At 42.0% G+C, this 72,089-nt stretch overlaps 2 protein-coding genes across 2 annotated transcripts; one reads left to right on the top strand and one right to left on the bottom strand.

The window, feature by feature from the left end:
- The first annotated feature begins 20,035 nt into the window (after positions 1-20,035).
- LOC146577076 (uncharacterized) lies at positions 20,036-29,236 on the top strand. The gene is made up of 3 exons (XM_085251851.1): positions 20,036-20,379; positions 27,094-27,774; positions 28,100-29,236. The coding sequence occupies exons 1-3, from the start codon at positions 20,299-20,301 to the stop codon at positions 28,766-28,768; spliced, it is 1,431 nt and encodes a 476-aa protein (XP_085107977.1). The 5' UTR covers positions 20,036-20,298; the 3' UTR covers positions 28,769-29,236.
- A 12,457-nt stretch (positions 29,237-41,693) lies between these two features.
- LOC146577075 (NACHT, LRR and PYD domains-containing protein 3-like) lies at positions 41,694-66,573 on the bottom strand. The gene is made up of 12 exons (XM_085268124.1): positions 65,906-66,573; positions 64,993-65,118; positions 64,789-64,908; positions 62,867-62,945; positions 60,682-60,886; positions 58,733-60,530; positions 57,364-57,537; positions 56,977-57,150; positions 56,627-56,800; positions 51,137-51,310; positions 43,477-43,523; positions 41,694-43,328 (listed from the first exon to the last, which is right to left on the bottom strand). Exons 2-12 carry the CDS (start codon positions 65,079-65,081, stop codon positions 42,793-42,795), a joined length of 3,570 nt encoding a protein of 1,189 aa, XP_085124250.1. The 5' UTR covers positions 65,082-65,118; positions 65,906-66,573; the 3' UTR covers positions 41,694-42,792.
- Positions 66,574-72,089: the final 5,516 nt, after the last annotated feature.

The following is a 72,089-nucleotide window of genomic DNA, read 5'->3' as shown; positions in this document are numbered from 1 at the left end:
TGAAAAATGTCCCGTTACATGAGTGTTTTACACAAAATAATATTCATGTGGTCATTCCCTCACAGGGGTGCCACAACTACACTGCTGTTTTGACAGAGACACAGTGTGTTTATCTAACTTGGCTGAAGCCAAAGTTCTCCAGACAAATTCAGTCTGTTTCTGCCAAGTGTGAACTCACTGGATGAGCGCCAGATACACAGAATCAAAAAGGGATAAATTACTTTTCTTATGTCATGTTCCCGTCACAAACTGGCTCAAGGAGAGGGGAAGCAGGAGTCCACAGATGAAATGTTCCTATAAATAAAGTGGAATTTATTCAAACTTTACCAAAACTTCAACACATCAAATACAAGCAGTTCAGCAGGGAGTGGATGTGTGTTGCATGTGCCAGGTGGATGCAGAGAGAGGCCAGGGCCACGTTCAAACCTGAACACGCTGCACAGTGTTTTGTTCCATTTGTTAGGGATGAATGAAATGCTTCCTTGAAAGGATGTGTGCAGTCACCAGTGGGCGTGGAAGCATGTGCGCCCTCATTTGGTGGGTGTGCAAGAAAAGTCATCCTGTCACACAGCAATGCCTACATAAATCACACCACTCTGCTTAAAATAATAATGTTTAGTGAAGCAGGTGAAGCAAAGGGCTGCTTTTAATAGGCTGGGAGACCCAGGTGTGCTGCTTTAGCTGCTGAGCCTCTTATGACAGAACAGCGGAGAGTGGTAAGAAGGGAGGAGGGGGTCTGGCTGTGTTTGTGAACGATAGATGGTGTAACTCTGGGCATTTCTCTATCAAAGAGACGCTATGCTGTAAGGACATTGAGCTGCTAGCGGTTAGCATGAGACCGTACTATCTACCACGAGAGTTTACACACGTGATTATGATAGCTGTGTATGTCCCGCCCTCTGCTAACGCTGCAGCAGCCTGTGAGGTCCTGCACACTGTAACCAGCAGACTCCAAACACAGCACCCTCAGGCCCTTTTCCTGATCTCTGGGGACTTTAAAGATGATGTAACCATTTAATTATGGTTACATAATTAATTATGTAATTAATTATGCAAAATGCAAAACGCTCAGCTGTGTCTCCAATCAAAGCTCTGTAACTTCAGAGGTGATGTTCATATGTTGACTAATGGTTTTCTTTCATTTTTGATGTACTGCAGAATATTTGTATAAAATCCAGGCCAGGAAAATCTCCTTCATGTGTTTCTGTGTTTTGTCTTCAGCTACGTTGACACAAAGGCCTCTGCTGTGACGCTCACACCTTTGATAAAGTCTGGAGAGTGTCAGCTTCCTGTTTATAGATACAAAAATATGTAATGTTGTGAACTCTGGCCGCAGCGGCGCAAGAAAAAGGAGAATTACGGGAAGCACTCACAACAGGTAAAATCAAAATAACAAAGTAAAGTAGGATAAAATAAAAACCAACAAAAGAACAACACAATATACTTCCCCGTACTGTTACTGCTAACCTCTGTTAACCTAGTAACTCTTACCTTCTAACTGACAGCTGGTCAATAAACGAGCTCCATAAACGCTCCATATTCACCTTTACATGGAATATAAAGGGAAAAGAAGAAACACAGTGCTGTGTCAGCGTTAGACATATAGATATATCCTTGCTTTTAATACATTTGAAGGTGGGTGGGAGAGGTGCTTCTCCGCGTAGTCTACGGTCTCTTTGGGATCGGTAAAGCTTTTCCTCACATCACCATGGGTCACTAACAGCTTTGCAGGGTATAGCAGTCTGTACCTGACGCCGGTCATCCCACGTAGTCTTCCTCTCATATTTGCAAATGCGGCTCTGCGTTTCCAACAGAGGGAGGGAAATCTGGGAGGATGTTTATTTTAAAAACCCTTATACATCAGGTTCTTGTTCTCTGCAGCTTTCAGCAGAATTTCCTCACCAATGTGGTAGTAGTGCAATCTCAAGATGATGGGCCGAGGAAGATGACTTTGTTTGGGACGCTGGCGATTCACTCTATGTGCTCGATCGATGAGTGGCTTCTCCTCGAGAGATAGCGCCTCCGCCAACAGGTGTGAACCAACTCAGTCATCTTGGGTCCCTCTGTGCCTTCTGGTATTCCTGCAGTTCTTAAATTATTCCTCCTGGAGTGCCTCAAGAGCTCCACGTCTCTCATCTAACTTCTTTACCTCCGCAGACAAACGCTCCACAGTGGCCTGGAGAGTGGCGATGGTGTCAGAGTGGTTCGAGGCACAGTCCTGCAGTTCAGTCAAAGTGTTATCATGCCTGGCCACGTCGCTTTTTATGTCCGAAATTGAGGGCTGGATGCTCTGGTTCAAGGATGATATCTCGCCTCCTATGGTGGTAGAAATCTCTAATATGCAAGTGTCCAGTGCTAGTTAGTTAGTTCTAGTGGTTAGTGGGGCTTTATTTGGTGATTCTAGTGTGTGTTACATTGTTGTCATATTGTTGAGTCGCAGAGCTGTACAGTGTTACAGTTTCTGTAGAGTCTGGTATAAGGAACTCAGATCCCTCTGTGAATAATGTTCACTGAAACTGATCTGTAGTTAATGAACTAGTCAGGATTTACACTAGAGAATGTTTCTGCCATTACATGGCCTGTATTTGTAGAGCGCTTTACTCGTCCCTAAGGACCCCAAAGTGCTTTTTTGCCCAAGGACACAACGACCGAGACTGTCCAAGCCGGGGCTCGAACCGGCAACCTTCCGATTACAAGACGAGCTGCCAACTCTTGAGCCACGATCGGCCCACATATTGTTGTCTTTTGTTGCAGACACCAAGTGTTGAGATCCTGTCTCAACCTCCTACATTCTTCCAGCAGGTTACACATTATTTTTTGTATTTGGAATCAAATATATGTGTCAGTTGGGCCTAGTGCAGGGGTCAGCAACCTTTAACACCCAAAGAGCCTTTTGGACCCGGTTTCCACGCAAAGGGTCAGGGTTCGGGAAAACACTGGGAGCCGCAAATACTTTGTGACATCTAAAATGAAGATAACACTGTGTATATTGTTTTTACCTTTATGCTTTGTGTGAACAACTACAGTGTGTTGCTTATGAAACCCATGAAGTGCTACAGAGAAAATTACATTTGATTTATGTAATGAACACATTTTGAGCTCTTAAAGAAATATAACAAAGGAAAGCTGAACTACAAGGATCCATGTAGCAAACACAAACTGTTATATCGCCTTTGGGCTTTTGGAGCCTTGACCTGACTTTTAAAAAAAGCGCGTTCATGCAAACATCGTCGGGTCTGCCGTGATATGTTTACAACGGGACTTCTGCTCCTGAACCTCTGCGCACAGCGTCTGCAGGTCGGGGCTGTACGAAGTCACTTTATCTCTACAGACTGTAAGCTGTCGTCTGTGAGGCGTGAGCGTGTTTGTTTGAACACAGTTCACGGTGGAGAACAGCTGCTGACATAATGTGGATCCGAAGATCCATAACTGGCCTACCTGGGGCTGAAAGTCTCCATAAATGCAGGCGTTTCGGCGGCTACACCGGCTTCCACGAGTGTGACGCTTATTTTGAGAAAATAATAGAATATAAATGTATTTTTATATTTCAATATCACAATAATCTTCCAATGTAGAACTACAAGTTAAAAAAGAAGTAACATAAATCAAATCCACTTCAGCTAAATACTTCTCATTTATTTCCATCTTACATGCTGTGACTGCAGCCATTCCCACATCTCTGTGAATGGGACTCATGGACATGGATCAGTGGTTGTTGATCAATGGTCCTGAGAATCTGCATAATTAAGATGAAGGAACGGAGCTCCCAGCCCATCGTTCCTGCAGCTGCTTTCAGTCTTTATGCAAATGTCCTGTTTGTAAGACTGAAACCTGCAGCTGAGACTGAAGACGTCACCTGATGATGACGACACGTTTCTCCCACAAAACGCTGCGTCCAGATGAACAGAAGCAACAGACTCACTTTCCTGGATGATTGAGATGCATCAAGACTTCATTGTGTGTTACTTCTCATTCAGCACAGACACATTATTCCTGTTAGGTCATGTCAGCTGTCACTCAGTACAAGCACAACTGTGAACAACACAAACTTCTCTTCAATGTGTCACAGAAACACTAAGTGTGAGAGCCTGTATGACACACAGGACAGACTGTAAGCTCTGCTGGCTGCACAGCACTTTGTAGCAGTTTTCCAACATGTCCTCCACCCGTGATGTCAGTGGTGGGACCCCAGTCACAGCACTCAGCACCACCTCCTTTAAATGGATTTTATAGCAGTTCCTCCCGTTACTCGGTGCAACGCTTCTTAAATGTGTTTTTGCAGGATAAAACACAGCAGGTGGTGTAGAGAGGACGTCAGCTGACGGAGCAGAGGGAGGCAGACTGTGGATAAATGACAGAGTGAGAGGAGAGCAACCATGACAGAAGCACAGGTGTGGCAGATAGAAGTGGCTTTATAGACACTTATTGTCAGTCCTCGTGCATGCTGTGGAAATAAGTGTCTGTGTCATGAGGTGACATGTGAGCTTATCTTTGGTCAATAAAGCTGAACGACCAGTTTTCACTTTGCTTGTTACGCTTGTTTAGTGACGTCTGGGTTTCTGTGGAGCCCGAATTTTGATGAGTTCTGGTGAAATCATCTGAGATCATCTGAGCATCGGTGAAGAGTCAGCAGAGAAAGTGTGGGACAGAAGTTTGCTTTGGACACATGGACTGAAATCAAAAAGTAACAAACAGGATTTCCAATGGACAGTATGGAGAAGTGAAAGTACACAAAGGCTGTGCTGGAACACGTGTGTTACACTTTTTGACAGCTGAGAACAAAACACAATATTTTGCATCATCTCTGCAGTGTCTCTTCTTTCCTCTGCTGTTGTGCTTTTAGCTCCAAACTGTTTCAAATGGTTTGTCAGCAAGCTGACCTCTGACCTCTGCAGTACTAACTCCTGACCCGTACAAAGAGCGGGCGTTTCTGACCTTTGACCTGCAGCTGTATGTCTCTCAGTCTCAGTTCTTCTCTCCGTCACTGATGGAGCAGGTGTAGTTGCTGCTGACAGTCAGTCGTTTGTTTTCTCAGAGTGAGGCTGAAGTCTGAACTGTTCAGAGCATCAGGTCTCATCAACGTGCGCTGCTGTAACGCCGCTTTGTCCTCTGAGATCACCAGGTATGAAACCTGAGTGCTGACAGAGCAGCATGTTCCCCCTCATTCACCTCCACCACCACAGCCAAGGCATGCTGGGAAACTGAGGACACACAGACGGAGAACTGAAGTGTCTGCTGTGTGTTCATCTCAGAGTCCTCACAGGTGACACATTAGCTCCAGAACACCAAGCCAGGTGTTTGAAGCCTGACAGGGATTCTTCCCATCCAGAGGGAGGATTTAGCTGCACAACAATGAACATTAGTGTGTAGTTTAGAAACACAGACTGTGCCTGCACTGCATCTAGTGAAGAAAAGTGTTACTGCGAGAGAACGAGGCTCCTTTAAAGCAGCTGATATTAAGGTTGAAAAATCAACAATAAGCTGATGTAATCAACGTTTCACAAAATGGTCAGCAGCTAAAATCTGGAGCCGTTCTTTGCTGGTAATTAACAGTTTGTTCTTGTTAGCTAATTATGTCATTAAAGGTAGCAGCAGAAGCCTTGTGTTGAAAGCCCATTCACTCACACATTCACACAGTATGTGTGTGTCTGTGTTACACTGTGGACATCCCTTCTGTTGGAGCGCCATCTTGTGGCAGGTTTAAGAAATGTTCTTCTTGTAAATCCAAACTGATGCACCTCCATAGCAGACTGTGGAGGCTTTCAGTGACATGAAGACTTGATTTATACTGTCATATTCTCCTGTTACACAAAGCACAGCACGCTGAACATGGATGAACTGAAACTCCCAGCATCTGACTGAGGAAAAGCACAAATCATTCTCACACTGACTCCTGCTTGATTTTAGATTTGCTTTCAAATCCTCACACTTTCATATGAAGCACTAAATGGGCTCCAGACTGTTTATCTCAGCTTCCTGTCAAACACACTGCTGCTCACACCGAGGCTCAGTTTACTCCTCCAGCCTGGCTTAACCTGCTGTCTGTTAAAAACAGTCCCACACTCCTCTGTTTAATCCTTCTGATCAGACTCTTTGATTTTGTATTGTTTTTACCTGAAGTTGTGTTTTTGACATGGTTCTGTCTGTGAAATAAAGCTCACACACACACTGCTACAGTCCTTCATACACTTAGAAACGAAGCTGCTCCTTTCCTCAGTGCTGACACATAAAGAAGAGTTGCTTTTATATCCAACACGTCTCTGTTCCAGAAAACAGCTTCAGCAGCCTCTGAGTCTGAACTTGGAGTTGGTTATAAGCCACAGGCCTGTGTGCACAGCAATGAGGAAATATAATGCAGTAAGTGAAACATGGATGTGTGGAACAGATTATCCCAAAGGTTGATTCTGTTCATCTGGACGTTCTCAGTGAAACATTTGGTCTCTCGGTCAGGTGACTCCTTTAGTCTCAGCTGACTGCAGCTTTCCAAACCTTTGTCACTGGATCACTCACTTCATCTCCAACGTGTCCCTGACACAGACAGCTGGAGCCGTTACAGCAAAATCATTGATCATCGTTTTTAGAACATTAGCTGGTGTTGGTGGGCAGGCTAGCAGTGCTAATTGTTAGCACTAGTTCTGCTGCTCTCCCTTTGTCTCTGTTATTGTTGGTCTTTAGTGAACAATAGAAAGTGTCTTCATGAGACTGTTGCCTAATGTTCAAATGTAGATAACACCACCTGCACCAACCTGTTACACAGCACAACCCTCTGGTGTAGCTTTGGCTGGAGCACATATTGGCAGCTCCAGTGACATCACCACTCCATGGTGACATCATCTCTACAGACTGTGGCTGTTACATATCCTCACCTGGTAATAATAAGACTGTCCTCAGCTGCACACAGCTCCAAGATGAACAAACTGAAGTAAATACAAATTAGAGTTACGATAGATTGAAATCTTGTAATCAGAGCTAATTCTTAGTGAAACTCTCACAACATCATATCATGATCCTGGGTTAGTGTCTCGGTCTCAGATCACAACATCAGCACAGGCTTGGCTTGGGTGAGGTATTGAGTGGTTCTTGTCCATGACAGCTGCAGGTACAGTGCCATCAGCCATGCTGCACCACATGTCTGCCCAGGAACATTAGTGTGGCTGAGTCTCATGTAAACATTGTGCTAAAGTGGTGGGAAAGTGGCTGCAAGCTGGCTGCACTGTGTCCAATACTCTCAGTATGATATCCACAAACCTCTGAGTGTCACAGAGTGGGCCTGTGCTCAGCTCACTGTGCCCCATTCAATTCTACTTGCATAGTTTTACAAGTAAAATTAAATATACAAGTTGCTCAATGATAAGTTATTGTAGTAACAACTAAGTCCATGGTTATTATTTGTTAATAGTAGCTTAAAGCTTCTGCACCAATCATGGAGCAGCAGGTTTAGAGCATGTGGATCTACAAAAGTAAGTCCCAGTAAGATGGGCTGAGCCTTACATACTAGAAGAAACATGTCATTCCCAGCAGATGAAGCGCCCTTTAAAGCAGGATCTCACTTTAAACCTAAAGAACTTGCTATGAGCATGCAGTGCATTCATGGTTATTATTCATACGATTGTGGGGAGCTAATAAAGTGCAACTATCACATTACATTTTATTATTAAATTGTTGTTAACAATCCCTTCACTTCTGCTTATCTAATTCATGGTTGCAGGATGGCTGACAGCTTCCATTAGGCAGGAGGTAATGTCCATTCTGGCCACAGTGCAACCCACAATGTGTAACTGACACTATTATATTGCATTATGTCACATTGTTACATCTTTTTAATAAATGATGACAGTCAGCTGAATTTGCTGCCCCCTTGGTGGAGGACATCAGGATCAGCAGCTGCTGCTCCATCACAAACACCACAGAAGAAGAACAACACTGGATCAGATTATCTGGACGTGTTTGACAGGGACAGTGTTCATGTTCATGGACATCAGGACAAAAACAGACGATGGAAACCTGCCAGATTTGAGCTAAACTGCTCGTTTCCATGTGTAGTCCCTGGGAGGTCACATGACCAACAAAGACACACAAGCTGTGTCCCAAAACGTCGGCTGCATCCTCCGGAGGCCGCATTTGAAGGCCGATGACGTCACAGCCAGGCGACGAAGGCTGTCCCGATTCCTTGACTCCTTCAAATGCGTCCTTCATTCCCCCGAGTTTGAAGGATGGGTCGGGTGTGTCCTTCGTGGCCCACCATATCCCAGAATTCATAGCGCGGCCCAGCCAAATTTCAGCTGCCAACAATGGCGGCCGCTACTAAGTTTTAAAATTTAACGAGGGAGTACTACTTACTTACAATGAATTCCTTACACTATATAATTTTCCCGTCAGTGTTGGGGAATTCTCAATGGTGCTTGGTGCCATACCCTCAGGGACTTTAATGTTATATAAAAACACTGACAGCTCAATATCTGCCTCAGTCACTCTCCCTGATCCAGCTGAGTCAGCAGTGGGAAAAATCTGCTTTTCACAGGAACTTGGTAACAGCAATAAGAGAATACGTAGTTTATTCCAAGAAGATATCATGTCTCTCCCATATATAGAATATCTTACTGGAACCGACATGTTCCAGATATCACCTGGAAGACAGTCTGGATGATCCCATAAATATCTAATTGTGAACAAGGTGAAGGAAATCTCATATAAAATTCTTCATAAATGTGACCCAGCCAGTCACTATATGGTGACATTTAAAAGAGACATAAATACTAATTGAACTTTCTGTGGGGATCATCCAGAAACTGTGGCACATCTCTTTTGGTTCCTCTACACAGAGATTCTGGAAGAATTTAGCAGTTTTGTTATTGTCCATATTTTAAGGGAGTTTTCTTTACGATGGGAAAATGTTTTATTCTGTTTCTTTAAGTTCCCCAGGAAGAATGATAAATGTTTTTTATAAAATATTTGTTAATACTTTTAGCTATTTTATATCCATAAATGTAAGTTTATTAATAAAACACCATATTTCTGCCTTTTTATAAGGATATGAATTGTACATACAATCAATTTCAGACTCAACCAACAAAAAGCCTCTCAGAACAATATTTATATGTAGATTTTTTTCGCCTACTCATATCATCATTTTTTTACTCCTGGTTCTGTATGTTCATGTTCTGTTCTTTTGTAAACTTCATCTGTTTGTATGTTGTATACTCATTGTGTTTCAATAAAGTTCGATTTAAAAAAAGGTACGTTCTAAACGAAGCTTCAGACGTCACTGATCACGTGACTCTGGCCAAACGAATCAAGCCTCGACACGGTGCTTCTGAAGCAGCGCGTTGATCTTTCTGACACACGCACCGGAGCGTCAGCTTCAAGCGGACCATCACTACGTCTCACATCTAAAGGTGTCAAGGTAACTTTGAACTGAGTTCAGTCAATCTGGAGTTTTTCCAAGTTTTCTGTTGCTCTCTGTGAGAGAAGAGCGTTAAAGGCGGGGCTCTCCAGAGTCCAGCAAAACAGGAAACCACAGCTGGGTGTGTGTAAGTGTGCAAACCAATAGAATGCATCGTGGTGGGGGGGGCATCACGGGCAAGAAAAAAATAAAATAATCGGTCGTACCCATGCTTCCCCGACGTCATGCCAGCGCATATTGGGAAATTCGTAGGCACCGATCGGTTTTCTATCAGCCATTTGCTGGGAGTAAGGGCGCCCTCCGTTTGCGAGGTGCGCCTGCTGCTGGCGGCACAGGGAGGAGAGGGCGGGGCGGCGGGGAGTCTCTGGCTGGCTGGAGCGGCATCTAATAACCAACTCGCAAAACAAAATAAAAACAACAAACAGATATTATGATACAGACTTATAATCTGCACCCATGTTTTTTCTAAATTCTATAAAGTGAGCGCGAGAGCCCTCGGTGCGCCTGCGCGCTGCTGAAGTCAAAGTAAACTTTATTGTCATCTCCGCTACAGACAGTCCAGCATATAGAGAGACGAGACGACGAGGCTGCAGTTACAGCGGTGCAAGTAAACAAACAATAAATATAAGAAGAGTAAGAAAATAAATCTACACTTTAGGACTCGGGGTAAAGGATCAATAACAATTTAATTTATAATTTACAGTTTGATGATTTAAAGTCTCACACAACCCGTCAAAAGGGGCGGGGCCGGCTGCTTCCAAGTAGAGCACATTTCATTTATAATGATGTAAATCCAAGCCCATCATGGATTCACCATCTGAATCCTGGGTTGTGTGAAATCCCAGAAATCAACCTTAGACAAAGTGAATCTGTGAACTAAGGTGTAGGTCTGTTAGGCAGGGCTGTGCAGAGAGGTTTAAAGGGGCAGGTGCTCAAAGTTAAAAAGGGGCACATTGAACCAGGCTGAATAACAACAACACACTTTCATCAAGAATCTAATATGGGCAACAAGGCAAAGCAAACGTAGCCGATGCTTTACCTGATGGGTACAATGTTGCTGTTGAGGGGTTGCTGTGGATAGTGCTGGAGGGCAGGCAGGGCTGGACTGGGACAAAAAATCGGCCCGGGCATTTTGACTGGAGACCAACCCACCAAAAATGTGACGTCATTCATGGATAAAACCGCAAAGGATTCTGGGAACTTTTGGCAAGAGGTACTAGCGCATGCAGGCTTTCAATTGAACTCAGTTACACAGCGATAAAAAGAAACACAAAAAATGGCAAGAAGCTGCTGTATTATTAACTGCAATAGCCGGTGTTGTGCCAAAAACTGATTTATTTGCAAAGAAACTGATTGCTCGTATTTAAATTGCTATAAGTAACTTGTTGGGCTATAATATGTGAAACATATGTCAAATGCATCCCTCATGGATGACATAAAGTCATACTGAGCTACAAACAACATTAGTGTAACAAGGTAGAAGCCGCAATCAGTCTGTGGCAGTGACTTTTATATAACCTTTATTTCTGCCGTAAAAAAAATCTAATTAACATTAAAAATGTATTTTGTAAGAAGTAGTTGGACAGCAGAAATGGCTCAAATATTACAATTATTTTTCCACTACTAATTAATTACCGTTGAGCTCAAAGGTTATATTAATACACGGTTAACGAATGTGTTTTTATGACGACGATTTGTGAGACGAACAAAGGTAAACTTACCTTTGTTCGTACGATGGTCTTTCGGTGCATTTCAAGGTCCTGTACCCATCCGTCAGTAAACTACCTGGGCTTGTTGCAGTGACCTGAAGTTACTAAACTTCATGAGTGTATGCACTCACTCCAAGAAGCGTATAATTATAAATCTGAGCGTGGTGAAAGTTGGGCAGCACGCTAACGTCTTTTTCCCTCTGTGTGCTCGTAAGGGTCTGACCCTTTCACTCCTTTGATTTTTCCTCGTATCTTTTCTTTGTCTTTTCGTCGAGTCTGTCTTTGTACGGACCGGCATTGTTCTCTGTCGTTTTGTACATACCTTTTTTGTGTGGCAAAGAAAAGACAAGAAGGTATTGGAACCGGAGAATGAACGTTTTGCGGTGCTGCAATTGCAAATGCTTGTATTTGATGCGGTACTTGGATTGTTTTGCCAGGAGTTCCCGGCATGCAATGCATTCCCAATGCACATGGCCTTGTCTAGATTCAGATGCTCTAAAACTCCGGAAAGCAAGTTTACAAAGTACTGCCCCGTGGATGCTTCGCACCTCACTATGGAGACAAGCCTCTCCTGCACAGACTCAGTAACATACCTGATGATTACTGAACACTGATCATAACCTGTGATGTCTTGGGTTGTGTCTAGCTGAACAGAAAACATCCCAGCTTTCTGGACATCACTGGCGATGCTCTCTTGAAGGAGATGGCCAAGTGCATCAATCACTGAGTTGACAGTTGTTTTGGAGAGTAGGGTGATGAGAGATCCTCTACCTCTTGATCCACTGGTCTGATGCAACTTCTTGCTTTTTTCAATGCAGTCATTCAAATGTTCTCCAAGGCACATATCATACTTGCCTAATAACACAATCAGTTCCAGAAAGTTACCATGATCGATGGTGTTATCACCTAAAGTGTATGCAGCCTCATTCTCCACATGCCTATAGCTGAGTCCCCTCTTCCCAAGTACTTTGATCACATCCACTATACGCTCTAAAACTTGCCGTCTCTTTTTCACTTGTGCTCTGTGAGCTGACAACTGACTGCCAGCAAACAAGCTCCTGATGTTGCCTTTTGAGCACCTTAAGAAAAAAGCTTCAGCACAGGTCTGGTGTGTATTGCTCTTTTCATGCTCCTCTGTGCGCAGATGTATATGTCGCCAGTCACTCATGCCTGTTATAAATGTGCTGGTGTCAGTCAGCCTTGCAAATGCCAGACACACAAAGCAGAACAATAAATGGCGTTCTTTGCAATAAGTAAGCCACTTCCTGTTGGTGCCATCTTTACAGCTGAACACCCTCATCACAACTGCACTGCTACTGTTCTGCTGTGGGTGGTAATCTAAGAAGGCCTGTAATATGGCAGGTTCAGGGCGAGCAAAGTAATCGATGCCCTGGCTCTCTCTCTCTTGCTCTTCCATCTCTCTCTCTTGCTCTTCCATCTCTCTCTCCTGCTCTTCCATCTCCCTCTCTTGCTCTTCCATCTCTCTCTCTTGCTCTTCCATCTCTCTCTGCTGCTCTTCTGTCTCCTCTGTCACAGACTTCTCCACGTTTGATGATAAATCAGCTGGTGCAACATGGATTGGCACAATTTGTTAAGAATTTGAGAAGTTTGAGAAACTAACCTTAAGCATAAAATAAAATTTACTATCAGCAACTTCATAGCACCCGCCCAGCAGTATATAAACTCCGTCATGCTAGTTACGCTGTACGAGTTATTCTAAGCGACTGTATAAAGTCACCACAACGAAAACAAACTACAACTAAAATTAGTTTCTATCTGACACAGATAGACAGCAGGTCATAACTTCTTACCTGAAGTTCAGTTCCTCTGCCACTATGACCGGCGGCCACCTCGGGTCTCTCCTCCTCTTGCCTCCCCTTTCCTTCATCCACCTGCTGGCCTCCACCACTTGCTGATGTTGCTAAATCTACGGAAGCTGTGCCATAGCTACCACCAAACAATTCAGTAATTTTCACACATTTGGCAGCGTCTGCCTGAAGGGCTTGTTTCTTTTTGGCCCTAATTTTTTCGGCACCTCCTTTCCTTTTTTTGTTCTCCATTTTCTTTAGTTCGTCTATAAGATTGCTAAACAAGGGGGAGGGTGCATCCGACCTCCTCGGCTGTAATTGGTCCAGCCCAGAGTCGATCATGACCAATTGGCCAATCCAACACCTTTCATTGTTTATACCCTTCCCCCCAAAAAAAAATCGCCAGCGGCCCACCGGGCAAATGCCCGGTATGCCCGATGGCCAGTCCAGCTATGAGGGCAGGGCTGTGTTGGTCTGAGACTGTAGACATTAAAAAGTCCACAGGAGAGATGGTAGCTGATTAAACAAGTGTCATGAGATAATAACAAAATGCAAAGATTGGTGACAGCGCTTGGAACCATAAGGCAACAAAAAACTGTGAGAAATAATTTAGGCTCTGCCTGTGAATCACTCTTTGCTTCTCTTCTTCCTTCCATCCCATCATTTCATATATCACTCTGCACTTGCTATGTGAGAACAAGGCACAACTTGCTATTGCAATAAACTATAATCTAATTATCCACACCTAACAACTCTTGCACTTAATCTATAATAAAATGATGACAGAAAAATGTTATAGCCCTGCCTTTAGTAGCCTCACACAGCTCCTGCTGTTTCCTCCTCATGTCCTTACCAGCCATGTCTGCACAATGTTATATCATGAGTAATATTTTTTTTTAAATCCATCTAAATAAAACACACACATGCACACACAGTGACACTTTAGACCTTCTTCAGAATACTGTATATACTATGGGCATCATGGTGCTGATCCAGAATCCTTACATTATTATTTATTACTAGAGCTACAATAATAAAGCAATGAGGAGGGGAAGTAATAAATATGAAATAATGTATTTATGATGATTCCATGTGTTTCACTATCCACTCTGTGCAGGGCAAAGCTTATTACATGTTTAAACTGTAGAGATACAATCATTTTACTGCTGTAACATCCAACTTTTGTCTTATTTAAAATATAAATCTAATATAATCTGCTTCTTAATGTATGTTCTTTAAAATACAGCGTGTGTTTTTAATATATTATAATTATAATAATGCATAATTATGTGGACATGCATATTAGATCGTTTTTTAGTGAAATATAATCCCTCCAGAAAGGCAGGAAAAGCCCGGAAACTTACTTTAAAACTAAATATGTTCCCTAAAACGGTGACAGAGCTACAGACCCATGACAGCCTTACACAGGTAGCCAGCAGCTGTGACCAGCACTACTTGTGCAGTTAATAAAAGGACAGATAATGTTTGTCGCGCTGTTGCACACACAGCACGCTCGTTTGTTTCAGTTCGTCAGTAGCAACAAGACAGCTTACCAACGTGTACGTAATAAGCTAATACTCCTGTGTGCTACACACTACAGTGCACGCTGTACACCTACTTACTGGTTGTGTCGCATCAGTCTGTGTCTCTGAGTTAACTTGTGTTTCTCCTACAGCTCCGGACCGCTAAAAATGCGCGTGCTCTTTGTGAGCTCGTTCCCGGCTCGTAACCAGCGCGTTCTGCCGTCAAGGGCGATCATTGGTTAAATGTGATCATGTGACTGATGCAAGCCAGATCCTTTTATTTAGCAAAATGTGATTAATAGTTAAATATTATTGTTGAGGAGCACAGACAGGACTCCGCACGCACACACACATTAAAAAAATAATAATAATAATTTTTTAAAAAAAAGTTGCCTCAACAAAAGGGCACCTTGGGCACCATCAGGAAAGGGGCGGGTGCTCAAGCCCCTCTAGCCCCCCCCTCTGCACGTGCCTGCTGTTAGGTTAATTGTGCTGATCCTCGGGTTGGGGGATTTGTGTTTGTACTGGAGCGCAAAATTCAAACCAATGGAAGATGGACAACAAAAGTTCAAAGCCATCAGGTGCTCAGGTTAGAAAAAAGAGAAAAGATGCAGGTAAGCAGACGTGTGATTGGATAATGGCAGCTCATCCTGAACCAATCAGACTAAACTCCAAACAATACATTATGTTACAGATTTTAATATTAATTAGTCATTGTTACTTGTTGATTTGTCCTTTTCTCATTGTGTGACGAATTATGACGACTGTTTGGTAGCTGTTATTGTCTCTCTCTCTCTCTTCATGTGTGTTTCTCTGGTGAAACAATAGTTTTGTGTTAATGTCAGGGCTGCACGATTTTGCATAAAATGAGAATCACGATTTTTTGGCTTAGAATTGAGATCATGATTCTCTCATAACAATAAATAAACATAAAACAACAAATGTCTCACGTTTTGTTGTTGCAGCAAAATGTTGTCCTGCTTGAAATTCCGTCTCCACCGTTGCTCGACGCTGCGTGTACAGAGCAGGTAGTGCAACAATAGAAAAATAGTTGCGGGACGGCACTGTGTAGCGTTTGTCTAGGGTGTTGATCGTTTTCCTAAATCCCTCGTTTTGCACAGTGTTGATGGAGCCATATCTTTGGTCAGGTGATAAGTGATAGCCTCCGTAATGTCTTTGTGCCTGCGGGAGTTCGACGTGTATAGGGAAGCGCTGTATAAGGTTCCCGTTATTGATGTTTGGGTGGTTGACCGGGACGGATTTTCTCCTGTCACTTTCTCATCATCCCTGACGTGCTCTCCGTGGTTTTTTCCCTGCTAATTTTAGCATCACACGGCACAGCTTCTGTATCACGTGGTATAAGGCTCCGCCCTTGTCATTTGTTGAGCAGGAAGAGTGAGCGCTTGTTTTCATGCAGAGTACGTCCCGGATCAAAATGTGAAGTTTTACAAATCACCACTTCTTTAGTGAATATCATTTCAGTCTCAGACAATCTCATTTCTCTTACAGAGGTTGAATGCACCTTCTGCGGATGGCGGTACCACACAGTGTGCGTGGACTTCCCCTGCACAGAAGGCAACTACAAATGCTGTGAATGCTAAATAAACAGAAACAAATGATCCCTGTTGTCTTTGCTTGATGATTGGTTTGAGTCTTGACAATCCACATTGCTGGCGTTGCATCTTTCAATGCCAGCAATGGCAGGTATCAGTGCTCAAACCTTTTGTGTTTGTTTCCAACAAGTTGCCCACCTCGGGAAACAAAAATGTGTTCTTTTACTTGTCAGATGAACATATGAGACACTTTGACTCTTCAGTGCAGTGTGGAGCCTAACAAAGATCTGTTTTGTGTCCCAGCTGATCAGCAGGAGGAGGAGAGTCTGACGGAGCAGCAGAGGAACATTTTCAGCTACTTGGACTCAGCTCAGCCACTACAGAGGAAACAATGAGCTCAACACAGAAGGTGACAGACAGAGCAGGACCATATGACCAAAGATATTTATCACCATATACATTTGAACATTTGCCATAACGATGTAGCTGACGATAGAATTGACACCAGACAAAATACTTTACAGCTGCACAACTTTATTAAAAACCCATCAATGTATTTTCACTGAAACAAGCAGCTGTTGTTTATGTGCATTAAAGTTATATAAAAATGTAACAGTGCAAATGCAAATTCCTCGCTGACAGTTTAACCAAAAGGCGTTTCCAGTGGAAACTGGCCGACACATCCTGAGCATAACCATGTATAATATCCACTAAACTTCAGAAGAGGTTATACAGTCGTGGCCAAAAGGTTTGAGAATTGCATAAATATTGGAACCTGGAGAAGTTGCTGCTTAAGTTTTTATAATAGCATTTTGCCTGCACTCCAGAATGTTATGAGGAGTGATCAGATGAACTGCATCGTCCTTCTTTGCCATGAAAACGAACTTAATCCCCAAAAAGCCTTACCACTGCATTTCATTGCTGTCATCAAAGGACCTGCTGAGACCATTTCAGTGATCGTCTTCTTAACTCAGGTGAGAATGTTGGCGAGCACGAGGCTGGAGATCATCATGGCTGTATCCCGATTCAGGTTCTGCAGCTTTAAAGTCCTCAAGGGCCGCGTACTCAAAGACCGCTAAGGCCGAAGTGCGAGGCTCGTAGGCTCGTGAAATGGGACGTCTAGCCTCCGTCGCGCTGCCCAGGTTGCCTAGCAACCATGATACTAACAGCTGGAAACGTTTCATACAGCTTTGTTTGACAGAAATGAAGGAGAACATATTTAGTTCATTTGTTTCTACATGATCTCTGTGTGATTTGATGAGTATCTGAGGCTGAGACCACAGGACTGTGAAACATGATTGTTGGGCTTCATTTCTGTGCTGAACAGTCGTTTAAGATTAGCTGTAAATAACAATTAGCTGATGTTGTTCATGAGACTAAAGTCATCTCACTGTGGTAATGTAAATATAATATGGCCAATATTATAGTTATTATATTAATCACTTCACTCACAGACAAGTATCTGTGACAGTGTGTATACAGATGTCTCATATATAAGAGACAAATTTTGTTCCTTCAGTATGTTGGCATTATTACATTTGGCTCAATGCTTACATATATGTGTAAAAGCAAATGTAGGAGGTGTGATAACTGTGTCTGATAGAATGAAGAGTAGACTGATATATGAAATATTCCTTTATTGGGTGAGAAAATCGGACCATGTCATAACTGCTTTAAGTCACACAGAATAGACATCAGAGCCTTAAACAGGCTGATTTCTGCTAAATGGGTCAAACTGGGCAGAAAGTCTACAAACACATAACATCCTTATAGAATATGATGTAACACTATAGATCAACTTAGCTCAGAATATATTAAATTCAATTTTATTTATATAGCGCTAAATCACAACAAAAGTCGCCTCAAGGCGCTTCATAGATACAGAGAAAAACCCAACAATCATATGACCCCCTATGAGCAGCACTTTGGCAACAGTGGGAAGGAAAAACTCCCTTTTAACAGGAAGAAACCTCCGGCAGAACCAGGCTCAGGGAGGGGTGGCCATCTGCTGTGACCGGTTGGGGTGAGAGAAGGAAGACAGGATAAAGACATGCTGTGGAAGAGAGACAGAGGTTAATAACAGATATGATTCAATGCAGAGAGGTCTATTAATACATAGTGAGTGAGAAAGGTGACTGGAAAGGAAAAACTCAATGCATCATGGGAATCCCCCGGCAGCCTACGTCTATTGCCGCATAACTAAGGGAGGATTCAGGGTCACCTGGTCCAGCCCTAACTATATGCTTTAGCAAAAAGGAAAGATTTAAGCCTAATCTTAAAAGTAGAGATGGTGTCTGTCTCCTGAATCCAAACTGGAAGCTGGTTCCACAGAAGAGGGGCCTGAAAACTGAAGGCTCTGCCTCCCATTCTACTTTTAAATACTCTAGGAACAACAAGTAGGCCTGCAGAGCGAGAGCGAAGTGCTCTAATAGGGTGATATGGTACTACAAGGTCATTAAGATAAGATGGGGCCTGATTATTTAAGACCTTGTATGTGAGGAGCAGGATTTTGAATCCTGGATTTAACAGGAAGCCAATGAAGGGAAGCCAAAACAGGAGAAATATGCTCTCTCTTTCTAGTCCCTGTCAGGACTCTTGCTGCAGCATTTTGGATCAGCTGAAGGCTTTTCAGCGAGTTTTTTGGACATCCTGATAATAATGAATTACAGTCGTCCAGCCTGGAAGTAATAAATGCATGAACTAGTTTTTCAGCGTCACTCTGAGACAGGATATTTCTAACTTTAGAGATGTTGCACAAATGGAAGAACGCAGTCTTACATATTTGTTTAATATGTGCGTTGAAGGACATGTCCTGGTAAAAAATGACTCCAAGGTTTCTCACAACGTTACTGGAGGCCAAGGTAATGCCATCCAGAGTAAGAATCTGCTTAGATACCATATTTCTAAGATTTTCAGGGCCGAGTACAATAACCTCAGTTTTATCTGAATTAAGAAGCAGAAAGTTAGCGGCCATCCAGGTCTTTATGTCTTTAAGACATTCTTGCAGTTTAACTAATTGGTGTGTGTTATCTGGCTTCATGGACAGATAGAGCTTGGTGTCATCAGCATAGCAGTGTAAATGTATGCTATGTCTTCTAATGATGCTGCCTAAGGGAAGCATGTATAATGTAAACAGAATTGGTCCTAGCACTGAACCCTGTGGAACTCCATAATTAACCTCAGTGTGTGAAGAGGACTCTCCATTTACATGCACAAATTGGAGTCTATTAGATAGATATGATACAAACCACTGCAGCGCAGTACCTGTAATACCTACAGCATGTTCTGATCGCTCTAATAGGATATTATGGTTGACAGTATCGAACGCTGAACTAAGGTCTAGCACATAGGTGTCAAACTCAAAATTTGGCCCGCAGCCTAATTACATTTGGCCCGCGAGGCCATACCAAATTACTATTAGAGCTGGCCCGCCGGTCTTATGCAGCGCATGTACTGCTAATACTACAACTCCCAGAATGCTCTGTTGGCGTTTTGGCGCGTCAGTCAGGACAGGACCCATTAACGCCCTCTCCTCTGTTTACTGTAGTCATAGCAACCGCATGAATACTGCCGCGCTACCTCTCCCAAAATGGCGAAAAGAAAGAACGAAAACAGAAGCTTCCTGGACAGGTGGGAGACAGAATATCTGTTTACCTATGTAAAAGACAGACCTGTTTGTCTTGTATGTGGAGCTCATGTGGCTTTAACCAAGGAGTACAACATTAGACGACACTATGAAACGAAACACCAAGAGAAGTACAAGGACCTGGACATGACTCAAAGGCGCCGGAAAGCAGAAGAGATGAAAAGAAGTTTTGTTTCACAACAGACTATGTTCAAAAAAGCCATATCACAAAGTGAGGCTGCTGTAAAGGCTAGTTTTGTTGTGGCAGCAGAGATCGCAAAATCAGCCCGGCCCTTCAGTGAGGGAGAGTTTGTGAAAAGTTGTATGATGAAAGTGTGCCCAGAGAAAAAGCAAGTATTTTCAAATGTTAGCCTGAGCAGAAACACAGTAGCTGATCGCACACGTGAACTTGCCAACAATCTAAATAACCAGCTGATGGAGAAGGGAAACAGTTTCGTTGCATTCTCCCTCACTGTGGATGAGAGCAGCGACGCCTCTGATACTGCCCAGCTTTCAGTCTTCATCCGTGGTGTGGACTCAACTCTGTGTTACGGAAGAACTTTTAGGATTAAAATCAATGCATGGAACAACCACAGGGAAGGAAATATTTGAAGAGGTTTCCAAATGTCTAACTGAAATGAAGTTGCCATGGGAAAAACTTGTGGGGTTAACGACAGATGGTGCACCAGCGATGTGTGGTCAAAGGAGCGGACTGGTGGGCAGGGTACGGGAGAAGATGCGAGCGGAGAACTGTGCAGGTGAGCTGACTGTTTATCACTGCATCATACATCAAGAATCACTTTGTGGCAAAGCCCTAAAGATGGAACATGTTATGACCGCAGTAACACGAGTAGTTAACTTTATAAGAGCCAAAGGTCTGAATCACCGCCAATTCAAATCTTTTCTTGAGGAGTGTGGTTCGGAATACGGAGACGTGCCGTATCACACGGAGGTGAGGTGGTTAAGCCGAGGGAAAGTACTGAACAGATGTTTCGAGCTACGCGAGGAAATATTTCAGTTTCTGGAAAGCAAAGGGCAAGACACAGCTGAGCTCAGGGAGCAAGAGTTTCTGTGTGAGCTGGCCTTTATGTGTGATATCACGAGCCATCTCGATGCACTGAACCTGCAGCTTCAGGGACGGGGGCGTATCATCACAGATATGTACACTGCAGTGAGGGCTTTTAAAACGAAATTGTGCTTGTGGCAGAATCAGATGCTACAAGGAAACCTGGGCCATTTTCCCTGCTGCCAAACGATGAACATGCAAATCTCTACTGCTGTGTTCCCATGTGCACAGTTTGCTGAAAAACTCTGTGTACTCAGTACTGAGTTTACCTGGCGGTTTGCCGACTTTGACGCCCAGAAATGTCGATTTGAACTGCTCAGTAATCCTTTTGCAGTTGACGTGGCAAAAGCACCAACAAACCTCCAAATGGAGCTGATTGAACTCCAGTGTAGTGACACGCTGAAATCAAAGTATGATGCTGTGGGCGCTTCACAATTTCCACATTTCATCCCTGACACAATGCCTGGGCTCCGGACCCACGCTGCTCAGATGCTCTCCATGTTCGGCAGCACTTACCTATGTGAGCAACTATTCTCCTCAATGAAGATGGCCAAAACATCTCACAGGAGACGTCTGACCGATGAACACCTTCACTCGATCCTGAGGATTTCCCCAGCACAGAGCCTGAGCCCAGACATTGAGGAACTAGCATCCAAGAAGAGATGCCAGGTGTCTGGCTTGGACGCATCAGAGTAGATCAGTGTGTAGCAAACTGAGCTATAATTACCATTTTCTTTGTGCAATTTGTCTTGCTACTCCCAGACATGGGCTTGAATGGTTTCACGTTTAATGATATTTTTATTAGTTAAGTGGTTTATTATTGTTATTTTATTTTTACATTTATTATTAGCCTGGGGAAAAAGTTTACTGCTAAAATTTAAATCAGAAGGCTGCAAATACAATTTTTACTTAAGAAATGCATTCCAGTGATATGTTATTTAATTGGAATTTCAATTTTGCATGTGTGCAATATTAAGTTATATATGTTTATATAAGTTATATATCGTTCAGTATTAAGCGTTTCTTATTCCATATTCAGTTTTTCAGCAAAACTTATTTGAGTCTGTAAGAAAAGGTTCCTTGTTATATTTGGAGGAAGATTTTTTTCAATAAATATTAACGTTGGCCCGCGACTTTGTTCCAGTTTTGAATTTTGGCCCACTGTGTATTTGAGTTTGACACCCCTGGTCTAGCAGGACAAGCACAGAGATGAGTCCACTGTCAGAGGCCATAAGAAGATCATTTGTAACCTTCACTAAAGCTGTTTCTGTGCTGTGCTGAGCTCTGAAACCTGACTGAAACTCTTCAAATAAACCATTCCTCTGCAGATGATCTGTTAGCTGTTTGACAACTACTCTTTCAAGGATGTTTGATATTAGAGCTGGGCGATATATCGAGTTTTTAAAAAATATCGATATATTTTTATACGAGATATAAGATGTGACAATATCCTTTATATCGATATAGTCTATGTTACATTATAATTATACCTGTGGAGCCGCAAGTTTGCCTCTCTTTCGTCCACTTTCGTCTTCACAACGTTACTCGGCCTCGCCTCTCCTTCACTGAACACAACTCCCCCTCCTCCCCCATTGCTTCACCTGCAGGAAGCGACAAGATGGACACGGCAAATCTCCATTAACGAGTTACTGCGCATCGACCCGTGTGTGGGGCTGGACGCCGTCAACGTGTTAGCTAGCTAACCACGCTAACGAGCTAACCACGCTAACGGCATGCAGCCCAGAGGTGGTGCACGGACTAAAATCCTTTCATTTTCTCAAAAGTTGACAGCGCGCCTTATGTATGAATTCTGGTTGTGCTTGATGGCTGCGAACCGATTTTATGTGGTACACAGCGCTCAGCAATCTGTCAAAAAATGTTTTAGTACGACTTTGGTAAGCTACGGAGCTGCACCGCTTGATGGATTGTCAGAGCATTACGGCTGAGCCTCGCGGAGTGATACGTACTGTGCTTCAACACAATATTACAATATTACCCTACTGTGTATAAGGACCATAAATGGCACCTGTTAAGAGACGTGGTTGCGAAGCGGATTTCAAACTCCAGGCTGTCAGTCACGCAGTACAAGTTGGGAACTGAGCAGCTGTGAAATCTGTCTTTGTTATTGTGCTCAGCGTCTTTTAGTTTACATTTTGACTGCACAATTGTGAGCTTTTTGTTATGCACAAAAACAACATTGTTTTCTTTTATTTATGGAGCATTATTATTTAATAAATGCTCATAATTTATTTTTGAGTAAATTTTATGTACATCTGCTCTATATATAGATATATATCTTATATCGCCAACAAGCTAAAAAATATCGAGATATGAATTTTGGGTCATATCGCCCAGCCCTATTTGATATGAAAGGAAGGTTGGAGATTGGCCTATAATTAGCTAAGACTGCTGGGTCTAGAGATGGCTTTTTGAGTAAAGGTTTAACTACAGCCAGCTTGAAGGCCTGTGGTACATAGCCGATCATTAGAGATAGGTTGATCATATTTAAGATCGAAGAATTAATTAATGGCAGGACTTCTTTGAGCAGTTTTGTAGGAATGGGGTCTAAAAGACACGTTGATGGTTTGGAGGAAGTAATTATTGAAGTTAACTCAGAAAGATCAATTGGAGAAAAAGAGTCTAACTTAATATCAATGGTACTAAGAGTAGCTGTAGATAATATTACATCTGTGGGATGATTATTGGTCATTTTTTCTCTAATGATAAAAATTTTATTTGTGAAGAAGTTCATGAAGTCATTACTAGTTAACGTTAAAGGGATGGTTGGCTCAAAAGAGCTCTGACTTTTTGTCAGCCTGGCTACAGAGCTGAAGAGAAACCTGGGGTTGTTCTTATTTTCTTCAATCAGTGATGAATAGTAAGATGTTCTGGCTTTGCGGAGGGCTTTCTTAGAAAGCAACAAACTATTTCTCCAGGCTAAATGATGATCCTCTAAATTTGTGACACGCCATTTCCTCTCCAGCTTACGAGTCATCTGCTTTAGGGTAAGTGTTTGAGAATTATACCACGGAGTCACGTACTTCTGATTAGAGACCTTAGTTTTCACAGGAGCTACAGTATCCAGAGTCGTACGTAGTGAGGAGGTGAAATTATTAACAAGAAAATCGACCTCTGTTGGGGTAGCGTTCAGATAGCTGCTCTGCTCTGTGTTGGTACAGGGCATTGGAGATGATAACAGTGGGTGGATTATATTCTTAAACTTAGTTACAGTGCTTTCAGAAAGACATCTACTTTGATAAAGTCTACTCTTCACCGCTGTGTAATCAATTATTGTAAAAGTAAATGTTATCAGGAAATGATCAGACAGGAGAGGGTTTTCAGGAAACACTGTTAAATGTTCAGTTTCTATGCCATATGTTAAAACAAGATCTAGAGTGTGATTAAAGTGGTGGGTGGGTTCTTTTACATTTTGAGAGAAACCAATTGAGTCTAATAACAGATTAAATGCCATGTTGAGGCTGTCATTTTTAGCATCTACATGGAAGTTAAATCAATTTGTTGATCAATTATTAAGTCATGTACTAACAGAGACTTGGAGGAGAGAGACCTAATGTTTAATAATCCACATTTCACTGTTTTACTCTTTGGTTCAGATGTGGATACTGTATTGTTCTTTCTTTGTAATTGTTTATGTTTAAGTTGTTTGTTGCTGGTTTTTAGTTTGTTTTTTGTCTTTTTGGGAGCTGACACAGTCTCTATGGAGATGGTTTTTTGGGGGGGTAGCAGGAGGAGAGAAGCTGCAGAGAGCCGTGTAAGACTGCAACTCTGCTTCCTGGTCCCAACTCTGGATAGTCATATTTTGGGGGGTTTAATAAATTTGTCCATATTTCTAGAAATGAGAGCTGCTCCATCCAAAGTGGGATGGATGCCGTCTCTCCAAACAAGACCAGGTTTCCTCCAGAAGGTTTGCCAATTATCTATGAAGCCCACATCGTTTCTGGGACACCAATCAGACAGCCAGCAACTTAAGGAGAACATGCGGCTAAACATGTCACTCCTGGTTTGATTGGGGAGGGGACCAGAGAAAACTACAGAGTCCGACATTGTTTTGGCAAAGTTGCACACCGATTCAATATTGATTATAGTGACCTCCGATTGGCGTAACCGGGTGTCATTACTGCCGACGTGAATTATGATTTTACTGAAATATACATAAAGCATATAAACAATTACAGCAATATGATGCAACAAACACAGCAGCTACTGATCCAAAATACTCAAAGCTTCATAGAACTGAAACCAACATTTATTTTTAGCTCCATTCTGCTGCTGATGCATACTTTAGGTTTCTGAACATTAAACTTGTTGCTGCCTTTCATAGTGTGTAACTTGAAGGCCCTGAGTACTTTCTCCCACACTGGAAACACTGGGATGATCACATTATTTGAACATTACCTAATAAGACTGATTCAGCACAGACAGTTATGTTAAACTTTCCTAGCAGTCCTTCACAAACAGGGAACAGTCTGTCTATTCTCTCCATCTGTCAGCTGCTGCTGGCTCTTCCTCCTCCTCTTCCTCACACACTGCTGAGTTTGTCCTGGTGGATCATCAGGGCTGCAAAGCCTCACAGATGATGTGCAGCAGTGGCTCCCTCAGTCTGTCCTCACTCTGGACACTTGCAGTCGTCACACATGGAAATCAAATGTGTGATAAGCTGCAGGATTCAAACACAAGTGTAACTTATAAACACATGTTCATACTTTTATTCCACAATCAGAGAGAAAGAAACAGAGAGAGAGTGCAGGACAGACAGGTGACAGTCTCAGGTGTACACACTGCTACACAACAGCACCAGAGAAGCAGGATTTAGTGTTTGTGTTATTACGAGTGTAAACAAGAAGAGTTCCAGATGGTGCAGTGGACACATGTGTGACTGCTGTGATTAAAGCATCTTTCTTTCAGCTTAACGAGTGAACCGTCAGCTCGTTCAAACACACGTTAAAGTCCGTTTGGCTCGACACCACCGAACAGAGGCAGCAATATAACACAGCTAACATTAACAGTGCAGTGGATCCTGCTTGTGCCGTGATGTTCAGGACTGCAAACCGAGCAGCATCACTGACTTTCAGCTTGTTGTGTTTGTGGATATATGACTGACTTTAATTATCCACAAAATCATCACATTCTCTGTCAGATGAAGGTCGACTATTGAACGGCGTATATTTTAAAGGCTTTAAAACCAAGTTAACGCTGAAAGTACAAACATCACTAATGTCACATAACTCTGCCGACAAGGCATAGCTATGGCTATGAAATGCTCTTTGTGTATCACTTCTTCATTATGAAAGATGTCATTAATGCACTAGTAATGTCTCATCTGGAGTATTGTTCAATCATTTGGTCAGCAGCTAATAAGACAGATCTTAACAGACTTCAGTTAGTCCAGAATAAGGCGTCCAGATTAGTGTGAAGATGTTCATACTATACTAATATTGATCAAATGCATAATAACCTTTCTTGGCTTCCTGTACAGGCTAAAATATTCTATGGCTTACTTGTAGTTCTAAAGAAAGCAATTCTGTTAAACACACCACATTTATTCTGCTCAGCTGCAGTATCCAGATGAAATACATCATCATATTACACAGTTTTCAACAAGCTGCAATTTAGTAAATGCTCGAGTTAAAAGTAACGTTTTGTAAAACTGTTACATTTAGAGCAACTTTTAAGTGGAATAAGTTGCCTTAAAAAATTAGAGAATTATTCAAAACTTCAATGAACACTTAAAAGCCGATTTACAGAGCTTTTAGTTGTTGTAAATATTGTAAGACATGATTTGTTTTTGAAATTTGTGTAATGTGCCTCAATGTTATTGATATTATTATTATTATTATTGATTGCTTATATTTGAACAATTGTGAAACCTCACTGTGGATGTAAGAGTGAAATTATGTGGATATCTTGAATCCACTTTATTGTGTAATATTTTATGTGAGTATTTGACGGAAGACGAGCAACATCTGTTGTGGAAGCTAACGGGGTTCCTTTAGAATAAACAAACATAGGATTTATTATCACTGAATAATTCTGTATAAATCTATACAAATTATAGAAATATGTGATAGGAAACAACAAAATAATCTAAATTATAAAACTGTGTGTGTGTGTGTGTGTGTGTGTGTGTGTGTGTGTGTGTGTGTGTGTGTGTGTGTGTGTGTGTGTGTGCATGATTTTAGTGTTTGAACAGTCATGAATTATCTTTAACAGCAGGTTGGATGTAATGTGTTAGAACTACCAGCAGGTGGGGATAAGAGACCTTTAAGGTGTTTGGTGCCACGCTCCACCTTCAGGTTTAAAACTAGTGTTAATGGAGTTTGAAGGTTGAGTTTGTTCCACGACTGCATTTCACTCACTGCCTCTGTTTGTATCTCTGTCACTGCAGGACCAACATGGAGCCAGAAGTCAGCGCTCTCAGGAGGCCGACAAACCTCACAGAAGAAAGGGAGAGAAAAAACACACCTGTGACGAGTGTGGGAAGGGTTTTACTGTGAGGGCTTCACTAAAACGGCATCAGGTCATCCACACTGGAGAGAGACCGTTCAGCTGTGACTTGTGTGGAAAGTCTTTTTCCTTCAAGCCTTCCCTAAGAAAACACCAACTCATCCACAGTGGAGTTAAAGCATACAGCTGTGATCAGTGTGGCAGAGCTTTTACTCGCAGTAGCCACTTACAGAGTCATCTAGTTACCCACTCTGGAATTAAGGCATACAGCTGTGATCAGTGTGGCAGAGCTTTTACTCGCAGTAGCCACTTACAGAGGCATCTAGTTACCCACTCTGGAATTAAGCCATACAGCTGTGACATCTGTGGAAAAACTTTCAGCCGGAGAGGGAGCCGAAATACACACCTACGCATTCACACCAGACATGATGTGTACTGCTGTGAACAGTGTGGCAAATACTTTACAACAGACGCAGACTTACAACGACACATGTTTACCCACACTGAGGAGAGACCTTATCAATGTGAGCTGTGTGAGAAGACTTTTAAATCTCCACGTTACCTGAGACAATACCAACAGATCCACACCAGAAAGAGACTCTACAAGTGCAGCTACTGTGAGGTATGTATTTATATTGTTATCTTGTCATTTTAGCCTGACTGTTTGGAACAACTCTGCTCATTAAACTGTGTTAGCATGTTAGCAATTCTACTGCATGGAAAAGCAGCTCTGAGTGATTATTCAGATTTTCCTTTCAGTTATGATTTTAGTATTACTGTAGTATTATGGTGGTAGTATTGTAGTTATTGTAGCCCAGTAAACTGAGTGTGTTAACTGAAACAGTCAAATGTAGTTGGACGTCTGCAGAGATGCTCTTTATTTCAGGCGACGTTCAGGATACAAATGTTGAAGGACTGACTTACACTGTCTTTGTGTCTTTGTTTAGAAGCAGAGCCACACAGATGGATCCAGTTCTCAACCCTGTCATCACTGTGGTGGTGGGAAAGACTTTCATTGTGACCTCTGTGGAAAAACTTTCAGTCGGCAAAAGACCCTAAAAGTACATCAACGTAGACACACTGGAGACAAACTGAAATACTGCAAAGAATGTGGGAGAAGCTTCACCACATCAAGTGAGTTAAAACAACATGAACTGATTCACAGTGGGGTTAAAAAGCACCTCTGTGATCAGTGTGGGTCATCCTTCACCACTGCATGGAAGCTTGAATCACACAAACGAGTCCACACAGGAGAGAAACCACACAAGTGCAGACACTGTGAGAGAAGCTTCTCACATTCAAGTACTCGTAACAGGCATGAACGTGCACACATGGAAGGAAACTACAGCTGTGACCAGTGTGACAAGAGCTTCAGGAATCTCAGTTCATACTCTGCACACAAACGATCCCACGTTACTAATAAACTGTTTCACTGTTACCAATGTGCCCAAACATTCACCTCATTGTCTGCTCTGTGCAAACATCAGCGCGATCACTCAGGGCTGAAATCACTCCCATCACTGGATCACAGTGAATCTGAAGACACAGAAAGATCCTCTGGTTTCCTCTGGTCAGAGTCAAAAAGCTTGAGATCAGGCTCCACAGAGTTCAGATAGAATCATTTAAACTTGTGTTGAACTGAACTGGTTGCTGGGCTGAACTTCTACATAATACAGATCTACATGGGATCTTCTTTTCTGTTGTTTTACTGAGTCAGTTTTGTCCTTTTTTCTCTGTCCTGGTTTTGCTCGTCTGTAAATGATTGAAACTCAGTCAAATAGTTCATTGTTCTCCAGCAAAACGTTTTGGAAACTCATGTTTAACCTTTAAAACTCTGACATGTTTTAGCACACAAGGCTTCATCGGGGAGTTCACTCATGATTGGACCATGATAACAAAGGTTTTTAGTTCTTTCAAAGAGAGTCTTGGAGATGTTTGATGTTTCTGTTTTTCTGAAACCACCTGAAAGAAAAACAATTTTTCTTGCTTTATGTAGTGTGGAAGTTTTTAATGTTTCTTCATCTGTGATGTTCTTGAATGTGTTCACGTGAAGATGGTACAAATAAACTGTCCTTTCAGCTTTAGCTCCTAATTTATTCATTATTTATGGATGTAGCACAGCAGGCGTCTCTTGATTAACACATGGAGGGCTCGGGATCTGATGGTGTCGTCTCCCTAATTTGCCCACTCAGTAAATCTCACCCATGGCCAAGAAATTGAAATAAACCTTGTTTCCCTGCTGGATAGTGATCCACTGTAACTCTGCTCCTCCTTCCTGTTTAGGATTTCTGTGGCTGAAGTAAAATTCCCTCCATCCATCACTTATCCCAGCTAACCCAAAGTGAAATAAAGTTTTGCTGGTCTTAAAAAAGCATTACAATAATGGGCATTACCAATGCAAACTGAATGATACAGAAGATGAAAGAAGAGACTTTGATCAGTTAATAAAGCTCATGATCTGGATTCATTGTGGCTGCTACACAGATACTTCTGGGTCACTTCTCTCAGTTAGGAACCTTCCTCACCAAACTGACTGTTGGACCACACCCCTGGTTTCATGAGAAATTGTTTCAGCCATGATTTCTCTTCCTGTATTTCAGAGTAAAGACTGAAGTGACAAATGGAAGCATGTTTAAAAAACACAATGTGAGAGAGACGTTGAGGTCCTTAGAAGTTACCCTGGGTTTTTCTGTCACCCTGCTAGATGTTACACACCTTGTTATTGGACTGATTTCTACTGCTGGACGACTCCTGCGGAGAGTAACAATACTCTTACTAATTAGCTCCCTTTCACAGCTTTGGGGATATTTATTTTTGTGTTTGCAGCGCTGTGAGCCAGAACAGCGAGAGAAAAATCTGCAACAGCGACGAGCCGAATGCTTACGTGAATCGCAGCAGCTGCACATGTGCTACGCTGAATTAGAGGATATCTTTGCTCTGGATTTCTATTTCTACTTTTTCATTTCTATATGATTCTTCTTGCATCTAAACAAAGATGATTCAATTTGCTAAATGTTGATGACTCTTCGTGCTCAGGTGTAAATGAGACGTAATATTTGCTCTTGGTTTGGTTCTCCTGTACAGAACCTTGCAGTACAACAGAAACCTAAAAACATTATTTGTAGTTGTTATTCTTAGTTGTTCTGCTGCCTAAATACCACAGGGTCTGATTATGAAGTTATTGAGCTGCACATACGTTACGACCTGCTTAAGTTCGAGGTCACAGCGTCTGTAGAGCAGCTGGAACATAATGAAGTCTACAAGGTTAAAGTTTTCTCTTCAGTTATTGTTCTTTCTGCTGCTTGGTTTGATGGAGCTGAGAGCTTTTGTTTTTATTATTGTTATTATAATTATCATTAATACTTTACTCTCTAGAAGCTTTAAAATAGTGTTTGTGTTTGAAAAAATTGATTTAAGAATTGAACAGAAACATCTGTCCTTCTGAAAATCGCCCAAAGGCACGGAGACAAAGTCAAAGGATGCAACCTGTAACTTTCTCTTCCTTCATGTCAGGACCATCATCCATGATTTATATAAAATGCATATAGCAACAGTAGCACTTTAGTTTGGACTTTATGATTTCTGTAACTGGAAAATATTATTTTGTTTAAAGACAGAAGTGACCGCATAGTTGCAACATCAAAGGGAAATATGAATTAATTAGCATCAAGTATATTTGTTGCTTAAGCGTTTGCACTATAACTTAAGTAGGATTATAACTTTTAAGGAAGGAAAGATTTCAGATATTTAGTTCACTGTTTCAGTTATTTTATATGAAATTAAAACATTTACGTTGGTCAAATATGATGCTCTAAATCAAATAAAAGTTTGAAAATAAATGATGTATTTTTAAATGCTGCAACAAATGTTCACAAAAAGTAACCATAATTAAAACCAGTTAAACAAAATCAAATGTTTGAATCATGCTTAACCAAATGCCAGGCTGGAGAGCTGAACCTAAAGTATACGTAGAAAGATTTCAACATCTGAGCAGTTTTTAATGTTTTTATCACATATAAATGTCACAGCAGTGGGTCCTGGCCCAATGCTTTGTGTTTTTGGTTTTCTTTGACTCTTGTTTTTCTTGGTTTTTGTTCTTCTTATTTATCAGGCTCTCAGTAATCTTAGTTCTCCCTCCCTCAGTGTTCATTTCAGCCTGTGTTTAGTTTCTGTTCCCGTGTCCCACGTTTCATCGTTTCATGTCGAGTCAGCCCTGTCTCTCTGTTTCCTGTGTCTCCCCAGTCAGCCCCGCCTCCCTCGGGCACTCATGTGTGATACAGAGTAATAAACCTGACTACATTTGCTGCACTCTCTTTATTACCTGTTACTTTAAAATTCATACACTAATTATGTCTGCCCATCTCTCTAATGTGAAGGTCAAAGGTCAACATCCCAGTGACATAAGAATAATCCCAAAGGGGCAAAGGCAGCGGTTAATTTAGCACATTTAGCATTAAGGGTACAGCAAGGATATACTTTTACTTATTGTGGCAGGGGTGTGGTCTCTGGCCTGCTGCAGTGGAGGCTGGTGGCGGGACGTTGGACGGCACAGGTGAGGGTGATGGAGCTCATGACTCTCCCCTTTATAGTGACGGAGGAGACTGGCGTGGGGGAAGCGTGTAGTGGAGGAAGCCGAGGAGAGAGCTGGTTTCTGGCTACAAAGACGGCGTCAAACCAGAAAAGATTGCTCGTGGTCAAATAATGTGTAATAATAATGAAATAAATAGGCCATTGGGAAAAACGGGATTTTGAAATAAAGACTGACTTTGAAAAAAAGGACATTTTGGAATAAAAACGGCTGGGAATAAATAAAATGCCTCAGGAATAATCTCTGTTATTGTGAAAAATAATGATCATGAAATAATATTTCACAATAATAAGTAAATTTATATAGCAGAATGCAATATATTTCACAATAATGAGCTTTTTTTCAAAATGTGTTCAATTATTTCACAATATCATTCTCACATTACATATCTGTGTCTTATTTATTCACATAGTTATTATAAAGATCAGAAGATCCAGTGTGACATCATCGTTACCTGGCAACAGCAGCCCTCATCTGACTTTATTGGAGGATATTTACACCAGCAACACGGTTTAGTTTGATATGACGGATTAACAACATGCGCTGTGATATCCAGTTCATCTGTAATAGATACTGGATCTAATCAGTGAGCAGATATTTGATCAGCTTATTTATAATTATACTAGAAACAAACACAACTGTGTTGGTGATTCATGCAAACTTGCATATCAGCCTTTGAAGGTTTTGTAGTATTGAGAACAAAGAGGTTGTGTTAGGGCTGAAAAGCCCGACTTGTTCTCCTCTGCAGGTCATCAAATGCACCACAGAAGTTTGTATTTGCACAGCCTGTATATGTTTGATGGCTTTATTATTCTCTGTTCAAAGACAGTAAATATGGAAAACGTCTCATGTAGTATCAGCTTCATTTAAAATGACTGCAAACATTTAGAGAACATGTGCTGCTGTTTGTCCTACATTTCAACACTGAATGAACCCTGAAAACATGATGGCAGCTGGCAGGTTGGAGTTCACATGAAATATCGGCTGTATGAAGACTGGAAATATAGATGATAAAAACATGCAGCCAAACATTTGTGGACATGAATAAACTATCTGATCCAAAAAGCAGGAAGTGACACAGCTAGAAAGTGTGTAACAGCTGAAGTCAAATGTAATGCAGAGTTGAATCTGCACTTGGATCCATCTGTGAAAGGTCCACATGTAGGGATCACATGAGTCCTGATGTTTGTCAGTCCAGCTTGATAACTCCATCTACTGTGGCTACATATACTGGGCTGGTAGCTCCACAGTGTTGGAAAGAAACCATTCAATGTGCAAAGTTTAAAATCAGAAGCTCTTCTAACACAGGAGCCATGTTGAGTTTAGATCACAGCCGACCACCGGCAGTCTGAAATGGAATGAAGCCCACTGACAGCCAGCAGGTCTAAACAGGAACGCACACATTTGTATGTGTGGCAATGATGTGGCTGCAGCTGACACAGGATTGGTTCAAACTAAACATCAGACACATTTCACAGAGTTCACAAATAAACTCACGTTTTTATTTTTGAAGATGATCATAAAGTAGAATTTATGGTCCAGTAGAAACAGCAGGAGGTTTGAGCCCCTCAGCCCTAAACTGAGTGTTTCAGCTGATCTGAGGCTTTCTGGGAGTTTGTTCCAGATATAAGGAGCATAAAAGCTGAATGTAGCTTCTCCGTGTCTGGTTCTGACTCTGGGAACTGATAAAAGACCGGATTCAGATGACCTGAGGGATCTGGAAGGTTCATACTGGGTCAGGAGGTCACTGATGTATTTTGGTCCTAAACCATTCAGAGCTTTATAGACCAGCATCAGAACTTTAAAGTCTATCCTCTGACGGACAGGCAGCCAGTGTAAAGACCTCAGAGCTGGACTGATGTGGTCCACTTTTTTGGTCTTAGTGAGGACTCGAGCAGCAGAGTTCTGAATGAGCTGTAGTTGTCTGACTGATTTTTTAGGTAGACCTGTAAAGATGCTGTTACAGTAATCAAGCCTACTAAAGATGAATGCATGGACTAGTTTTTCCAGGTCCTGTTGAGACATCAGATCTTTTATCCTTGATATATTCTTGAGGCGATAGTAAGCTGATTTTGTTATTGTCTTAATGTGTTTTTCTAAGTTTAGGTCTGCATCCATCACTACACCCAAATTTCTCGCCTGGTTTGTGGTTTTTAGATGTATAGATTGAAGTTCTCTGGTGACCTGTAATCGTTTTTCTTTGGCGCCAAAGACTATTACCTCAGTTTTGTTTTTGTTTAGCTGGAGAAAATTGTACGGGGCCTTGGTCTCCTGGTGACATTGTGATATATATTCGTGTGTCATCTGCATAGCTATGACAGTTTATTTTGTTGTTCTTTATAATCTGTGCCAGTGGGAGCATGTAGATGTTAAACAGAAGGGGTCCCAAGATGGAACCTTGGGGAACTCCACATGTGATACTTGTCTGCTCGGATGTGAAGTTACCTACTGATACAAAGTATTTCCTGTTTTCTAAGTATGTTTTGAACCAGTTTAGTACAGTTCCTGAAAGACCTGTCCAGTTCTCCAGTCGTTTGAGTAATATGTTGTGGTCAACTGTATCAAATGCTGCACTGAGATCCAGTAAAACTAAAACTGACATTTTTCCACTGTCTGTATTCAGACATATGTCATTAAACAGCAGAAACAGGATTTGGAGGAAGATGTTAATAGATTAGAAAGAATTGTACACTGTGAATCAATGCAAGTCTTTCTATATAGACAGATCTGTAATAATCCCTCAGGTAGGTTCCTCTGGGACAGTCACAGATAGAGACACCAATTCTGACATCCTTTGAAAGCCTGACTTTGAATTTTCATCACTCGTCATGCACACAGATGTTAATTCTACATATTCCTGGTACTGAACTCTAAATAAATATGAAGAAAATGCTCCTGCTAATCTGCATCTATGTTGATATCAAATCCTTTTCCAGCACATGGATAAATCTCTATAAATCTTTCAGTCTGATCAGAATGGGCACAGTGTTGTTATTGCAGCTCCCTGATGTTTGAAAAGCTAAATGTCCATTTTAAAGTGCTCGTGTGTAGGATTGTGTTTCCTTCCTTTGTGCAGTTCTTACAGTAAACATGTTTGAATGTTTCCTGTTCCCCTGATGCTTCTTCCTGTTGGATAAAGTTGGTTTGAATAACATGTTCTTATAGGTTTTAATGAACTTCAAACTGGGATCCACTTACAAAACTGTGTCATTTTATTGGAACGATCCACATTTGCATCCATTCACGGTACATTTGACATCTGAACACGTTTGTACACATGATGAAAGGACAGATGGTGTTTGTGTGTCCTTCTTAAACTTAGTGTGGATGTTTCATCATGTAGAACTACTTAGAACAAAGTCTTTGGAACATTTGGAGAACACGTTTAGGAAAGTAACATCCTGGTAGAACATTTTCTTAAAGCAGAGCAGAGCTGCAACATGACTGTGAGGATTCAGAAGAATAAAGTCAGAATACTTTATTATTATGAAGACTAAAGTGCACCTTAATGCTGCCGATGAACACACATGTTCTTTGTGAAAGCATGTGTGAGCACAGCTGACATGCACCACACTGACCCCACTCGCCCCATTTCTTCATCCACTTCTTGCTCTTGTGCTTGAAATGAGACGCAGCAAAAGTCAGAGGCTCTAAAATCCACAAAAAGGGGGCTCGTTAGATCAGGATACTGGATGTGATCCATAGAAAACATGAATAATACACCACTTTATTTGAAGCATCTGTAGCACTGCCTCAGTTCTGGATGTTTCCACAGACTCCTCTGTGCACCTAAATGAAAGGTCAAAGGTCAGCAGCACATGTAGTTGGAACAATTCTTCAGTCGCACAAACTACACAGTCATTTTCCTCCAATGACGACTTTTCACTTGCAGAAATGGTCCTGTGTGATTTCCAGGCTGTGATATAAAAACTAGTTCCTAATGGCAGCGACTCACTCAGTAAACATGTGTTTCCTTCACCAACCTCACACACAGATCCAATAAGATCAGGAAGTGGGCAGTATAGTACAATATGTGTTATTCTGTGCTGCACTGCCCAAACTAAAGATCTGCTGAAGTGTTGGAAATGATCCAGATGTTTATTTTGGACGATACAGCAGAAGATCAGACATGAAAGTGGAGATAACACAGAAGACCTGCAGCAAAGGTCAGAGGTCAGACTGGGCCCCTGGATTCAACAATGAGCCAATGATCATCAAGCAGTGACTAAAGCAGAGCCCTGACGTTCTGACATTCATCACACAGTCAGAACAAATGTCTGCTGATGACTTCATCTCATGAAACGACTGATAGATGTCAGTTCATTGATCAGCTGAGCTGCTGATCTTCATCGTCACAGAAACATTCAGCTTGTTTCAATCAGTAAATAACTCCCACTACTCCCAGTTTGAACTGTTCCCACTCAAAATGCTGTGAGAACAATGATCATTGTAGAACTTCACAAACATCACGTGTTGTTTTCCACATGTAAGATCAGCAAACACACAGAAACTTCCTGTTGCCACACACGGCCTCTAAAATCTCTTCCACGCTTTCTGTCTGAAGTCCACTCTCTGTGTCGGATCCACAGGAAACAACAAGATCTTATTAACATGGTTTTCAATGTGTCTCCTTCCAAAAAGTCCAACCAATGAACAAATGTGTGTATTTGTGGAGGCCGAACAAAAGCATGACACATTCCTCTGTTTCTATAAACTGGAGTCAAACACAAACATGAAGAGTTTCACTGACAGACTCCAAAATGCCCCCACAGTGGATCAAAGGGAAATCCTACAGTGTGGCCAGAGACTCTTAATGGCTCCAACATCAACACATCCACAATGTTGGATCCAGTTCTGCCTCACAGAGTTACTAAGACACACCCTCTGCAGCATCACAACAGCTCCACCTGCCTCCTCAGCATCTGTACACCTGAAGAGAAAAGAAAGGCTCCAACAGCTCAAATCTACAAAGGATTCATGAAGTTTCATCCAACAATAACATGTTTGCCTTCCACAGTGTGCTGTTAGACACCACTGTACCTCTGCCATTTCAAAAAGAGCAGCTTGGGAACATTTTGGCTCCAAACACTTTGTGTTTAAGTTCTTTGTTTTCTTTGTGAAGCCGACAACATCTGGAGCTTTGTGACTCATAGAAACATCATTTTGTTCTTTAGATGACAGCAGATTGGGACTGAATAATCAATCACTATCAAACCAATAAAGACAAACATGCTGATTTTACAGGAACTTTGTTGGAGAAGCTGCAAAGACATGAAACTGGTGGAGATCCCAAACCAGTTGATAGTGCTGGTTATTCCAAATAAAGCTGTTTCCCTTTGAGATGAAATGACTTTCTGTCCTGATATATAATAAAGATGTTGTTGTTTTTGAGCCCCTGTATTAAAAGTAGTTTAAAGTCAGCTTGAGTTTGATGTCTTTATGTCAAAGCTGCTCATGATGTTGAGCTGCTGATGGAATAAAAACAATATAAAAGCATGTAGTCCAGACTTAAATGTAGCCTGTTGTTAGCTGAGGTCCACACACAGTGTTTGACAGTGTAAAGTGTGTGAAAGGGCTGCTGCTGGAGCTCACTAGGATGAGCAGGTGACCACGAGGTGGAGAGCAGCTGGCCTGGCTTTGACCCGGGCCACGCCCCCTTTCTCTCTGCTTTGCTGTCACTTATCTTCACTGCTCTGTCCAATAAAGCTGAAAAAGGCCCCGAATCAAAGAAATCTGCTGCAGCCTCTGAAATGTCTTCTGTTTCCTTCCCGACGGCTTTTTCACCGTCAGCCCATCAGACAGTCCAGCAGCATTTATGATGATGTCATGATGTTGAAGAGGCTGCTACGGTGGCCTCCCATGACCCCCAGCCTCATCACAGCTGAGATGCAGACATTTGAAAACATTCAGCAGACAACTGAATAACAGTCCAACACAACAGTCTGTGTGCAGACACACACTGACCTTTCATAGAGTCAAACACAGCTGGTTGAGTCATTTCTCTGAGTCTAAACACAGCACATACAGAGAAATGTAGACAGGATGTGCAGCCAGTGCAGTAAATGGTCTCAATATCAGCTCTTTAGAAAATGATCCTGATGAACATGAAACTAACATCCAATGAGAAACAGCTTCCTTGTTTCATGTCCAATAACAATAAATGAAGAGCTAATAAAGAGCTGTTCTATTGTAAAATGCTGAGATGATTATTAGACAGAACCCAGCGGCTCACCAAAAGCCTGCATTGAAAATCTATATGAAAGTCATCTATGCTCATATATGGCAAAACCCTGTAACTGTCACTGTGTTTTTCATCTGTGCTCTTGTTGGTTGGACAAGTTTGTAAATGACAAAGAGCTCAGTGGACTTTGCATCCATCAGATCCTGTTAGATGTTTGTTTTTCCTTCACAGCTTTGTGATGAAGGCTGAAGAACAGAGATATGAACTATTGCCAACATGAATCCTGATGCATGACGTGGGCACAGACCCACCAAAGCAACACTCAGCTCACCTCATTCCAGGCGCTGGTCTGCTGGAGACCATGAGCCTTGTTAGTCACACATCAGCACCGTGGTAGGAAACAGCCTCCATCATTTCATTAGATCTGAAGTTGGACTGTTTCCCTCTGGATGAACCAAGTCTGTCAAATCTATTGATCCAACACAAACAAACACATTGGCTCACAGTCAGATTGGCTTTGTATGGATGGTGTAACAGGGGGCTGGGAAAGGATGCTGAAAGCTGAATATAACACAGAACAATAACAGGACATATAATAATGTAGAAACATGATCTTCAACAGGCACACTTCTGTTATTCATGATCACAAACACAAAGAACTTGTGCAGCCCTGATATCAGCCCTAATATATGAGTGTGTTTGCCCAAAGACTGAAACAGCATCAACATGACAGCTGTAAGAAATCTTCTCTCAGCCTTGTTTGGCAGAAGATCCCTGCAACAAAGATTGTAGCTGAAAGATGACGTGTGTAAAGTTTGCTCTGTGGGAGGGTCGAGGCTGTTTTTAGACCTTTGATAGTTTCCAATCCAGTTCTGACAGACAGGAATAAAAACAACATCATTAAGATCAGATCATGGAGCTGTTTGCTGCCTTGTTTCTATCTTCACATTACAAGACTTTACTACAATAAAGATGCTGACATGTATCTGTAGCAGCAACATCATTGAATCTAGAACAACTGGAGCCAAACCAGTGGCTCTGCTGGGATCACTGGTGAGCCAACACTTCCTTGTTGATGCAGATTTCAGGGCTTCCTTTTGCTCCTCCGTTATAACTGTTCTCTCTTCTCAACACATGATGACACAAAGGAATCAGCAGTGACAAAGATGATGCTGAAGAGAAGCACACACTTCACACATATAACAGAGCAGTGCAGTTACACACACCTCTGCTCGACATCAGGCCTCAAACAAAGACACAAAACACTAACTTGACTCTAAACAGAAGAAACCAGCAGCTGTTTCTGTTCTGTGCTTATTTATATTTGACACACATGCTTCTCTTTGTGCAAACACACATCGCACTATAAGGGTAACCTCGCACACAATGATTGGACAGCACAGTGATGATGCTGGGAGATCCTATACGCAGCAACACAGAAACACTGAGAACTTTAAACAATGATGGAAAGTGTTATAAATGACTTGTTGGCCTCTGATCTGTCACAAACAGCTGAAACGTGTCTCTCATGAGTCACATGAAGGTTTTTGACAGAAAGGACAAAAAGTAGCTGCAGTCAGTTTGTGTCATTTTTATATTTATTCATCTGGGAGAAAAATCTGAGGGACATTAAAATGTGTTTTCAACAGAGACAAGAACATGAATATAACAGAACAGGTAAATGAACATGTTTCAAGTAAACAGCTGGACTGATCAGGTCCAAACACAGAGTGATAAACTTGTCAAACAGCTGTCATATCTTTATATAGAAGCTCTTTATAAATGCTGCTCACTGCAGTCTGTTTACTAATAATGTCAAAGTGTTAGAAACACAGAAACATCAGAATGGTCTTTGTTCACAGAAACCTGTCTGGGATCCTTTGTTGTTCTTTTGATGCAGAGTTACATTATAAATATAAAGAGTTATTTCAGAGTCTCATCAGTTTTCCTGCATGTCTTTATTTAACACATCAGCAGGGCTGAAGCTCTCATGTTAAACACACACTGATCTATGGACACGTTCATGTGTTTCTAACAGAACCAGGCTGTTATCAGCCTGCACTAACATTATGTCACACACACTGAATGTAACAGTGACAGTTTACATCATCACACAATCAGCTGTGATTGTTTCACTGTCATCAAACGAGTCAACAGGAAGTAGAATCAATAGAAACCAATCATTTACTGACAGCATGTCTGATGGAAATAAGTGCAGATTATGTATGAAGTCTAACTGCACACAGTAACTGTGTTACAATAAGGACTTAACAGCGCCCTCTGCTGGAGTGTTTCAGTACTGCGTTAACTAGAATACACCACCTCCTCCTCACACCACCTGCTACAGCTCTACTCTTCTATGACTACAGTCATCCACAGCACTGATGTGAGGTCACATGGTTCATATGTAAGGAGCACAGCTGACCTCAGGTCAGTTTAATGACTGTGAGCAGCAGCTGTGTTATTGTCACTGTGACAGGGAGACACTCTCAGACACAGCGCTCATGTCAGCTTGTTCTCATGCAGGAGGATCAGGAGCTCCATGTTTGTCTTTCTGTTTGAATCATGATGTGTTTGTGCCATCAGAGTCTGTCATGAGTACTCAGGGTTTCACAGCAGCTCTTCTGGATGCTGACGAGGACTCCAACCTCATGTTTCACCTCTCTGAGCTTCTGATGTCTGTGAACACTCGTGTTTCTTCTCTGGGCTCATCTGGACAAAAACACCTTTCTGTGTTTGGCTGCAGCCTCATTCTGACTGACAGGAAGTGTGTTATCCATGAGCTGCACTTCTGTGAGGAAGTTTCCTGCTGTGTTTCCTGTCTGTGGACAAACACGAGTGTTCCAGCTGAGGACTTGCTTCCTTCCACCTGTCCATACAGGACATCACGCTGTCTGCAGCTCTGTAAATGCAGCTCCAGGTCCTTCCACGTGCTGCTCTGTATTTGTGCAGTTTGTAGTGTGTCCTGGGAAACGTAGCACACATGGTGTTCTTCTGCTGTTTCCTCCTTTCACTGAGTGTGAAACACTGACGCTGTGCTGTTGTTCACAGAGGGGAGCTGATTCTAGCTGCAGCTGGACTCTGTCATCTAACTGAATGTGTTGGTGCTGATCACGGGGCTCTGAGGGGGGAGCAGCAGGAGGACTCTGGATGCTGACGTCAGTGTATCTGTGGAAGCTCCCACAGCGTGTCTGTCATTCAATATTGTGCTGTATATTGTATCTATGCAAAGATGAACAGACTGTGTGTTCACTGGTCTCTGTGCTGCAGCTCTGATGTCATCATCACTCCCTCCTCCACCCTCAGCAGTCCCAGCATGCTGCTGTGGTGCACCCCACCCTCACTCTACACCTGAGCCACAGACCACACCCTCCACCTCAATATACACCACAGTTTTCTCTGCTGTGGAAATGAGATCAGGAGGAAATCATCATTATTTTTATTTAATAAACGCTCACATTAATGTGGGCTTATTTGTTTCATATTAGAAACATTAGTTGAGTGTTTTTAGTATAAAATGGTCAAAGTCCCTCTTTTTGCTCCTCCCCTCACCTGTGGATGGGCGGTGCTGTTACCGTGGTGACAGCTTGGATGTGTTTCAGTCCTGCCTGGTTATCACTGCAGGAATCTTTCACATTTATTACAGGTAATAACTCTGATTTTTCTGTGTATTATGAACCAAATGTATCCTGATACACACAGAGATGGATGAGCAGAGGTTTTTTTTGCAGTTTATGTAGTTACTATGGACTTAATGCATACATATTATTAAAATTAGGGCTATAACAGTTGTATTGATGTATAGCAACTTGAAATGCTCCCACAAATGGCTCCACAGCATGTAAAAATATAACAAAAGCTCTGGCGGACTTGGTTCTGTGGTCAGTCTTAAAGGGTGAAGTTAAACTCTGTAATCTTCACTGTGTCACAGAGTTCAGTGAGTCCCGTTATTCACACTATCAATCAGATCATCAGAGAACAGCTGATCAGCAATCAGTGGTGCCAACAGCGCCTCCTGTGGTGAGAGGATGCAATAATGCAATGTAGCATTTTTCCACTCAACACTTGCAGTCATGGAAACTGTCTGTTGGATCTGTGTGACGTTGCTTTCTTGGTTAGAGTTCCTCACAAATGTCCAGATGATTCTTCTAATGAGGCGTCGACCATGTTTGCAGCTCTTTGGAAGAAAACGTCGCCCTTTGCCATCCTTACTTTTCTTTGACTTCTTCAAATGCAGCTGAACTCCAGCTGGTATTTTCTTGGACTTTGCAGCTGTTTCTGGTCATCAGTTCATTCCTGCAAACCTCTGAAGCTGAACAACAATGATGCTGCATTGCTGGCTGATCCCAAAAGGTTGATTCTGTTCATCTGGACGTTTTCAGAAACGTTTGCTCACTGATCAGGTGACTTCTTCAGTCTCAGCTGACTGCAGCTTTACAAGCTTACAAACAGCACATTTGCACAATGACTGAAAGCAGCAGCACCTGATATATATGATACTAATATAATACATATACATATATAATCCATACTAATGATGAAGGAACTGAGCTCACAGTCCATTGTTCATTCAGTGAACTACTCAGTTTATTTTGGGCCTCAGAAATGCTCACTCTGTTTGTACATCACTGTCAGCAATAGACTCATTCTGCTGTGTGGACAGGAACACATGTGACATCACTTCCTGTTTGTTTGTGACTGAAGAGGAAGAAGTTTACAAGGAATCATTTAGAAGAGTTTCAAACATCAACTGATTGAATCCATGAATCTGAAAACGTGTTTGTGAGTGAAAGAGACAGACATGTACAGACTGAACTATCTGTTCAACAGTCAGAGTGTTTCTGTAACAGGAGACACTCTTTACACTCCACTCAGCACAGGGACACTGAGCCACCAGGAGTCCAGAGAAACCTAAACCCAGGATAAAGAGTTTGAGTGAATGTGGTGTTGAAGGTGTGGAGGTGGATCAGAGTGTCAGAGGAGACTCTGTAGAAGGACAGAGTGCCAGCAGGACAGTCCACATACACTGCTGCTCTGTTAGAGACAGAGGAGGAGGAGGAGGAGGAGGAGATGGATGTTACTCTGTTATTGTGCCAGACATGACGAGGACCATCATCAGTGCACTCCAGACTCCAGGACTGATCATTGCATCCAAACACACAGTCACTGCGTCCTTTCCTTCTGATGCTTCTGTAACTCACTGATATAAAAACGTCTCCTCTCCACTCGACCTCCCAGTAACAGCGACCAGTCAGACCATTTCTACACAGCAGCTGATAAACATCAAATCTGTCTGGATGATCAGGATATGACTGAACCTCCTCCACACGTGTCACCTTCCTGTTGTTGTCAGACAGTTGGAGCTTTGTGTTCACTGTGTTTGTGTCGATTGTGAGTTGACAGGAATCTGATGGAGAGAACAAACACAATCCAGCTGCAGTTATTGATCCATCATCTGTTCATTGATTGACACTTTGATGATGACTCCTGACATGATGAAGATGGTTGAATGTGTGCTGCTTTGTTTTCATGAATCCCATTAAAAACACACTTACACTTCCTCAGACCTGGTCTCAACCATCGGACTCCAGCAGGCTCCACCCTGAAAGGAGGAGGGGGGTCAGAGCAGCACAGTCAGCATGCACACATGGACATTACATGGCTCTCACACACACACTGTTACACACTGAGCTCAAAGCTCGGCTCCACTGTTTTATTCAAAGAAATCTACATTTATTTATCAGCACATTTAAAAACAGCTTGAGCCAAAGTGCTGCACAGAGTAGAGAGAAAATAGGAAACATACACAGTAATGACTATAAAGACTGGTCAGGATTGAAAGCTACAGAGTACAAATGTGTTTCCAACCGGCTTTTAAAAATGTCCAGTGTTGGTGACGAGCTGATGTGAAGGGCGACTGTTCCAGAGTTTGGCTGCAGCCATCGATAAAGCTCACCTCTGTTTTTACGTCTAGTTCTGGTCAGAAGCTGCTTATCTGCAGACCTGAGGGCTCCACTTGGATTCTTTTGTTAAAGAGAGATAAGATGGAGCCAATCCATTCACAGATTTAAAGACAACCAGATCTGGAAGTGGATTCTACCACGTACTGGTAACCAGTGGAAAAAGCTGGTGATGGGTCGTCTAGCACAGACCCACCGCTGGAACCAGACAATTGATGAGGGAGAGAACTGTGACAGCGCCGTTCCTTCACTTGACCTCAGTCGCTCTCGTCTGCTCCCTCGTAACACTGCTCTTTATTGAGCTTACATGAATATGCACAAGTTCATTATGACGTCTTACACAGGTATGAACAAAGAGTACCAGTCTGTGCATAGTGTGTGTGTGTGTGTGTGTGTGTGTGTGTGTGTGTGTGTGTCTGTGTGTGTGTGTGTGTGTGTGTGTCTGTGTCTCTGTGTCTGTGTGTGTGTGTGTGTGTGTGTGTCTGTGTGCGTGTGTGTGTCTGTGTGTGTGTGTGTGTGTGTCTGTGTCTCTGTGTGTGTGTGTGTGTGTGTGTCTGTGTCTCTGTGTGTGTGTGTGTGTGTGTGTCTGTGTCTCTGTGTGTGTGTGTGTGTGTGTGTGTGTGTGTGTGTGTGTGTGTGTGTGTGTGTGTGTGTGTTCCAGATGTGACCCTGTGACCCCAAAGCTGGTGCTAAGAGTCCAGCGGTCCCCCTAACAAAGGGCTCTTATACTTAACCAGACACAGAGCAGGTGTCCTCCTACACCAGGGGTCTCAAACTCGTGGCCCGCGGGCCAATTGCGGCCCGCAGGACGATAGTTTTTGGCCCCACCTTAATATGAAAATGTAATGTTAGTTTGATAATGTATGACACTTTACAGTGTTGTGGGCGGAGCTGAATTAACCCACCAATCAGGGTGGGATATGGATCTCAGGGGACACCAGCCGGGCTTGATGCAAGCAGGGAAACATTTCTCAATGAGTCAAAGTTCCAGCAGCGTTGCCCTGGAGTGTTTCTTTCTTTCCTGTGCCTGGCTGGCTTCCTCCTTTCTATTGGGCAAACGCCGACATTCGCCCCAGCGCGCTGCGTTCACAACACTTCAAAAAAAGTTGTTTTTTTAAGTTGCTGCCCAGCGGGACATTATACGTATATAGATTTATACACACGTCAGTGGGATTTAAAGTTATTTTTCCACAGAGAGAGATCTCATATTAACTCTCACAGTGATGCGTAGGCGGCGGGATAAAAGAAAAGTCATGAACTCAATGCAGCCCAATTTAGTCTGCAGTCACATAGCGACACCTGTTCATCGGCAACAACAGTCCCCGGTAACCCGGACTAATTATAGGGTCGCACCGCAATTTGTGGCTCCATGTTTTTATTTGCATCACTGCGTTTGCATTGCAGCAAACATGAACATTACATATATTTCAATATAATGTAAAAGCAGTCAAAACAACTAACATCAGAAACAGCTGATGTTATTTGTTATATGTCACGGTGTCATTTCCGCTTCTTTCTCCTGTAACAACAGCCCGGCGCCGTGAGCAGTCGCCTTTTTTGCGCTCGCTATCCCTGCACTTTCTACCATCTGCAAACGCCACGGTGTTCGTGTCGTCATGAAAGACATGAACATCGAGCGTAAAAACAAAGGAGACTGCTACCGGCTTTTTATCTGCCGATCGCCGTGCTACGGTTGCAAGAAAAAGAAGCAGAAATGACGTTCTCTACGCGTTGAGACGTTCCCCGTCCGTCAGCTAAACGCTTGATTGAAACTTCAATGCGACAGTGACACCAAGTAGAATTATAAATGTCACATAGCCCCAAACATGTCTTTTTCAAAGCCTGCGGTGAAGAGAAAGGTTGGTGATGAGCACCGACAATTTCAGGAAAAGTGGGAAATGCAATATTTCTTTGTTGAGCACAGGGGCACCCCGACCTGTCTTATTTGCACACAGAAAGTTGCGCTGCACAAGGAATACAATTTGAAACGTCATTACACAACTAGACATGCTGAGCTGGATGCAAAATACCAGGGAGACGAGAGAGCGAACCGGGTTGCCAGTCTTAAAACAGATCTACTGAGGCAGCAAGATTTCTCCAAGAAAGCAACCAAAGAGAATAATGCAGCAGTCGGAGCCACGTGGTTAGTGAGATGATTGCTAAAGCAGGGAAGCCATTCACAGAAGGTGCATTTGTCTAAAAGTGCATATTGCAGGCTGCAAATATAGTCTGTCCGGGAAAGAAAGGTCAGTTTAGCAACATCAGCCTTTCTGCCAACACCGCAGCAGATCGCATTTCTGACCTGTCAAGTGACATTTATGACCAACTGTGTGAGAAAGCCAAATGTTTCAGTGTATACTCAGTCGCTCTTGATGAGACCACAGACATCACCGACACTGCCCAGCTCCCAATGTATGTCCGTGGTGTTGATGACAGTTTTGAAGTGATGGAGGAGCTGCTCACAGTAATTCCAATGCATGGCCAGACCACCGCTCAGCAGATATTTACAAGCTGTGTGATGCCATTGAGAATGTTGGTTTGCCATGGAAGAGGTTTGTTGGAATAACAACAGATGGAGCGCCATCAATGACAGGGAGGAAACATGGACTGGTGGCACAAAACAAACTGGAAGAGGAAGGCGTGGAGGAGGCCATTGCTCTGCACTGCATCATCCATCAGCAGGTCCTTTGCAGCAAATGCCTGAAGTTTGACAATGTGATGTCTATTGTTGTGAAATGCATCAACCAAATCAGATCCAGGGGCTTAAAGCACCGAAGGTTCTGTGCTTTTTTAGAGGAAATGGAGTCAGAATATGGGGATGTGCTCGACTTCACTGAGGTACGTTGGCTCAGCAGGGGAAATGTATTAAAGAGACTTTTTGAGTTGAGAGCAGAAGTGAAGCCTTCATGGAGAAGGATGGAGTTAGTGTTCCTGTGCTAACTGATCCCAAATGGCTCATGGACTCAGCTTTTCTTGTTGATATGACACATGAGCTTAATGTACTGAACAAGACGTTACAAGGCCAGGGGCAACTTGTCAGTGCTGCCTATGACAACGTGAGAGCATTCTCCACAAAACTGGCGCTCTGGAAAGCTCAGCTCTCTCAGACAAACCTTTGCCATTTCCCAGCATGCAAGGCACTCGTGGATGCAGGCACACCATTCAGTGCTGACGAGTATGTTGATGTCATTTTGAGGCTACAGGAGGAATTTGATCACAGATTTGCTGACTTCAAGACACACAGAGCCACCTTTCACATTTTTGCGGACCCCGTCTCCTTTGATGTGCAAGATGCCCATTCTGTGCTTCAAATGGAGCTCATTGAGCTGCAGTGCAACTCTGAACTCAAAGCAAAGTTCAGGGAGGTGAGTGGAAAAGCAGACAAGCTTGGACAATTTTTGAGAGACTTGAGCCCTAGTTTCCCTCGGCTTTCCCGAATGTTCAAGTGGACCATGTGCCTTTTTGGTAGCACATACTTGTGCCAAAAGCTCTTCTCCACTTTGAACTTCAATAAGTCCAAGTACAGGTCCAGACTTACGGATGATCATCTTCAAGACATACTGAGGGTCGCAACTGCTTCCTCCCTCAGGCCAAATCTGGCTCGGCTATGCGAGAGGAAACGCTGCCAGGTCTCTAGCAGCAAGGAGTAGGCAAGAGAAGCCATGTTCAGAAGAACAGTTCATTTTCTACAGTGTTCCATTCATGTTCAGAAGAAGGTTATAGAACTGTTAATACAGACATTTCAATCTAAATACAGCAGATATAGAAGACTGAAAGAAACACACAAGTTCACTGACTAAAAACATCTTATTATTATTTTATTTATGTATTACAGATTGATTTATTTTCTTATTAATTCTTAATTTGTTTATTCATTTTTCATATTTTGTGTTAAAAAATAAAAATAAAGAGATTTGAGAAGATTGGAATTTTTTAACCATGCCTTTCTTGTGGAAAACCTAATGCGGCCCAGCCTCACCCAGACTCTGCCTGCAGCGGCCCCCAGCTAAATAGAGTTTGAGACCCCTGTCCTACACCATAAATCAGTAAGAGAGGGTACGACCTCTCTCATGGCCCCAAGTGGTGTGTGCATGCCAGAGCACTCTGGAAGGCACACAGAGTCTTTACAGACTACTCAGGATCAAACCTCTATCATCATGCAATCGATTATACAACTCTAAGCATATATGAGTAAATATTTCTAAGCATAAATGACAATCAACAATATAAACCTTACAGCTGGTTTTAATAACAGAATTCATTTGTTTCTCAAACGAGAAAGAGCTATCGAGAAACACTCCTAAATCTTTAGTTCTTAACTTTTCCAGTGGGCCAAGGTCAACATTATCTGCTAATGCTAAATAGGCTGCCGTTATTAACTAATGCTAATTTGACATGAATTAGCATTATGCACTAATGCTAACACTTACTTTTTTTAAAAATGTGAGTAGCTAATGCTAACACTATTTCCCTTAACTTTATAACAATGTGAACGGCTAATGCTAACACTCTATTTCCTAGCATTATAACATCTGAGCTGCTAATGCTAAGTAGGCTGCCATTAGCACCTACGTCTAATTTAAGGCAAATACGCATTAGAACCTAATGCTCATATCGTTTTCCTTTGCTTTATAACAATGTGAGCAGCTACTGCTAAATAGCATTAGCTAATAACAGCAGTCTAATTTAATGCAAGTTAGCCTCATTTGCATTACAACGATGTGAGGAGTTAACGCTAAGTATGCTGCCATTAGTGGCTAATTCTAATTAGGGGTGAATAAATATTACCAGCTAATGCTAATATCGTATTCTCTTCCCTTTTAACAATGTGAGCAGCTAGTGCTAGGTAGGCTGATGCTAGCAGCTAATGCTAAAGCTAATTTAATGTGAATTAGCATCACATTAGTGAGGAGTTAATGCTAAGTAGACTGCCATTAGCAGGTAATGCTAATTTTAGGTGAATAGGAATTGGCAGATAATGCTAATACCATATTTTCTTGCTTTATAACAATGTGACCAGCTAATGCTATGTAGGTTGCCGTTATTAGCTAATACTAATTTGAGGTGAATTAGCATTATCCCCTTATGCTAACAATGTTTTTTCTTACTTTTTAACAATACAAGTAGCTAATGTGAACACTTTTTTTTTTATTGAATTCTAATTTTTCCCTTGCGATGTGAAGAGTTAATGCTAAATAGGATGCCATTAGTGGCTAATTCTAATTTTAGATGAGAAAGCATTAGAAGCTAATGCTAATACCATATTTTCTTGCTTTATATCAATATTAGTAGGTAATGCTAAGTACGTAGCCATTATTAGCTAATGCTAATTTAGGTGAATTAGCATTATCCACTAATGCTAACACTGTTTTTGCCAACTCTTTTCCCTTGCATTATAACAATATGAGCAGCTAATGCTAAGAAGGCTGCCATTATTAGGTAATGCTAATTATTATGTGTGTTAGCATTATCCGCTGCTGCTAGCAATGTTTTATCTTACCTTTTAACAATATCAGCAGCTAATGCTAACACTACTTTAATTTCAGTTAAACCTACTTAGCATTAATTAACTTCATTTAGCATTAAGAAGTTTTTGCTATAGGCTACCATTAGTGGCTAATGCTAATTTTAGGTAAATAGAAATTGGCAGCTAATGCTAATACCATATTTTCTTGCCTTATAACAATGTGACCAGCTAATGCTAAGCAGGTGCCATTATTAGCTAATACTAATTTGAGATGAATTAGCATTATCCGCTTATGCTAACAATGTTTTTTCTTCCTTTTTAACAATACACCATTAGTGGCTAATTCTAATTTTAGATGAAAAAGGATTAACAGCTAATGCTCATACTGTTTGCTTTGTAAGAATGACAGCAGCTAATGATATGAAGTCTACCGTTATTAACTAATGCTAATTTGATGAGAATTAGCATTATCCGATAATGGTAACTCTTTTCCCCTGCATTATAACAATGTCAGGAGTTAATGCTAAGTAGACTGCCATTAGGGGCTAACTCTAATTAGGGGTGAATAATTATTAGCAGCTAATACTAATACCGTTTTCTCTTTTTCCTTATAACAACTTGAGCAGCTAATGCTAATTTGATGCGAATTAGCATTATATTAGTGAGCAGTTAATGCTAAGTAGGCTGCCATTATTAACTAATACTACGTTGACGTGAATTAGCATTATGCGCTACTGCTAATACTGTTTTCTCTTACTTATTAAAAATGATAGTAGCTAATACTAATACTCTTTTCCGTTGGGTAACAACAAAGTGAGGAATTAATGCTAAGTTGGCTGCTTTTAGCGGCTTATTCTAATTAGGGGTGAATAATTATTAGCAGCAAATGCTAATACCGTTTTCTCTTTCCTTATAACAATATGAGCAGTTAATGCTAATTTGATGTAAATTAGCATTATATTAGTGAGGAGTTAATGCTAAGTAGGCTGCCATTAGCAGCTAAAGGTAATTTGAGGTGAATAAGCACTAGTAGCTAATGCCAATACCCTTTTCTCTTGTGTTATAATGATGTGAAACGTTAATATTGTTCTCAAACAACAGAATGAGAATGAAATATTGATTCTAACAGGGCCCATAAACAGCATTAGCTTAGCAGCATTAGCTTATCAGAGTCTCCATCATGGTCACACAAATCCTTAGCGGAGCAAAGTGGCCTACTTAGCAATAGCTGCTGTAGAAAGCAAAGGGAAAACAGTATTAGCATTAGCTGCTAAATGTGCACTTGAGAACAAATCTATTATGAATTCAGCCGTGAATGTAGTGTTTCCAGTAAGCTTCCATTTCCAAATGTTAGCTGCTCCTGTCTGCCTCTTTGTCACACACACAGACTGAAATGATTCACAGCCTTGTTTCATCCTTCTGTCAGTGTCACTGACTGTCACTGTGACTGTGGACATACAGCATGGGAAACACACACATGGCTGATACTTGTATCTAAAGTTACAAAATGTTGTCTCTGTCCAAATATTACCTAACTGTAAGTCTACTTTTAATGAAACTCTCAACATGACTTATCAGTTATCATTAATGTTCCTGCAAACAGACTCCTTGAAGACCCCCTACATAAATATCCATGTACTATCCAGCTAGACTAGTGTGTCTGTCCCTGAAAATATTCCTGCATGTGTGATTGTTCATGTCTCATCTGCAGGAAACAAACAGGAAGTGAGTGAAAGACACAGGAAATGATTCCAGCTCTTCCTCCTATATCAGACATTCTCTCCATACCTGAGAGTGTCCAGTCTCCAGCCTGGATCCTTCAGTCCAGCCGACAGCAGCTTCATTCCTGAGGGACCTGGATGATTGTAGCTCAGGTCCAGCTCTCTCAGATGGGAGGGGTTGGAGGTCAGAGCTGAGGCCAGAGAAGTACAGCCTTCCTCTGTGATCAGACAGCCTGACAGACTGCAGACACACAAAACAACAATCCATCTGTTATCCATCTCTATAGCAGCATAACTAAGTGATGGTTCAGGGTCACCTGATCCAGCTCTAACTATAAGTTTTATCAAAAAGGAAAGTTTGAAGCTGATCGTCAAAGTAGAGAGGGTGTCTGTCTCCTGAACTCAAACTGGGAGCTGCTTCCACACCCAGTCCAACATAGCCAGGCTTTCTTTGCTGCTTTGACAAAACCTCAAATCCCAGTCAGAGATGGTGAGCATCATCACAGTGATGATCATTTCTCTGTTAACCCAGGCTTTCTGCTTCAGGATCTGTGCACGCTCACAGAACAAGGAGACCTTTAAACATCATTTCACTAAATGGATGGACTGAGCTCAGCCTACAGATGAACTGGATAAATAAAGATTTGACCTCAGTGTGCTCAGTGTTCCTGTCTATTCCTAACATATTCCTAACATGATAGCTGCACTTTAGAGCTCTAAAACTGGAACTGACACATATTTAAACTCCACATGTTACTCAGTACATTCAGTTCTGACACTCGCCCACAGTCCAACAAAGGAAACATGGAGATCACATCAGTTTGTCACCAAAGTCTAATTATTCCAGAGGGCAGTGTTGATACAACTAAAGTTATTTTTAAGCAAAGTTGAGTTTTTTATTGTCGCAGTACTTCATGTCTGAAGTATCACTTAAATGCATTACACGCTGTTGATGGCAGCAAACAAACCACCCAAACAAACAGAGGTGGGAGGCTTGGGCAGACTACGTAGGATCAGCTTGTGGGAGGAGTCAGGATAAAACCAAAGAAAGACAAGCTAACAGACGCCACAGTGAAGTGAGTAGCTACAAACTGCAGGCTGATTAGTGTTGTTGAAGAAGTCGGTCTGAGGAACGTTCTTAGGATCAACAAATGACGGCATGTATGAGCCTCCCTCAAGACGCACCATCACAAGAAGAACACATGAGCTGTAGAAAAAGGAGAGACTATGAAAGCCACGGCGTTACAACGTGCACCAGCTGTTGGTCTCTCTGGAGACTACTGGGCGTGGCTGGGTAACCATGGTTACTTGGGAGTTACAGTACATGATATTAATGAAGAGTGGGAGCTGCGTTCTATAGCAAACAATTTGTTATGAGGTAATCAGCTGATCTTAGTTTAACCGGAAGCCCTTCACAATAATTGCAATGCCTTTATTTTGTACAACTACCATCAGTTCGTCTGTACTGATGGTAACTTAAAGTCACACTAATGTCGTTTAGTTTCTATAGTTTATGTAGTGGAAGTATACTACAGTACCCTGATCACTGATAGGACAGATTTATGTAGATATACACCTTTGTGTTTAACATTACTGCATTATAGTACTGTGATCTTTGTCCTTATATATGGCTATATTAGCTATACTGATGTACGTACATATAACTGGATATGTAACTTATCTATTCATCTTATTTGTCATGTATTTGTATTGTGTACTTCCTTTTTGTAAGAAACCACACACATGATCACAGCCGCAAGAATCAATCAGTGAAAGAATAAAGTGTCTCAAACCAAACCTTAAGCTCTTTATTCCACATGCTGGGATCATTTGGCCTTCAGTGGTGTTCTGGCTGACACACCGGAGTGACCAGAGTGCTAAAGAGTGAATCGGACACACCAGTGTCATCTCTGATATCTCCACTACATTTAATCGTCCTTCAGCTTGTGGCTGCCGTTAGCTGGTCTGCTAGTTAGCTGATTTGCTATTTAGCCGGTGTGCTAGTTAGCTGGTGTGCTAGTTAGCCGGTTCGCTAGTCAGCTGGTGTGCTGACCAGCGAACCAGTAGGTTACAAGATGAGCTTGTCTGTCTGATGAGCCAGCTCTCTCTGTCTTGGTCATTTTGTCCTTGGGCAAAACCTAACCTACCACTACAACTGTAGCTTACCTCCACCAGTGTGTGAATGTGAGAGTGAATGAATACAGGGAGTGCAGAATTATTAGGCAAATGAGTATTTTGTCCACATCATCCTCTTCATGCATGTTGTCTTACTCCAAGCTGTATAGGCTCGAAAGCCTACTACCAATTAAGCATATTAGGTGATGTGCATCTCTGTAATGAGAAGGGGTGTGGTCTAATGACATCAACACCCTATATCAGGTGTGCATAATTATTAGGTAACGTCCTTTCCTTTGGCAAAATGGGTCAAAAGAAGGACTTGACAGGCTCAGAAAAGTCAAAAACAGTGAGATATCTTGCAGAGGGATGCAGCAGTCTCAAAATTGCAAAGCTTCTGAAGCGTGATCATCGAACAATCAAGCGTTTCATTCAAAATAGTCAACAGGGTCGCAAGAAGCGTGTGGAAAAACCAAGGCACAAAATAACTGCCCATGAACTGAGAAAAGTCAAGCGTGCAGCTGCCAAGATGCCACTTGCCACCAGTTTGGCCATATTTTGGAGCTGCAACATCACTGGAGTGCCCAAGAGCACAAGGTGTGCAATACTCAGAGACATGGCCAAGGTAAGAAAGGCTGAAAGACGACCACCACTGAACAAGACACACAAGCTGAAACGTCAAGACTGGGCCAAGAAATATCTCAAGACTGATTTTTCTATGGTTTTATGGACTGATGAAATGAGAGTGAGTCTTGATGGGCCAGATGGATGGGCCCGTGGCTGGATTGGTAAAGGGCAGAGAGCTCCAGTCCCACTCAGACGCCAGCAAGGTGGAGGTGGAGTACTGGTTTGGGCTGGTATCATCAAAGATGAGCTTGTGGGGCCTTTTCGGGTTGAGGATGGAGTCAAGCTCAACTCCCAGTCCTACTGCCAGTTTCTGGAAGACACCTTCTTCAAGCAGTGGTACAGGAAGAAGTCTGCATCCTTCAAGAAAAACATGATTTTCATGCAGGACAATGCTCCATCACACGCGTCCAAGTACTCCACAGCGTGGCTGGCAAGAAAGGGTATAAAAGAAGAAAAACTAATGACATGGCCTCCTTGTTCACCTGATCTGAACCCCATTGAGAACCTGTGGTCCATCATCAAATGTGAGATTTACAAGGAGGGAAAACAGTACACCTCTCTGAACAGTGTCTGGGAGGCTGTGGTTGCTGCTGCACGCAATGTTGATGGTGAACAGATCAAAACACTGACAGAATCCATGGATGGCAGGCTTTTGAGTGTCCTTGCAAAGAAAGGTGGCTATATTGGTCGCTGATTTGTTTTTGTTTGGTTTTTGAATGTCAGAAATGTATATTTGTGAATGTGGAGATGTTATATTGGTGTCACTGTTAAAAATAAATAATTGAAACGAGTATATATTTGTTTTTTGTTAAGTTGCCTAATAATTCTGCACAGTAATAGTCACCTGCACACACAGATATCCCCCTAAAATAGCTAAAACTAAAAACAAACTAAAAACTACTTCCAAAAACATTCAGCTTTGATATTAATGAGTTTTTTGGGTTCATTGAGAACATGATTGTTGTTCAATAATAAAATTATTCCTCAAAAATACAACTTGCCTAATAATTCTGCACTCCCTGTAGTGGGATTGTAAAGGGTCTTTGAGGGTCTCGAAAAGCGCTATATAAATGCAATCCATTATTATTATTAAGAGCATCTTTAGGCCTGACTGTGCTCATCCTTCCTCCAACCTCTCCTTACCAAAGATAACAACTACATCAGTATTAGCTCAATAACAATTTCTGCAATTCAATTGTGGACATTCATTTTTAAACCTTGTGTAAAACGATAAAACCTCAAAGTCTGAGCATTATTCTTTGTGCAAACAGCTCTTGCAGGTTCCCCCGGACTTAGGTTATTTTTATTATTTAATTACTTTCCTTTAAGCAGCTGTTCAGGCTACTAAACTCATCCCAGAAATAACAAGTGACACCATTAATAGTAGAGGTGGGAATCACCATACAACTCGCGATACGATATTATCACAATACTTAACGCACGATACGATATTATTGCGATTTTTTAAAATATTTTGCGATATTTAAATTCTGCACATAAAGGTAAACTTTATCAATATTCATTTTATCTAATATCAAAGTCTCACACTCAGTCTTTCTCTCATTTCAGTCAGTTTTATTGTTGACAAACTGAACGGTTTGTATTACAGTCTAGTCCAACTTAACTGAATGCAACCATCTGGTACAATTATAGCTATTCTGAACTATGCAATTTATGAAAACTATGCAGCCCCTTCAGCAACTGAAGAATTTGAAAGTAAATTTTTAAAAAAATATAATTTTACATTAAATAAAAAAGTTTTAAACTTAATTAAAATTAAACATGTCTTAAATTAAAATAAGTAAACTGTCATGTTTATTGCTGCCAAAAAAAAAGTTAAACACATTTGGACAGTGAAGGAATGTCAGGATTGTTGCTCAGAAAAAGGATCAACATGCTCTGAAGTCAACATGCTCTGACTCCAGAGCATGTTGACTTCAGAGAAAAAATTGTTTGTAACAAAATATCGATTTCTGCTGTCCCTGTATCGATACATTATTAGCAAACAAAATATCACGATACTACACAGTATCGATTTTTTCCCCCACCCCTAATTAATAGTGGAGCTAACTTTAACAGGTGAAACTGATTTGACCTATAAGGCTACTGCAGTTACTTCTTATCAGGTTTAGTAGAGAAGACATCTGGATGAGGTAGTTAGTAGTATGTAGTTAGTACCGGGCGACTCCCCTCCCCCACATCGGCACCAGAACCCTGTATTATCTACAGGGTAAGACTGCCTGTTTTATCAAACTATGGCCATTACTACTGTGATCATTTGCAGCCCAGTGTGCCGCTCTCTCTGCTGGGATGAACCACTGGAGCTCACCCAGTCATCCCTTTCTTTCTCTCAAGAAGAAGTGAAATAAATATATTTATTATGTTACGAGTCTAATATTCTTTAAATCAAACTGTAATGAATAAATGAAGCAAGAAGATTTGGTGGCTCCACGTGTTGTAGAAGAAAAGATAAACATCTCATTTTGAGAAATCAGCCTTTAAAATTAAGTACTGTGAATAAAAAACAAACAGCGAGCCAATCAGCAGTCGCCAATATCCTCCTAATTTCATTCACAAAGAAATCAAATATATATATTATGGGCCCAAAGGAGCCTAAATCTTTAAATTAGGCAGTGCATGAAGTATTTTTTTAAATAAACAGAGACATGACTATAACAACTTTTAGTAATTCAGAGTCCAATTATCCACTCAAATGTAAATAAAAGTTCACTTGACAGCTGTAAAAGTTACCTGTTTATACAATAATATAAATCACATTTCAAATGGTCATCTGTGGAAAAGTTTGAATCCTGACCTGAGAGTTTCCACTGCACACTGTGAACTCTTTAGTCCAGCGGACAGAAGCTTCACTCCTGAATCCTGCAGGTCAGAGTTACTCAGGTCCAGCTCTCTCAGACTGGAGGACTGGGAGCTGAGGACTGAGGACAGAGCTTCACAGCTTCTCTCTGACAGGTTACAGCCACTCAGTCTGAAAAATAAAAGACAATCTATAAAACAAGTACTCATGTAGAGTTTGTTAATACATTTCACAACATTAAATGTTGACTTTCTATTTTTAAAGGAAACATAAACATACTAAGATACAACATCATATGTATGAACTTTAATTAATAATTCTAAAAACTAAATGTTTTCTGATCTGACCTCAGAGTATTCAGTTTACAGTTTAAACGTTGTAGTCCAGCAGACAGAAGCTTCACTCCTGAATCCTGCAGCTTTCTGATACTCAGGTCCAGCTCTGTCAGACTAGAGGACTGCGAGCTGAGAACTGAGGACAGAGCTTCACAGTTTTCCTCTGAGAGTTCACAGATGTTAAGTCTGAAGATAAAAACATGAATAAAGATTGTTGTTAAAGTGTAATCAAGGTGCAATAGCTTATTGTCTTGTGCTGAGCAGGTTAGTAAAACTTCTGTTTAACTTTGAAATGAATAAAAATGCTATGAAACAAGGATAACTGGATAAAGACATAAACAAAAACAAACATCAAACACATAAACAAACAGAACTAAACATAATACAAATTGATCTGACCTCAGAACATTCAGTTTGGCATGTGGACTCTCCACTGCAGCAGACAGAAGCTTTACTGCTGAAGCCTTCAGGCTGTTGGTACTCAGGTCCAGCTCTCTCAGACTACAGGACTGGGAGCAGACCACTGACAACAAATTTTCACAGCCTTTCTCTGAGACGTTACAGCTGCTCAGTCTGTGAGAGAAAGGAAAAAAACAAAAACAAAAAAAAAAACAAACAATATATGTGATCAAATTAAATTTGTTTATATGTTGAACCCTTTTTAAAAAAAATTTATTTAAACCTATGAGACTATGAGTGCTACCAGTCCAGTGCACATGATTGGTACCTTGATGGTACCTTGCTCAGGGGTACCACAAGGTAACTATTCGGTGGATTCGACCCCTGACCTTATGATCATGGGGCGACCACTCTGCCTACTGAGCTAATAATTCTGTGTACACTGTCATACAATATTAACTAAAACAATTATTTTAGAAAATTTTAGTAATTCAATAATCATGCTCATTACCTGTGTATTGTGAATAACACTGGATTTTAAACACTAGCTGTATAAAACGCTTCCTGTTAAAGGTGTGTATAAAGGAGATGAGCTGAAATGCAGACTTCATGGAGAATGTTTGCTGTCAGCATATATCAAAGACAAAGCAGAGATCCATCCAGTCTCTTCCACTAAGCCCACAGAGGGACAGACAACCACTCTCACTCACACCTGCATGAAGTTTAGATCAGCAGGTAACCTAACTGCATGTCTGTGGACAGTGGGAGGAAACTGTAGAGGACCCAGAGTGAACCCACTGTAATTCTGTGATAACACTGGTTATGGAAGCCTTACAGTTACATATGGTTACTGACAAGAAACACGACCTTAGAGGCAATTTCAGTAATGAAGACCGAGTTTCTCCCTCCATACAGGATGAAAACATGACAGCACAGCAGAGATTTATATTTAAAAAGGGAGGTTGTGCACTGAAAGTGAGATACAAACTTGAACTTAAATTATGAACATCAGAAAAAGATGTAGGTGAAGTCTGGCAGGTGAAGTTTGTGCTTTAGAATAAAACAACCAAACTCCTGGAGTTGGAGACAAGTGAACAAGCTGAGGATAATAAACCTGTCAGAGGGGCTGAAGCATCAGAGCTCATGTTCTTATAGGCTGGGTCTGGATTGTCCTTTGATAAGAGTTACAGAACAAAGTGTGTTTTAGAAATGCTGGAGTGAAACATTAAAACTACCATATATTTACCGAGTGACTGATGATCATTTAATTCACTATTTTTAAAAAATGTTACAGTGCTCTTTGAACTCAGCATTTCTGATTTATTTCCCATGATTTTAACAATGAAGCGATGACAACATGTTTACTCACAGAGCTTTGTTGGAGGCTTTGACCACTGGCAGCATTCTCAGAAGAGCCTCCTCTGAAGCAGAGTATTTCTTGAAGTCAAACTCATCCAGATCTTCTTCTGATGACAGTAAGATGAAGGTCAGAGCTGAGCACTGAGCAGGAGACAGTTTACCTGTGGAGAGACTTCCTGAAGTCCTGTATTGTTGGATCTCCTCCACTAGAGAACGATCATTCAGTTCATTCAGACAGTGGATCAGATTGATGCTTTTCTCTGCAGACAGATTCTCACTGAGCTTCTCCTTGATGTACTGGACTGTTTTCTTATTGGTCAGTGAGCAACTTCCTGTCTGTGTCATCAGGGCTCGTAGGAGAGTCTGATTGGTCTGCAGGGAAAGACCCAGGAGGAAGCGGAGGAACAAGTCCAGGTGTCCATTTGGACTCTGTAAGGCCTTGTCCACAGCACTCTGGTAGAAGTGTTTCTTTGCAGATTCTCCTGTTTCAGACTTCTTGGATGTTGTTTGTTGTTGTTCCATCAGATTGAGTCCAGAGTTGATGAAGGTCAGATGGACATGAAGAGCAGCCAGAAACTCCTGAACACTCAGATGGATGAAGCAGAACACCTTGTCCTGGTACAGTCCTCTCTCCTCTTTAAAGATCTGTGTGAACACTCCTGAGTACACTGAGGCTGCTCTGATATCGATGCCACACTCTGTCAGGTCTGATTCATAGAAGATCAGGTTTCCTTTCTGCAGCTGATCAAAAGCCAGTTTTCCCAGAGACTTCATCATCTTCCTGCTCTCTGGACTCCAGTGTGGATCTGTCTCAGCTCCTCCATCATACTTGACCTTCTTCACTTTGGCCTGAACCACCAGGAAGTGGATGTACATCTCAGTCAGGGTCTTGGGCAGCTGTCCTCCCTCTCTGGTTTCCAGCACATCCTCCAGAACTGTAGCAGTGATCCAGCAGAAGACTGGGATGTGACACATGATGTGGAGGCTTCGTGATGTCTTGATGTGGGAGATGATCCTGCTGGCCTGCTCCTCATCTCTGAATCTCTTCCTGAAGTACTCCTCCTTCTGTGGGTCAGTGAACCCTCTGACCTCTGTCACCATGCCGACACAGTCAGGAGGGATCTGATTGGCTGCTGCAGGTCGTGTGGTTATCCAGAGGCGAGCAGAGGGAAGCAGTTTCCCCCTGATGAGGTTTATCAGCAGCACATCCACTGAGGTGGACTTTCTAGGGTCAGTTAGGATTGTAGTTTTGTGGAAGTCCAGAGGAAGTCGACACTCATCCAGACCATCAAAGATGAACACAACCTGGAAGTCTTCAAAGCTGCAGATTCCTGCTTCTTTGGTTTCAGTAAAGAAGTGATGAACAAGTCCCACCAAGCTGAACTTTTCCTCTTTCAGCACATTCAGCTCTCTGAAAGTGAATGGAAATATGAACTGGATGTGCTGGTTGGCTTTGTCTTCAGCCCAGTCCAGGCTGTATTTCTGTGTTAAGACTGTTTTCCCAATGCCAGCCACTCCCTTTGTCAGCACTGTTCTGATTGGTTCGTCTCTTCCAGGTGAGGCTTTAAAGATGTCTTCTTGTCTGATGGTTGTTTCTGGTCTGTCTGGTTTCCTGGATGCTGTTTCAATCTGTCTGACCTCATGTTCATCATTGACCTCTGCAGTCCCTCCCTCTGTGATGTAGAGCTCTGTGTAGATCTGATTCAGGAGGGTTGGGTTTCCTGCTTTAGCGATGCCCTCAAACACACACTGGAACTTCTTCTTCAGCTTAGACTTAAGGTTACGATGACAAACAGCAGCTGGAAGTTCTGAATAATAATAATAAAAATACAACTTTAACAATCATATTTTACAAAATGCTGATGACAATTTCTGACCCACTGAGAAATGACTGAACACACTGGTGTCACAAATCTCTCATTTATCCAGCAGCTTAAATCTTTAGATAAATCCTCTTACGTCTCTGCAGACGGTCAGCCAGCTCCTCCTGCTTCATTCTCCTCAGGAAGTCCACTGTGATCTTCACAAATGCCTCTCTGCTGTTTCTCCTCTGCTCATCATCCTCCCTCTGAAACTCCAAGCACTGGGGCTTATTTGGATTCAGAGCCTTCTGGATCTTCTTCAGCTCGTTCTTCACAAAAGTGATGATGTTGTCCTCCAGCAGCTGGAACAGAATATTTATGAATGACCCACCACTCTGAACTTTAGTCCACACAACATCCACTTCTTTACGATCAAGGGGCATATCATCCACGACCTCTTCACCAATTATAGGTTTGACTTTATCTGATTAACTGAGACTTTGTCCACAACTCCATGATCCCAAAACGTTGATGCTGTTCATATGAATGCAGCGATTTCAGTGGGAGAAACATTTCACTGGTGTTCAGAGCTGAACTACCAACAGGTTGATGATCAAAGCCAGAAACTTGGAGATGTTTCAGGTGACTGAGTTGATCGTACAGACAACTGGTCTTAAAGGTTCACTCTGTTTACACATACAGATCTGTATTTAAGGTTTGACTCTCATCATCCACTGGAGCACAAACTGGGCGTCATCAGGACGCTACAACACAGAACAAACACCATCCCCACAGACACAGCAGCCAGGGAAGCAGAAGAACTTCACATCAAGAAGGTCCTGAGTAAATGTGAACGCTGGTTTGAGGGCGGAGTCAAGGAGGCCATTTATGTGAAAAGGAAAGACCATCTCTGAATGGAGGAGGGGCCTAAGGGTACAACTGTCACCATCTTACATGCTGTGATTGCAGCCATTCCCCAGCTCTCTGTGAACTGGACTCATGACCATTGATCAACAACCATTGATCAATGGTCCTGACAATATGCGTACCAATGATCAATGAACTGACCTCCCAGCCCATTGTTCCTTCAGTGGGCTGGTTTCAGTCATACAAATGTCCTGTTTATGAGATTGAAACCTGCAGTCAGCTGAGACTGAAGAAGTCACCTGATGATGATGAAACGTTTCTCCCACTGAAAACATCCAGATGAACAGAATCAAGCTTTGTGGGATTTACGTACCTGGATGATTGAGCATCAAGACACAACTCTGTGACTTTTCTCAGATGAATAAATCCTCTCCTCCAGCTTTGTTTACATCTACCAGCCCTGTGGCGCTGCCCAGGGAAATAATCTATGTGAGAGGTGGAAAGTCATACAGGTGTCTGCTCCTGCCTTCAGTTATTTTTATCTACTGTGTGTCAACTGGCTGAACCTCCTCCAACTGTCTACTGTCTCCCTAAACTCAACAATGACTTAGTGATCTATCCATTCTCTGACCAAAGACATCCTGCTGCAGGAGGTTAACATAGCAGCCAATGATGATCCCACTCACTGTGAACAACACATTTGGACCTGATTTGCTGCTCTGGTTTACACGTGAACTTCCACTGCTGCTGTCACCAACTTGAGAGGCTCTACAGAAAAACTGGACTTGTCCATAAAAATCATAAACTACATTATAAGGACAGCATTGCTCAATCAACTCTAATTACTACTGACATGTTATCTCTTCTAACTAAGGTACAGACACTCAAACTTGCTGCTTTCAGTGAGAAGTCAAATGTCTGAATATGAGCTGGAAGCTGCTGAGAGTCCTCCTCCTTCCCGTGGGGTTTACTTTCTCTACTACTTTCACTATAAACACGCCCCTTTCATGCACCTGCAGAGGGCCACCAGCAGATGGAGCTGTCTTAAACAAATCCACTTGGATAGTTAGCTGTAGATGACTTTATCAGTATGATTGTAGGATTTTGAGTTATTCTTCAGATTTATTTAAACTCTTATATTGTGCACAAGCGTTGAGCGACCCATAATTTCTCTGTACTTTTCATAAGAGCAGCCAGACTTTCAGCTAGTTTTTCTTTTTTAAGAGCTCAAAGTTATTGAAGAAACAGTTATTCAGCTTCATTCCCACTGATCTCGACTACAAACTGTTTCACTTTGGTTTCTGTTTAAAGCCTCGATGTTTAAAACGTTTCCCTGTGATCACATTTGCACCGTCTGATTTCAAAGTTTGTTTTCTTTTGGTCATTTAGTCCACAGAGTCCTTGGTGTTCTGAAAGGGACCTATAAATAAATGCATTATTATTAATAATAAAGTAGTTGTTGTACATGTACAGACCATAAATATGGAGTCCAGCTGTGTTTGATGCTGCTGGGCAGACTGACCACTGGGAACCTCTGAGCTCTGCTGGTCCACTCTGTGGAAGAACCATGAAGGATTAGATCAACACAGGATAAAGATCCAGGAGTTTCTGCTCAAATAACTTCATCTGAATCAAGTCTGTCAAGTTTTAGACTCTCAGATTCTGAAGATATATTTTCTGTTTTCTATGAACTTTCTTTCATCAGTGATGGAAGTGATGATGCTGCAGAAGCTCAGAGGAAACTTTGAGACTTCATCAAACTGATAAATTCACTCACTGGAAGGTAAAACTGTGATGAACCATCAACTAATGCTCTCAGGAGGCCACAGGTCCCTGAATGTAACTGTGCAGTAGATTCATCGAGTGTTTGAAACCTGACCACTTCCATATGTTTTCATTCTAACACAAGAAGTCCTTTTCTCATTGCTTTGATTTGAGTTTTCATTTGAGTTTTCTGAGTCTCGTATTTGGAGTCGAGTCTAATCAATGATCTGACAGAAGAACATTAAAAAGGATTTACCACTGCTGTCAAAATTAACATGTAGGGTTAGGGTTAGGGGTTCATCTGTTATCATGATTAACATGATAAAAACCTTTAACACGACACATCTGGAGAGCAGAACGACTCAAAATCCCTGAAATGTTTCTATCAACGCACTTCGGGCAGTTTGTCCGAGTAGAGTTACCTTTGCACACGTGCAGATGTGCAGCACATCTGTTAGTGACGGCAGCTGAACCAATCAGCTCAATATGGAAGATGACAAACACACACTGACCTCCCGATGGAAAGTTTGAGTATTAAAAAAATAACAAGACGGACCAGCCGACCAACATGAAGGATTCTGCACATCGTGACAGAAGGAATTTTCTTTTCACCGAAGCACTTCCAGCTTAAAATATCACAACAATGCAAAGCACTGATGACACAACTGCCAAGTGGACAAACTGCAGACCTGTTAGTGTTGTTAATAACATAGTTTTGGTTGCTATATATATTTATATATTAGTGTTTGTAGGTTTGTTCCAAAGTTGTATTTACAGCAGAGAAGCTGAGTTAAAGACTGAAAACTATTCAAAGTCTCTTTGAATTGAAGCGTTTAACATTCTTTGTGTTTATTCTGCATTGACTTCATTATATGGTGTAAACGTCTGTTACAGGCTTAAATATAAAGTTGGAAAAATGTAACTGCAGCTATTGATCAAGTAATTGTGATTAATCAGGATTAATGACAGAAGATTGTGTCATTAATTAGTCATTTTTAATCTACTGACAGCACTAGTGTTCACTCTGGTGCCTCCAACTGTTTTACGCCCTTTCAACACCTTCGTGGTCAAAAGTGTACACGCACAAAATCTACAATAAAACCCTCACGCAGCAATAGGACAGACACACAATCCATTTATCTCTGTGTCTCAAACACACACACGTGTATTCAAAGCCTCGATTTGTTCATATTTCATCTGTTGTGTTTTTATCTTCAGCGTTTTCAGTGTTGCTGCATTTACACCAAAAATGTTTCCATTGATGAATCAGATTGATTTGAATGTGTTTCATCCATACAAATCCCTCCCTGGTGGTCACATGACTCTATAACATAACAGGAGTCATGTGACAAGAGTTTCATGCTGTAAAATGTCAAAATGGTTGAATGTGGTGGAGTAAAAATGTGAGATGTCAGCTACTTTTCTTCAATATGAAATGTTTGCAGGGCCTGACAGGAAGTGGACGGACGCTCTGATCACTTCCTGTTTGCTGAAGTGGGTTTTCAGTTGTTTAGAAACCAAAGGCTTGTTTTAAAAGACAGTTTAAATGGGACTGAGGGAACGACGTGTTTGTAGTTTATATCCAACAACATCAAGCAGTTTAATCAAAGAGTTCATGTTGCTAACAGCTCACCTCTCTGCAGCAGACACAGGCTGGGATTTAAAATAAATGAAGCGCTCTTCAGACCAGTCACTCCTTAAGGACACAGAGCTGGCTTCAGGTTCATGTTTACGTTTAGTTCCTTGTTTCTTCCTGTGAATAATGATGGAGCAGTGATGTGAGTGCTGAGCTGTGACATGGAGAAGAGTCATGGACAGTTAGAGATGGTCATCTCACCTCTGAGCTTTGGTCTGGCTCTCATGTTCCCCACACAGAGTGCTTTTAGAGGGAGGGACTCCCTCCTCTCTGTCCTCACACTGATCCATGCTGCTCAATTCACATCAGCTCACACACACTTTCTACCTGCAGAGGAAACACAAATCATTCATGTGCACATCAGCTGAAATCCTCCTTTCATCATGTGTGCTGTCCAAATATCAGCTGCTTCTTTCCTGCTTCATCTCAGTGTCAGCTGGATGCAGTCAGACAGCAGTGTGAGGCAGAGGAAGCTGCCATCAGCTGCTCTGCTATCAGTCCACTAGATGGAGCCTGAAGCACACACGATGCATTCACTGACACACACTGATTCACTGTGACTGGAAGCTTCAGTCAGTCCAACACGTGTGAACAACATTTTAAACATTTCAGCTGATCCAGGATTCAAAGAGGATCAGCAGAGTTAAAGCTTCACACTAATTCTTGCTGCTGAGTTTGCAGAGAACTGCACACACACTGATTCACTGCTAATGAGAAGCTTCTTCCATCCAGTAATTCATCATCCATCAGCTCTGCTGCTGCTCTCAGTCCTGGACTCTGATCACACACTAAAAGCAGCTTTTTAACTCGTGTCTGTAAGAACTCTTAGTGTTAGCTTAGTGTTAGCTTAGCTTTAGCTTAGTGTTAGCTTAGCGTTAGCTTAGTGTTAGCATGCTGTGTGCTAGCTTAGCGTCAGAGCTCTGCAGGTGTCTCGTGTGTAAATATTAATCACAGTGAGAGTAAAGGAGGTAAAGGGCTGTGACGTCATCACATACGCTGCGTCCTCTGTGGGCTCTGAGTGAACTCAAAGTACAAACTACAAGTACACAAACACGAACGTAGCTCAGAGTGGCGGACACACTCGGCCTCGTTGGTCCAGCTGTGAGTCCGTTACCGTGAACTATGGAGCGGCAGATTTGTGCTGAACTAAGCTGCACACAGCTGGGGCCCGTTCTTCGTACGTCGCTTACTACATCCAAGATCAAATGACACATCCAAGATCAAATCATCGCGCTAACCGTGAGCTCGCTAATCCGGTTCCCCGAACACACCTGCTGTTGACGATTACTACAGCTGGACGCAGGAATGTGACATCACTGGGTGTCGTAAAAGGGGCTACGCATCGATAGTAGAAACATTGATCGGCAACCCGCTGATTGGTCGGCGAAAATGTCGAAGGGGCGTGCTCGGTATTTTCCGGCAGCAGAGCAAGAACTCTTGAGTGAGGGATTTCAGGAGTTTCAGAGTTTAATTAAAACGCAAGGGAACACTGCAAAGGCTGCAAAAGCAAGGAGAGAGGGCTGGCAGAAAGTTGCTGACAAATCAAACTCGTAAGTAATCCAATAATAACAATAATAATGGAGTGGATTTATATAGCGCTTTTCAAGGCACCCAAAGCGCTTTACAATGCCACTATTCATTCACTCTCACATTCACACACTGGTGGAGGCAGCTACGGTTGTAGCCACAGCTGCCCTGGGGCAGACTGACAGAAGCCAGGCTGCCATATTGCGCCATCGGCCCCTCTGGCCAACACCAGTAGGCGGTAGGGTAGATTTATCATATCACACCATATTATCCAATATTATATTACATTATATTATATTGTTATATTATATCCTCTTTCACATTAGAGCCACAACAGGACCCACTAGAACATGGGAACAAGTAAAAGTGAAATATAAGAATATTCTACAGAATGGTAATATTTATCACTTATATTGTTTTTCGTCTCTTGGAAAGAGACCCTGGAATAATCTGTTTGTTTGTTCATAACAGCAACCAAGAAAAGGGCAGAGCAAAAAAAGACAGGTGGTGGTCCTGCACCCCCTCGTCAACAAGTTGGTTAAGTAAATAATACCCTCACGGGAAAATCGATATCTCTCTATGAGCACACTGTCGCGCTGAGCTAAAGGATCCTGTCTATCCCGCAATATATGCTGAATTCTGAAAACTCTCCTTATCAATCTTGCACCTTCCGCAATGGGTTGCTCGCATAAACGGACAGGATATGACTGCGACAGACTTCCCAAATCCACCTTCGCTTTTATAGCCGTGGTCTCTCATCTTGATTACACGAAGTAATTTACAATTACTACTCTGAAATATGAATTACATCTGTAATAATCACATACATGTAATAGAATGTTAATAGTTCATTTCCCTTTTTTAGGAAATGACCTGTATGTATCTGTGTGACATCAATAAAAGGATCAAGTGCTGCATTATCTTTAGTTACATTGATGTTATTTATTTATGGTGAACCAGTGGAAAAATATCGCTGTTGCTTTCGTATAAATGAAGCGGACATACCTGCGTGGCCGCGATCTAATCCTGTTTACATAAAGTAAACCTGCTCCCGAGCAGGTTTACGCTTACGGCTCTGTTGCTATGACAGCAAGTCCCGGATGGGCTTCGGGGAACCGAACGATCCAGGATCACGCGAAATCGTCAACAATCTAATCCAGCTAACTCACTTAGCGCGGTACGAAGCACAGGCCCCTGGACACTAAACACGGACACACAGGTGAGCTGCTTCCTGGAAGGAGGCGGGGCTCCACCTGAAACTCAGCACAGGTGGGAGGGGCTCAGCTCTGTGTGTGCTGATGTGTTAACTTTAAAAATATGCCGTCTGACTGCTCAGACTGAGTCAGAGTAAAGTTCACATGCTGACGTGTGGAGACATGAAACCTTGTTGTAGCTGCAGGTGTGAACACACTGATCCCAGATCAGCTCTGCTGTATTTGTAACATGAACATTTCTGCTGCAAAGCTTCAAATGTTCAGCATGTTTCTCTGTTTCCAGTCTATAGATCCAGTCACACTTTCTACCTTCACCTGTGCAGTAAAGACTGAGAGCAGAGCTGAAACCAAGCGTCCAATCAGTGAGCAGCATCAACACCTGAGCTTCATTCAGACTCTGTTATTGAAGATGTTGTTGGTACAAAGTTCATCTGCTGCTCACATGAATCCATGAAAGATTTATTTCACTGAATGTTTCTTCAAAGCTCATTTCAACCTGTTGAAGTCATGAATGAAAGTGCAGACTGAGAGTGGATCACATGATGTTTGAGGTGTGTCATGTGACATGTTCAGTATTGTCACACATGTCTAGATTGTCCCTGATATCATAACTGCTCAAACACTGATGATTATATTTGAAGAATTATTCCTGATGGCAGCAAAGTTTGAATGGAGCTCTCTGTCTGTGCTGATTTGTCGCCCTCTGGAGGTCAAAGCACAAACTGCATGATGTCACTGTAACCACCACAGTGACAGGAAGTGTTTTTATGACTGAAACACTGAAATGATGCTAACGGCTGTCGTTAGGCTCACTGACAGCAGTGCTGATGTGTTCATGTCAAACACTGGCTCAGGTCAGACTCCTTCATCCTTCTCCAGCGTGAGGCCGCCCTCAGACCCACAGGAGCTCTGACCTTTGACCTCCTGACCCTAACCATTTTAGTCTTGTTGCATCTTTAAATGCAAATCCATCCAAACTGTAGCCGAGCAAAAGAAGCTGGAAGTTGTTCTATGAATGATGTTGTTGAAGGAGCTTGGAAAGAAAAGCGTCTGGACTTCTTTAAGTTGCTTGAAGAGGGACATGGACGTCTTAACGCCCACTCACATCCTGGGACATTTGATCACAGGAAATCACATGATAGCGTGGGGCTAGATCTCACAATGGGTTCACCCAAGACACGAGTAGTTCTTTATGTTTCTCGTGCACGGGAGAGAACTGGACCAATGCCGTTCCTTCGCTTGACCACAGTCGCTCTCGTCCGTTCCCTCGTAACACTGTTCTTTTATTGAGGTTACATGAATATACATAGGTTCATTAACATACACGTGAACAAAGGTACCAGTCTGTATGTTATGTAGGTGTGTGTGTGTGTGTGTGTGTGACCCCATAAACGACTTCCCTAAACCTGCTGGTCTGGAAGTCCAGCAGTTCATCTAAACAAAAGGCACTTAGACTAAAACAGACATCCTACCACAAAACAATAAGAAGGTAGCACCTCTCCCATGATCCCAGGACGTGGGTGTGAATGCCAGAACACTCTGGAGTCACACAAAGTCTTTAAAGACTACTATCATTACACAATTGGTTCTACACCTCTGAGCATATATGGTTAGATATTCCCCAATAACAATGACAATGATAAAATATAAATCCAACAATGGTTTTCAGGGTTTTTATCCTTAACTTCGTTTCCCTGGGTCTTTTCCCGTGTTGTAGTCGTGTGTCTTATTTTGAAAGAAATGTTTACGCGTTACCATAGCGACCAGAGAGCATTAAGGGTGCAGACAGGTGCATCCAACAACATTTTATTTTCCCTTATTTGATTTATGGACCTAACTGTATGAACTGGACTTTGGCTTTAATGCTGCTCCTCTTCATCATTGCTGTGTTGCATTTCCATCATTCTGCTGCTGGATTCACTGCAGGCTTTAACAAACACTCCTTTGGGTCCAGGCCCAGCCACGTGTTTGTAAGCTGCTGTGCTCCTCACAAATAAAGCCTGAAGCAGCTCAGACTGTTAGAAGCAGCACTGAGCCCTGTTACAGTTATAGTGTTAGAGCAACGGCTGCAGCCTACAGCATTTAAACTAGCTGACAGTAAACACATCAGTCCAGATGTTACCACATTACTTTGTGATGCTGAGAGTTAAAGGAGACTGGCTGATTAAAATCCCATTCCTTACATCACCGTCCTCTGCTCTGACTGCTTTCATTTAATCACAATCAGAATACTTTTTTGATCCCCAGGGGAAATTATTTAGGTTACAGTGCTGCAGCACAAACAGGAACAAAGACACAACACACTAAGTAAGAAATAGCACAACATACACAATATATACATGCATACATATGAGTCACTTATAAGTAACATGTGAGTGCTGGGGTCTATGACAGCAGGCAGGTCTGTATTTATGTCCAGGCTGACATGAACAGCTAGTAGTTCAGGGTTCAACACTCAGGAAAGTGTGTGACCTTCCACACTGACAGAAGATGCTAAACATGACTTTAAACTGTTGTTTGTTAAAGCCTCACAGATCTGAGAGCAGGGCTCAGTGGGTACATGAGCCTTTATACATGAAGGCTTTCTGTTTCCAGGAGAGGAAACATGTGATCCAGCTGTGTTTGGTCACATGGATCTGCTCTGCATGGATCACCTGACTAAAACATGTTGTTATTATTGTTCTTACAGTCTTAAATCGGTACATCAGGCGGGTCACATGACACCCGGGGGTGACAGCAGCATCTTTCCTCTTTAGAAAGCTGCTCTCTGTCCCAGGAGCTGTTGTCACAGTAACAGCAGGAACAGGAAGTCACATGCTCTCTGCTCTGTGATTGGCTGCTTCTTATCTCAGCTTCCTGCAGAGGGTGGGGTCTGCTGATAACGCACACCAACAGAAGTGTGACTTTCACTTCCTGTTTATTGCTGTTGTTCTTAAAGCTCTCAGGCGATGCTGCAGCGCCCCCTGCTGACACAAACTCCTCCCTCTGTCTCAGAGGTCACAGGTCAGCCTGCTGCAGAGGGTCTGCCTGTTCATGGACTTCCTGTTACAGAGACGGGTCTCAGCGTCAACACTAGTTTCTGATTGGACGGTGTGGAAAATGTTACGAGTTCAAAATATTGGGGATGGAGACAAGAGAAAAACCACAATAACAACACTGGTCCGGTCGGGTTGAGTCAAACGATGATTTTAATGATCACACACGTGGGAGATGGACACTGATGCAGACAGCCTCTGATCTCAAAATGGTGGAGTATTGATCAAACTCTTATAGCCTCTGGTGCCCCCACCTTATCATAAAAGCCTAAACATTCACATGCTTTCTCTCACACAGCGCCTAAGCTACGACCTTGGCTCCCTGTTTATCTGCTCCTGCTGAGATGGGGCAGAAAACTCCAGCATGTTCTCTTCTAATCAGACAAATAAGGCGATGACTTTCTGCAAACAGTATTTCTTATAACTCAGCAGTATAATGCATCATAAACAATATCATTCATTCACAATAAATCAGCAGTTTAATATAATGCACATCAGTTTAACTAATGCAATAGTTATCAGCTTCTTCTAATTCAGGAGAATAATGCAAACTAAAACTACATAATAATTCACAATCTTTAATTAGGGGTATAACATGGCATAAAATAATATTATAATCTAACAAAACCCAGCTTCCTCCAGCCGAGTGATGTGTGGATTCATCACTCTCTGTGGATCAGTGTAAGTCTGTGTGTGGGTCAGCTGCAGGACTTGTTTGACCTTTGACCCTGGCAGACAGAGCTGGTTACTGCTGTGTGACTCCTGCCGTCGCTCCACTTTAAATTTTACTTAAAATAAGTCCTGACATGGCCCCGCCCCCTCTGACCTGCTGCTCCTGGATGTGCTGAGGACACAGCGGAGGCTCAGAGGGGGCGGGGCTTTTCCCGTGGCGGTAACCAAACTGCATTAGGTCACTGCACTGCCAGTGTTTAACCACACCTCTTCTGACTGACCTTTGACCTCTGACATGTTGATTCGATCCTTATTTAATGACGTCTTTTATCTAGTGATTTAATTCTGTGTATTTATATGTGATGGTGTTCCTGAGTTCAGCCTCAGCTGATATCCACAGACGCTCCTATTGGCTGGTTTTAAAAACACATTTTTCCATTAAAGAGACTCTTTTAAAAACACGTCTGCCTGAAATTCACATTTCATTTATTTTGGGGGATTTTAACAGAGAGATAGAACTTTATGAATCCCTCATGTTTATCCTCCAGGACATCCAGTTTGTAGAAGCAGAACACGGACAAATTTTTACACAGCACAGAATTAGGATATCAAATAAAGGGGAATAAGAGAATATGAATATAAGCATAAATATGTACATATATACACAGACCTCACACAGAGACAGCAGCTACACTGTGTGTGGATGTGATCCACAGTCACAGCTGTGGGTTTCAGTCAGTGTGTCTCTAACTTCATGGTCACATTTCAAAGCTTATTGGAGCCAGAAGATGTTCAAGTAAAAGATTTATTGCTGTACTCGTCTACCAGGATAACAGGAGGTTCATAAAGC

This window comes from Mchenga conophoros, linkage group LG3 (assembly GCF_057382185.1).
Source record: "Mchenga conophoros isolate Kocher_MC1m ecotype Shallow Benthic linkage group LG3, M_conophoros_male_GT1.1, whole genome shotgun sequence".
Classification (NCBI taxonomy): domain Eukaryota; kingdom Metazoa; phylum Chordata; class Actinopteri; order Cichliformes; family Cichlidae; genus Mchenga; species Mchenga conophoros.
The sequence above is the reverse complement of the archived record's forward strand: the minus strand, read 5'-3'. Positions and strand labels throughout refer to the sequence as shown.

Bases quoted from the DNA above. Each gene is read 5' to 3' on its own strand.
- LOC146577076 (XM_085251851.1), top strand. From the start codon at position 20,299: ATGGTGCACCAGCGATGTGTGGTCAAAGGAGCGGACTGGTGGGCAGGG. The intron at 20,380-27,093 runs GTGAGCTGACTG...CTGTCACTGCAG, and splicing joins GCGAGCGGAGAACTGTGCAG to GACCAACATGGAGCCAGAAG. The intron at 27,775-28,099 runs GTATGTATTTAT...GTCTTTGTTTAG, and splicing joins ACAAGTGCAGCTACTGTGAG to AAGCAGAGCCACACAGATGG.
- LOC146577075 (XM_085268124.1), bottom strand. From the start codon at position 65,081: ATGGATCAGTGTGAGGACAGAGAGGAGGGAGTCCCTCCCTCTAAAAGC. The intron at 51,311-56,626 runs GTCAGGATTCAA...GTGTGTCTGCAG, and splicing joins TGTGCAGTGGAAACTCTCAG to TCTGTCAGGCTGTCTGATCA. The intron at 43,524-51,136 runs GTATGGAGAGAA...TCCTCCTTTCAG, and splicing joins TGGAGACTGGACACTCTCAG to GGTGGAGCCTGCTGGAGTCC.